Source organism: Symphalangus syndactylus, chromosome Y, assembly GCF_028878055.3.
Source record: "Symphalangus syndactylus isolate Jambi chromosome Y, NHGRI_mSymSyn1-v2.1_pri, whole genome shotgun sequence".
Lineage (NCBI taxonomy): Eukaryota > Metazoa > Chordata > Mammalia > Primates > Hylobatidae > Symphalangus > Symphalangus syndactylus.
Window position 1 is genome coordinate 19,200,519 of NC_072448.2, and position 72,089 is coordinate 19,272,607.

Sequence of the window (72,089 nt, forward strand, 5' to 3'; positions counted from 1 at the left end):
TCAGGTAGAAATAGACAGTCATAACACCTAGATGCTTTTTTAGGTATATGTCACAATTTCATCCATGTCCAGTCCTTTCATTCAGTTCTTTCTAACAGCTGGGTGTGCATACAAGACTCACAATTTCACCTGTATGCTAAGCCTTTCTTTGATTCTGCGTGTATAACCCAAAGACTTTGTAAAATATTATGAGTGTTGTAATCTTTTGTGACCTTTGTAGAAGAAGGTGATATGGGTTATCACACATGTCCCTAAATCTAGTTATAAGAGTCAAAATATCTTCTATTGTTTGAGTACACATAAAAGAGTCATTATCATTTCTGTGAGCCGTGCCTGGGTATCAGTTACAATATTCTCTGTGGTTATAAAGCAGGCAGAATAGTCATATCACCTTAATTCTGGACCATACATATTCCAATATTCTCTTTGGAGGCAGGGTCCTGTCAGAAATGTCACATAACTTGTGTGCTAGATCCAGCTCTGTGGCACAATGTTCCTTGAGGGCAGTGTCCAGGCAGAAGAGGAAAGTCATATCACCTAAATGTTGAGCCCCAAAATATGTCACAATGTCTCCTATTGGCAGGACACAGACAAAATTGTCATATCATTTGGATGTAGTGTTTAGAAATGCTACAATTACCAAAGCGAGCTGGGCACAGGCAGGAGAGGGGAGTCATGTAACCTAGATGATGTGTCCGGAAATATGTTGCAATATCCCCTGAGGACATTGATAAGATAGCAAGAGTCCAATCACCAAGGTGCTTGACCCAGGTATTTGAAAAATCTCATTTGTAGGTGATACCTAGGCAGAATTATTAAATCACTCAGGAGCTGGGCAAAGGTACATGTCACAATTACACCTGTGGAAAAGTTTGAGTCACCATCCTGCACATATCTTGGCTCCAGGCATATTAGCTGTTACTAGGCTTTTGTTATGGTCTCAGATATATGTCACAATATCACCTCCAGTCAAAGAGAATGCAAGAAGGTCACAGCACCTACATGGGTGTGGCTCCAGTGAGATATCACAATCCACGCTGTGGGCAGAACCTTGGCAGAAGAGTCACATCACCTGGATGCTGGTTTCAGTGACATCAAAGCCCCATTGTGAACATGACTTTGAAAACAGGGGAGACTCAATTAACATAGGCAATTGGCCTAGATATATGTCACAATGGCCCTTATGTGCACTACCAAGGCTGGAGAGTGACCTCACATTGGCCAGTTGATTCAGCAATATGTCACAATCTGCCTGTGGCCAGGGCACAGGCAAAAGTGAAGAAACATCACCTTAGGTTCTGAGCCAAGTGATATGTTACAATGCTTCCTGTTAGCAGAACGCAAAAAAGAGAATCCCATCACCTGGATGAAGTGCCAAGTTAAGTGTCACAATTCACTGTAACTGAAGGGCCAAGGCAATACAAAGGAGTCACATCACTTCTGTGATGGACCTAGATATAGGACACAATTTTCTCTGTAGGCAGGCTTCAGGCAGATAATTTACATCACCTTGGTGATGGTCCCAGTAATATACAAAAGTACCCTTTGTAGGCGGAGTCAGAGAATGTATTATATATTGCTTATGTGCATGTTCCACATATAGCACAATTTCATTGTGGTCTGAGCCTAGAAAAGAGAGTCAGATTATTTATGTGCTGGGCAAAGCTACCTGTCCCAATCATATGCTAAGAAAGGCTCAGAAATAATTTTCACATCCCACACAAGTCCTGGCTTCATGTATGTTAATCAATCCTATCTATGACTTAGGCTGAAGTAGAGGAGTCACAATCTGAACAATGGGCAAGATCCATGTATAAGAGCCCCAATGACATACTGTGTCAATAAGATTGTGTCATATCACTGGGCTTAGTAGCCAGTTGTTAAAACTTTTGCTTAAATTGTTTCCCATGTGTGCATTATAACAGTCTTCTGCCTGGGTACTGCAAACAAGAAATATTGTCACATATCTCTGAGCCTATCTGCTAGGTGATTTGTCTGTTTTACCTGTGCTTTGCTCCTGGGAACATTGTGACATCTTTTAATGTGGCATATAGGAAATGTGACTTCTCTCTCCTGCCTAGGTCCTGTGCACTAAAGAAACAGGTACATCGTGCTGAACGCAAAAATTAAATAATGCAACTCTCCTCTTTTTTTTTCTGGAGTCTGCAAAAAGAGGGCATTATTAAATATTGCCATGGGTAGCACGTTAAGGCTGTATCCAGATGATATGACTCTTCTGACTTGGTACTGTCTGCAAAAGAGATTGTAATTTATTCTGGGCTCAAAATCCTGGTGGTGAGATGCTCCTGCCTTTGTTCTGCCCACAGGAGAAATAGTGACATATACCTGAGTTCAGCTCACATGTACAAATATAGGTATTATTCCTGGATCCCTAAAGAAGAGACATTTGGACTCTGAAAACCAGTCGGATGTCCATAAATAAAGCAATGGGTCTACTAATTGTATAAAGTTCACAGAGGACTATGACACTCAGGTATATGATATAAATCCTAAGTGACTCAGGATTTATACTCAATGTGACTACCATTGAGTATAAAACCTAGGTGATATATCCACAGGGACAAGCCAGTGCTATTGTGACTCTTGGATAAACACTCAGCTGGCACATTTACATAACACTGGGAACAGCATCCAGGTGATGTGAATTCTTTGCCCGAGTGCTGCCTTAAAAGAGCATTGTGGCTTATATCTAGGTCCATCATGTAAGTTATGTAACTCTCTTCTACTGCCTTGGCCCTGCACTTATGGTGCATTGAACACATAACTGGGTTCTTCACCCAGGTGATGTGACTCTCCATTTTGGGTTCTGCCAACAAGAAGTTTTGTAACATGTCTCTTTGCTCAGCACCTAAGTCATGTTTCTTCTGTCTTATCTCGACCTGATCACAGGGGAGACTGAGACATATTCATAAGCCCAGCACCAAGGTGTGGTCACTTTCATACCTTGTTTTTGCACATAGCAGCCATTGTGATGTGTATCAATTCCAATGGCCTAGGTTAAGTGAGCCTCCTCTCTTTCTTAAGACTTACCAACAGGTGGAATTTTGATATATCACTAAAACCAGTATCCAGCTGATATGATCTTCTTCCAGGGTCCTGCCCACAAGACAGATTGTGACATCTCACTGGACCAGCACTCACTCGGGTGATGTGACCTTCCCACTTGCTCTCCACACACAGGTGATATTGTGCCATATACTTAAGATGAGATAAGAGAACTAATCATGAGTCTTAAATCCAGAGACAGGTCATATGCAAGATGGTGACTCCCAATCCTGGAGCATTTCACTAGTGTGATTGTGACATACACATTTGTCCAGCTTCTGAGTGATTTCATAATCCTGCCTAGATGTACTCCACAAGTGAGATTCACACATATACTTCAACTGGTCACTACTGTGATTTGACTCTCCTGTCTTAATAATGTCCTAAGAAAGGATTGTAATATGTCTCTGAATCCATCATCTAGGTTACCTGTCTCTCCTCCTCTGCCTGGACCCTGCTTCCACTGGGGATTGTAGCATTTTTTTTTTCTTGTCACCTAGGCTGGAGTGCAGCGGTGCAATCTCAGCTCACTGCAACCACCACCTTGGAGATTGCAGCATTTTTAAGCACTGCATGCAAATGACACGACTCTCTTTCCTCATCCTTTCAAGAAACTTTTCTTTCAGGAACTTGCCTACAGGGAGAATATTTGAAAATTCCTGATTCAATATGTAGGTGACTTGGCTATCACTCCAGTTTCATTACCACAGAGTAAACTGATATATAACTACGCACAACTCACGGGTATAATAATGACTCTCATACCTCACAAATAGGAGTAATTTTTGACTCTCATTATGAGCTTTAGAAATATGAGTGATTAATACTCTCAGGTAAAAAAAAAGATCTGGGAAGATTATAATGGCCTCAGAAATTTTATAAAGCCCTTGGCTTGTACAGAGAGTTTAATGACAGAACACAGAAGAAACATAAAATTCTGAGTCTCATACACACATCCAGCTGATAGTAAAGACTGTCACCATCTCATATATATGAAGCCAGATGTCACTACTGAAAACAAGATATGTATGGTATTGTAAATCTCATCCAGGAAATTTTCTGCCAGTGTGACTGTGACATAAATATTTGCCAAGCACCTGTGTGATTTGACTCTCCTGACTGGTTTCATCCCACCTACGTTATTGTGATACATACCTGGGCCAACCTCTAGGTGAGGTAATTCTCCTACCTGGGCCTTGCTGTCAGTGAGAATCATAACATATCAGTAGTTTCAGCACCCTAGTCATTTCACATTTTTGCCTGAGCCCTGCCTACAGAAATCATTGTGACATATCACTGGGTCAACATCTTACTTGATGTAAGCCTCCTCATTTTAATGGGCCCTGTGCACTGTGGGGGATAGTGACATATGGCTAGGCTAGGCACAAAGCTGATGGTACTCTTTTGTGAGGGCCATGTCCTAAAAAGGGCATTATGACAAATCTCTGGGTCTTCACCTACGTGATTTTGCTCTCCTACTTGGGTCATGCTTACCCAGTAGGGACAGACTGACACCTCACTCAGCCAGGTACTCCTCTGAGACAAAACTTCCAGAGGAACTAACAGACAGCTGAATTTGTGGTCTCACGAAAATCTGCTGTTCTGCAGCCACTGCTGCTGACATTTGTACTTTGCTAGGCTAAGTACAAATGTAATGCTACATTTTCACCAGGTTTCACCAGGGCCATGCCTCAGGAGGACATTGTGACATATCTCTGGGCCTATTACTTAGGTGATATGGCTCCATGCTTGGGTCTTGCCCACATAGAGCATTGAAACATAAGGGCAAAAACTGCACCAATTTGCTCTAACTCTCTTGCCTGGGTCCTGTCCTCAGGGAGCCTTGTGACATGGCTCAGGATCCAGCATCAAGGTGATGTGGCTCTTTTGCTTGCTTTCACCTAACATGTATGATTGTGTCATGTATCTAGGGAAGCACCTACATGATATGTGTATGACTCTTCTCTTCTGCTTGAGCCCTGCCTACTTGGGATATTTGACCGTATATCTGAGCTTGTGTCCTAAGTGATGTGACCCTGTTTTTCCACTAGAGACTTTGCAATGGGTTAATGTGAAATATTGCTAAGCCCAATTCTTAGATAATACGACCCTTCATTTTTTCCTGAACTTTTCCCTAAGTAGAGGAACTGTGACATATTACTGGGCCGAGCACACAGATGATGCTCCTCTGCTGCCTGGGTCCTTCATAAAGAGAGAACTATGGCATATATTTGGGCCTCCAGCCCTGATGATCTAAGTCCCCTGCCTTTTTCACAGCAACAGAAAGTATTTTAACATATCTTAGGCCCATGTTGTAGGTGTGTTTTCTCTCATCATTCATCTATTTTTCTTCCAAATTTGGGATTGTGTTATATTGCTGGGTCCAGCGCCCAGTTAATGTAACCCTCATTTCTACATCCTGCTTAGAGAGGGCATTGTGACATATTGCTTGGCAGAACACCTAAGTTGTGCTACCCTCTTGCCAAGTTTTTTCCTACAAATTGGATTATTAAATTTACATTGCTTCTATTCAGAGGGATGATGATCAAATTTAAATTGTGATTAGACCAATAGTACATATTTTGCCTCTCATAACTATGCATATGGCAATAGGTAAGCTTTTGAGTTGTATATTTGTACAAAACTCACAGAATATTACAACTCTAACTCAGATTCTATAAACTTATTGGGTGGTACACAGAGTTTTATAACAGCATCGAGCAAAAGATTAAGATTGTGATTCTTGATTACATATGCAGGTGAGAACGAATGTCCCACACCTGGCTTGGAGGGCCCTATGCCCACGGAGTCTCCCTGATTGCTAGCACAGCAGTCTGAGATCAAACCGCAAGGCAGCAGCAAGGCTGCGGGAGGGGTTCCCACCATGGCCCAGGCTTGCTTAGGTAAACAAAGCAGCCAGGAAGCTCGAACTGGGTGGAGCCCACCACAGATCAAGGACACCTGCCTGCCTCTGTAGGCTCCACCTCTGGGGGCAGGGCATAGACAAACAAAAATTCAATAAGAACCTCTGCAGACTTAAATGTCCCTGTGTGACAGCTTTGAAGAGGGTAGTGGTTCTCTCAGCACACAGCTGGAGATCTGAGAACGGACAAATTGCCTCCTAAAGTGGGTCCCTGACCCCCGAGCAGCCTAACTGGGAGGCACCCCCTAGTAGGGACAGACTGACACCTCACTCGGCCAGGTACTCCTCTGAGACAAAACTTCCAGAGGAACTATCAGACAGCTGAATTTGTGGTCTCATGAAAATATGCTGTTCTGCAGCCACTGCTGCTGACACTCAGCCAAACAGGGTCTGGAGTGGACCTCTAGCAAACTCCAACAGACCTGCAGCTGAGGATCCTGTCTGGTAGAAGGAAAACTAACAAACAGAAAGGACATCCACACCAAAAACCCATCTGTACATCACCATCATCAAGACCAAAAGTAGATAAAACCACAAAGATAGGGGAAAAAACAGAGCAGAAAAACCGGAAACTCTAAAAAGCAGAGCACCTCTCCTCCTCCAAAGGAACACAGTTCCTCACTAGAAATGGAAAAAAGCTGGACGGAGAATGACTTTGATGAGTTGAGAGAAGAAGGTGTCAGACGATCAAATTGCTCTGAGCTATGGGAGGAAATTCAAAACAATAGTAAAGAAGTTAAAAACTTTGAAAAAAAATTAGATGAATGGATAACTAGAATAACCAGTGAAGAGAAGGGCTTAAAGGAGCTGATGGAGCTGAAAGCCAAGTTTCGAGAACTACACGAAGATGCAGAAGCTCGGTAGCCAATGTGATCAATTGGAAGAAAGGGTTTCAGAGATAGAAGATGAAATGAATGAAATGAAGTGAGAAGGGAAGTTTAGAGAAAACCTCAGGGATCTAGAACTAGAAATACCATTTGACCCAGCCATCCCATTACTGGGTATATACCCAAAGGACTATAAATCATGCTGCTATAAAGACACATGCACACGTATGTTTATTGTGGCACTATTCACAATAGCAAAGAGTTGGAACCAACCCAAATGTCCAACAACGATAGACTGGATTAAGAAAATGTGGCACATGTACACCATGGAATACTATGCAGCCATAAAAAATGATGAGTTCGTGTCCTTTGTAGGGACATGGATGAAACTGGAAAACATCATTCTCAGTAAACTATCGCAAGGACAAAAAACCAAACACCGCATGTTCTCACTCATAGGTGGGAATTGAACAATGAGAACTCATGGACACAGGAAGGGGAACATCACGCTCCGGGGACTGTTGTGGGGTGGGGGGAGGGGGGAGGGACAGCATTAGGAGATACACCTAATGCTAAATGACGAGTTAATGGGTGCAGGAAATCAACATGGCACATGGATACATATGTAACAAACCTGCACATTGTGCACATGTATCCTAAAACCCTAAAGTATAATAAAAAAAAAAAAAAAAGAAATGAACAAAGCCTCCAAGAAATTTGGGACTATGTGAAAAGACCAAACCTATGTCTGATTGGTGTACCTGAAAATGACGGGGAGAATGGAACCAAGTTGGAAAACACTTTGCAAGATATTATCCAGGAGAACTTCCCCAACCTAGCAAGGCAGGCCAACATTCAGATTCAGGAAATATGGAGAACACCACAAAGACACTCCTCGAGAACAGCAACTCCAAGACACATAATTGTAAGATTCACCAAAGTAGAAATGAAGGAAAAAATGTTAAGGGCAGCCAGAGAGAAAGATCGGGTTACCCACAAAGGGAAGCCCATCAGACTAACAGCTGATCTCTCAGCAGAAACTCTACAAGCCAGAAGAGAGTGGGGGCCGACATTCAACATTCTTAAAGAAAAGAATTTTCAGTCCAGAATTTCATATCCAGCCAAACTAAGCTTCATAAGTGAAGGAGAAATAAAATACTTTAGACACAAGCAAATGCTGAGAGATTTTGTCACCACCAGGCCTGCCCTAAAAGAGCTCCTGAAGGAAGCACTAAACATAGAAAGGAACAACCAGTACCAGCCACTGCAAAAACATGCCAAATTGTAAAGACCATTGAGGCTAGGAAGAAACTGCATCAACTAATGAGCAAAACAACCGACTAACTTCATAATGACAGGATCACATTCACACATAACAATATTAACTTTAAGTGTAAATGGGTTAAATGCTCCAATTAAAAGACACAGACTGGCAAACTGGATGAGGAGTAAAGACCCATCAGTGTGCTGTATTCAGGAAACCCATCTCACGGGTAGAGACACACATAGACTCAAAATAAAGGGATGGAGGAAGACCTATCAAGCAAATGGAAAACAAAAAAAAAGCAGGGGTTGCAATCCTAGTCTCTGATAAAATAGACTTTAAACCAACAAAGATCAAAAGAGACAAAGAAAGGTATTACATAATGGTAAAGGGATCAATTCAACAAGAAGAGCTAACTATCCTAAATATATATGCACCCAACACAGGAGCATCCAGATTCATAAAGCAAGTCCTGAGTGACCTACAAAGGGACTTAAACTCCCACACAATAATAATGGGAGATTTTAACACTCCACTGTCAACATTAGACGGATCAACGAGACAGAAAGTTAACAAGGATATCCAGGAATTGAACTCAGCTCTGCACAAAGTGGACCTAATAGACATCCACAGAACTCTCCACCCCAAATCAAGAGAATATACATTTTTTTCAGGACCACACCACACCTATTCCAAAATTGACCACATAGTTGGAAGTAAAGCTCTCCTCAGCAAATGTAAAAGAACAGAAATTATAACAAACTGTCTCTCAGACCACAGTGCAATCAAACTAGAACTCAGGATTAAGAAAATCACTCAAAACCACTCAACTACATGGAAACTGAACAACCTGCTCCAGAATGACTACTGGGTACATAATGAAATGAAGGCAGAAATAAAGATGTTCTTTGAAACCAATGAAAACAAAGATACAACATACCAGAATCTCTGGGACATGTTCAAAGCAGTGTGTAGAGGGAAATTTATAGCACTAAATGCCCACAAGAGAAAGCAGGAAGGATCCAAAATTGACATCCTAACATCACAATTTAAAGAACTAGAAAAGCAAGAGCAAACACATTCAAAAGCGAGCAGAAGGCTAGAAATAACTAAAATCAAAGCAGAACTGAAGGACATAGAGACACAAAAAACCCTTCAAAAATTAATGAATCCAAGAGCTGGTTTTTTGAAAAGATCAACAATATTGATAGACCGCTGGCAAGATTAATAAAGAAGAAAAGAGAGATGAATAAAATAGATGTAATAAAAAATGAAAAAGGGGATATCACCACTGATCCCACAGAAATACAATCTACCATCAGAGAATACTACAAACACCTCTACGCAAACAAACTAGAAAATCTAGAAGAAATGGATAGATTCCTTGACAAACACACCCTCCCAAGACTAAACGAGGAAGAAATTGAATCTCTGAACAGACCAATATCAGGCTCTGAAATTGGGGCAATAATCAATAGCTTACCAACCAAACAGAGTCCAGGACCTGATGGATTCACAGCCAAATTCTACCAGAGGTACAAGGAGGAACTGGTACCATTCCTTTTGAAAATATTCCAATCGATAGAAAAAGAGAGAATCCTTTCTAACACATTTTATGAGGCCAGCATCGTCCTGATACCAAAGCCGGGCAGAGACATAACCAAAAAAGAGAGTTTCAGACCAATGTCCTTGATGAACATTGGTGCAAAAATCCTCAATAAAATACTGGCAAACTGAATCCAGCAGCACATCAAAAAGCTTATACACCATGATCAAGTGGGTTTCATCCCGAGGATGCAAGGCTGATTCAACATACGCAAATCAATAAATGTAATCCAGCATATAAACAGAACCAAAGACAAAAAACACATGATTATCTCAATAGATGCAGAAACGGCCTTTGACAAAATTCAACAACCCTTCATGTTAAAAACTCTCAATAAATTAGGTAGTGATGGGACGTATCTCAAAATAATAAGAGCTCTCTATGACAAACCCACAGCCAATATCATACTGAATGGGCAAAAACTGGAAGCATTCCCTTTGAAAACAGGCACAAAACAGGGATGCCCTCTCTCACCACTCCTATTCAACATAGTGCTGGAAGTTCTGGCCAGGGCAATCAGGCAGGAGAAGGAAATAAATGGTATTCAATTAGGAAAAGAGGAAACCAAATTGTCCCTGTTTGCAGATGACATGATTGTACATCTAGAAAACCCCATTGTCTCAGCCCAAAATCTCCTTAAGCTGATTAGCAACTTCAGCAAAGTCTCAGGATATAAAATCAATGTAAAAAATCACAAGCATTCTTGTACACCAATCACAGACAGAGTGCCAAATCATGAGTGAACTCCCATTCTCAATTGCTTCAAAGAGAATAAAATACCTAGGAATCCAACATACAAGGGATGTGAAGGACCTCTTCAAGGAGAACTACAAACCACTGCTCAAAGAAATAAAAGAGGATACAAACAAATGGAAGAACATTCCATGCTCATGGGTTGGAAGAAGCAATATCGTGAAAATGGCCATACTGCCCAAGGTAATTTACAGATTCAGTGCCATCCCCATCAAGCTACCAATGACTTTCTTCACAGAATTGGAAAAAACTACTTTAAAGTTCATATGGAACCAAAAAAGAGCCCGCATCGCCAAGTCAATCCTAAGCCAAAAGAACAAAGCTGGAGGCATCACACTACCTGACTTAAACTATACTACAAGGCTATACTAACCAAAACAGCATGGTACTGGTGCCACAGCAGAGACATAGATCAATGGAACAGAACAGAGCCCTCAGAAATAATGCCACGTATCTACAACTATCTGATCTTTGACAAACCGACAAAAACAAGAAATGGGGAAAGGATTCCCTATTTAATAAATGGTGCTGGGAAAACTGGCTAGCCATATGTAGAAAGCTGAAACTGGATCCCTTCCTTACACCTTATACAAAAATTAGTTCAAGATTGATTAAAGACTTATATGTTTTAGGAAACCATAAAAACACTAGAAGAAAACCTAGGCAATACCATTCAGGACATAGGCATGGACAAAGACTTCATGTCTAAAACACCAAAAGCAATGGCAACAAAATTGACAAATGGGATCCAATTAAACTAAAGAGCTTCTGCACAGCAAAATAAACTACCATCAGAGTGAACAGGCAAACTACAGAATGGGAGAAAATTTTTGCAACCTACTCATCTGACAAAGGGCTAACATCCAGAATCTACAATGAACTCAAACAAATTTACAAGAAAAAAACAATCAACCCCATCAAAAAGTGAGCAAAAGACATGAACAGACACTTCTCAAAAGAAGACATTTTTGCAGCCAAAAAACACATGAAAAAATGCTCATCATCACTGGCCATCAGAGAAATGCAAATCAAAAAAACAAGGAGATACCATCTCACACCAGTTAGAATGGCCATCATTAACAAGTCAGGAAACAACATGTGCTGGAGAGGATGTGGAGAAATAGGAACACTTTTACACTGTTGGTGGGACTGTAAACTGGTTCAACCATTGTGGCAGTCAGTGTGGTGATTCCTCCGGGATCTAGAACTAGAAATACCATTTGACCCAGCCATCCTATTACTGGGTATATACCCAAAGGACTATAAATCATGCTGCTATAAAGACACATGCACACATATGTTTATTGCTGCACTATTCACAATAGCAAAGAGTTGGAACCAACCAAATGTCCAACAACAATAGACTGGATTAAGAAAATGTGACACATATACACCATGGAATACTATGCAGCCATAAAAATGATGAATTCATGTCCTTTGTAGGGACATGGATGAAACTGGAAAACATCATTCTCGGTAAACTGTCGCAAGGACAAAAAACAAAACACCGCATGTTCTCACTCATAGGTGGGAATTGAACAATGAGAACTCATGAACACAGGAAAGGGAACATCAGACTCCGGGGACTGTTGTGGGGTGGGGGTAGGGGGGAGGGACAGCATTAGGAGATATACCTAATGCTAAATGACGAGTTAATTGGTGCAGCAAACCAACACAGCACATGGAAACATATGTAACAAAACTGCACACTGTGCACATGTACCCTAAAACCTAAAGTATAATAATAAAATTAAAAAAGAGAAGTATGACTTTTCCCAGCATCTGAATATTTTGACTCTCCTTTCTAGGCCCAGAGCACAGTTCAAATTGTGACATATGTGCGCCAAGCACCTATGCAATACCTAACACCTTCTTTGACAATAGGACAAAGGGCGCTTTTACATATACCTGAAAGCAGCACCCAGCTGATGTAAAATCTTGGCCTAAAACCTGCCTACAAAGAGCATTGTGACTTTTATCAAGATCCATCATGTAAATGATGTGACTTCCTTCTACTGCCTTGGCCTTGAACTTCTGATGCATTGTTACACATAACTGGGTACTGCACCCATGTGATGTGACCGTTTGTTTGAAGGGGGGGGGTTATACCAATAAAAAAACTATATAACATATCATGTGGATTAGCACCTAGGTAATGTTTCTTCTCTCTTGACTGAGCCCTGACCACCAGAGAGATGGTGACATATAGATGAAACCAGCACAATGTGAGTTCACTCTCCTGCCTTGGTCGTAAACATAGCGGCCATTGTGACTTATATCCAGGCCAATTGCCTGGGTGAGGTTTTTGTCCTCTCCAGCCTAAGCCCTGCCCACAAGAGGGGTTTAGATATATCATTGAAACCAGCATCATGATGATGGGACTCTTCTTCTAGAGGCCTGTCCACAACAAGGATTGTGACATTCAACTAGACCAGCTTCCACTCAGGTGATGAAAATTTCCTTTTTTCCCCATGTTCACAGGTTATACGGTGCCATATATGTGAGACCAGATCAAAGGCCTAATAATGATGCTTGTACCTGAAGCCAGGATGTGCAGAATGGTGACTTTCATCCCTGAAACTTTTATAGGTGTTATTGTGACATTTTTGTTTGCCAATCTCCTGAATGATTTAATAGTCCAACTTAGTTATAGCTAACAGATGACATTTTGCTTTATACCTGGGCAAAACCTTGATGATTTGACTCTTGTGTCTTAACTGTGTCCTCAAAAGGGATCATAACATATTGCTGGATTCATCATCTACGTTCTGTGTCTCTCCTCTCCTGCCTGAACCTGATTCCAGTGAAGATTGTAGCATTTCTGTGCACTGCATTCAAATGACACAATTCTATTGCCTGGGCCCTTTTCAACAGGAGTCATTGTGACATATCTCTGGGGCCATGGTTTAAGTAATATGACTCTACTTTCCTTTCTGGACATTCTCCACAAGGGGCATTATGCCATAGAGCTTTGCCTAGCATGCAAGGATTGCAAATTTTCTGGTAGAGTCTTGCCTTCAAAGAGAATATTGGAATAATTCTGGATGAAAATTTAGGTGATGTGATTGTCCTGTCTGTTCAGTAACCACAGAGGAAATGGTGACATTTACCTAGGCACAGCTAACACCGTGATAATGACTCTAATATGGAGACCCAGCCAATAAGATAAATTTTGACTTTTGTCACAAGATTTTGGGACATGAGTGATGTCAATGATCTTCTGGTAAAAAGTCACAAAAAATTATAACTAACACATATATTTTATAACACCCTTGGATTATATACAGAGTGTCATAATAATGCCTAGCACACAGAGAAAATTATGAGTCTCATATGCACACCAAAATAACAGCAAGGACTTTCAACATCAAAGAGGAATGAAAGCAACCATCCTACATAAAAAGAGGGCATATGTGGTATTGTAAATCTAATCCTTAGAACTTAATTCCATTGTGAATATGATATAAATCTTTCCCAAGCACCGTGTGATTTCAGTGTTCAGATTGTTTCCAGCCTATATATGGAATTTTGATATCTATCTGGGCCCATTTTGAAGTGATGTGACTCCTCTGCCTGGGCCCTGCTCTGAGTAAGAATTGTGACGTCACTGGATCCAGCACCCAGGTGACATTACATTCTTGCCTCCCAAAGACATCATTGTGATGTATCACTGTATCCATCACTTAGAAGAGGGTGCCAGGGCCATGTCCAAAAGAGGGCATTTTGACCTATCATGTAGGTAATATGGCTCTTCTTCTGGGGCCTGCCCACTTGAATAGTGACACATTGCCAGGCCGGGCACAAAGGTGACCATACTCTTTTGCCAGGGCCATGCTTTAAAGAAGTTTTTGTGACATATCTGTGAGCCTGTCACCTAGGGGATATTACTTCCTGCTTGGCACTGTCCACATGGAGCTCTGTGATATAAGGGTGGAAACTGCACCTAGTGATGTAAGTCTTTTGCCGGGTCCTATTCTAAGGGGGACTTGTTTTCATCTCAGGACCCAGGACCAGTTAATATGGCTTTTGAGCCTGGTTTCTGCCCACCTATTAATTTGTGATATATACCAAAAGAAACACCTATGTAATATGACTTCCTTTTTCTGTCTGAGCCTTGGCTACTGGTGACATTGGGCTGTATCTCTGAGCCCAGGATGTATGTGATGCGAGTCTCTACTCTCTGGGCCTTTACAGTAGGAAGATTGTGACATATTGATGAGTAAAGCACTTAGGTAATGTGAGTTTCATCTTGTTGCTGAATAATGCCCATGAAATTGACTTTTGCTATATTTCAGGGCCCAGCACTGCAAGTTGTTACTATTCTGCATAGGTCATGCATAAAGAGAAAATTATAGCGTATTGCTGAACCCAGCTCCCTAATGATATGACTCTTCTGCCTATGCCAGAGCCACAGGAGGTATTTTGACATATCCATTGTTTATTCTGTAGGTTCTTTTGGCTTCCGTCACTTTACTGGGTTTCTTCTATGTGTGGTTGTATCATTTTGCTTGCTCTTGCCATCAGTTAATGGAACCTTATTTCCTAGGTCCTGCCTGAATAGAGCATTTTGCCATATTGCTTGGCACAGCACCTAAGTGATGTTAATCTTCTGCCTAGTTTTTTGCCCACAAATGGGATTATGACAGATACCTGTCTTCAGTTCAAAGACATATTGATCAAGCCTATATTTGGATTCAGCCAATAAGAGATATTTTGCCTCTCACCACTAGGTTTTTGTCAATAGGCAAGGTCATCCGTTGCATATTTGTACAAATCTCACAGAACGTTACAACATTTACTCATATCATAAAAACTTCTTGTGTGGTACAGAAAGGTTCACAATGGGGCCTGAAAAAGTTAAAATTGTGGCTTTCATCTACACACTTAATTGAAAGTAAAAGTTGTTACCATCCTACGTTTACAAAACACATTGTTGAGGTCCTGAGTCTAACAAGTCAATACAGAACTAACTTGGCACTGTGACTTTCATAAATGAATCTGGTCACAGGTAAAATGGTGAGTAATTTCTGGACACAGCTCACAGGCATAATAGTGGTCTTATCCCTGAAACCAGCATATAGGAGAGATGTTGACTGTCATGCCTAAGTTTAGGGCAATATGTAAGATCATGAGTCCCTACAAGCATATAGGCCTCAGAGAGTTTTGCAACCCTGATGTATGTTGTATAAACATCTCAGGTGTTGTAAAGAGTGCCAAGCAACAAATAGCACACATGTGAGATTATGACTATCATACACAATTCTGTAACAGTTAATGGTGTCACCCTTAATAATGAGGTGATTGTGTCGCGTCCGTTGGCAAAGTACACCAGTGTTGAGACTTTTTGGTTAAAATTCCTTTCATAAGGGCTTTGCTATATGTCACTGGTCGGAATATTGATACAGTGACTCTTCTGTCTGAGCCCTGAAAACAGAGAATATTTTCATTTATCTCCAGGCCTATTGGCTAGGTGATTTGTCTCTCCAGTCAGTGCCCTGCCCAAGTGGGACACTGGGACATATTGACAGATACAGCATCTAGGTAATGTGACCTATCCCTCCTGCCTGGATCCTGCCCACTGAAAAAATTTTGATATACCACTGAGTGCAAAACCTAAGTGACATGACTCTTTTTTTTTTTTCCTGGACCCTGCAAAGCATGGTAATTATTACAGATTGCTGATCCCAGCCCCCAGGTAGTGTGATTTCCTTTTTTTTTTCTTTAGACCTCTCTTCATTGGGCATGATGACATATCACTTGAGAAGTACTCAGATGGTATGGCTCTTCTGCCTGGTTTCTGCCCACTTATTAGATCATTATGTATAATGAGGGAAGCAGCTGGCTGATATGACTCTCCTTTTCTTTCTGGGCCCTGACAACTGGGCACCCTGGGAATTATCTCTGAGGCTATGACCTAAGTGAGTTGACTCTCTTCTTCTGCCTGGTCTTTACAATGGGGGTGGTGGTGGTGGTGATATATTGCTGAGCCCAGGACTCAGGTTATTTCACTCTCCTTTTTCTCTTGAGCCATGGCCACAAACAAACATTCTGACATATTGCAGAGTCCAACACCCAGATAATGTTACTCTTTTACCTGGGTCATCTATATACAGAATATTATGGCATAATGCTTGGCCCAGAACCCTGATAACGTGACTTTCTTGAGGATGTCAGAACACCAGAAGGTATTTTTACATACTCTGGCCCCACTGTGTAGGTGTTTTGACTCTCAACTTTTGGCTGTTTTTTTCTTTTCTTCCACGTGTGGGATTGTGCTGTATTGCTGAGTTCAGCACCCAATAAATATGACTCTAATTCCTACACCCTGACTAGAGAGGGTATTGTGACATGTTGCTTGTCACAGCACCTAAGTGATATTACCCTGTGGCATAGATTTTTTTACCCACAAATGGGACTATGATAAATACTTTACGTCAGTTTACAGGCATGATTGTCAAACTTATATTTGGATTTAGCCAATAGGAGGTATTTTGCCTTTCATTGCTAGGCCTAGGGCAATAGGTAAGGTCCTGGGTTGCATATTTTTACCAAGCTCACAGAACTTCACAACATTAACTCATAATGTGTAATCTCCTTCAGTAGTACAGAGTGTTTCATGACAGCGACCACCAAAAGCTCAGATTGGGACTCTCAATTACACACCCAGGTGAAAGCAGATGTTGTCACCACCTACATGTCCAAAACCCACTGTTACGGTCCTGAGTCTAACAAGTGAATGCAGTACAACATTGGAACTGTTACTTTCCTATGTGGATCTGGCCACAGGTGAGAAGGTGAGTCATTAATTGATCCAGCTCACAAACATAAAAATGGGTCTCATTCCTGACCACAGCCTACAGAAGAAATGTTGACTCTTACACCTGGTTTTAGGGAAATATGTAAAATTGTGAATCTATAGGAACATGTAAGTCTCACAGTGGTTTGCAACTCTCATGCATGCTGTATAAAGCCTTCAAATATTGTAGAGTGTTATACAATGGAGGAAATACAGGAGACTGTGAATCTTATAGACACCCAGATCACAGTTAGTAGGGTTACCCTTAAAGATAAGGAGATTTGGTATCTTACTAGGCCTAGTATCCAGGTGTTGAGACATTTTGGATTAAATTTCTTTTCACGGGTGCATTGTGATATATTGCTGGTTTGGAATCATAAAAATGTGACTCTTCTTCCTGGACCTGGCAACAGGGGCTATTATCACATATCTCTTGGCCTATAAGCAAGGTGATTTGTCTCTTATCCCTGTGTCATGCCCCCAGAAGAAATTGTGAAATATCATTTGTCATAATATTTAGGTAATATGTCTCTCTTCTCCTGCCACATCCTGCTCACCAAAGAAATTGTAACACACAGCTGAATACTTCAAAACCTAAATAATGTGAGTCTGCTTCATAGACTCTGCTCAGAGAGGTGGTTATTATATATTGCAGAGCCAAGCACCTAGGTTAAGTTACTACCTCCTTCTTCTTCTCCTCCTTCTTCTTCTTCTTCCTCTTCTTCTTCTTCTTCTTCTTCTTCTTCTTCTTCTTCTTCTTCTTCTTCTTCTTCTTCTTCTTCTTCCTCCTCTTCTTATTTCTTCTTTTCTTTCTTCTTCTTCCTTTTTCTTCTTTGCTTTTGTTTTTGTTTTGAGACAGAGTCTAGCACTGTTGCTTGGGCTGGAAAGAAAATATACAATGAGAGCATACTTCAACCTCTGCCTTTAGGGTTCATCGATTCTCATTTATCAGGCTTCTAAGTATTTGGCATTACAGGCCCTTGCCACCAGGACTGGCTAATTATTTTCTTTTTTAGTAAAGACTGGGTTTTAGTATGTTGGCCAAGCTGGTCTCAAATTCTTGACTTCATGATCTTCCTGACTTTGCTTCCCCAAATGATGCAATTACAGGCGTGAGCCACTGCACCCAGTGGACTCTCTTCTTTTTCTTCTATCCTATCTATAGTGGGCTTGGTGACTTACTATTTGAGGCTTTATCCATGTGATGTGATTCTTCTGACTAGGCCCAGACTACAAATGAGATTATACTGTATCACTGCCTCAGCACCCAGGTGATGAGACTCTCCTGCCTTGTCTCTGCTCACAGCTGAAATTGTGACATATGCAAGGGTTAAGTAAACATGTTCAATAAAAGTCTCCTTCCTGGAACTAGTCAGTAGAGATATTTTGACTTTCATAGCCAGTCTCACAGCCATGGGTAAAGTCCTGTGTTTTTGACAATTACACATTTTTAGAAAAAATATAACTCTAAAGTATATCATATAAATCTCAATGGTACAAAGAGTTTCATAACAGAGTCAGTCAACATCATGAGAATGTGACCCTTGTATGCACACCTAGCTGACATGATTGTCATCACACATGAAGAGAGTTAAACATGAGATACTATATCTCACACATAAAAAACAGTCAGAGTTTGAAATAATTATTCTCATACATGGCTTTGATTCACAAGTGATTTGGTAACATTTGAACCATGATTCATCACACCTCTGGGGTTATGACTCCTTTCCTGAAAAACAATCTTCAAGTGAAATCAGGGCTCTTATACATGGATCTTGCCCATTGTTGAGGTTGTGACTCCTCTACTTTGACCTAACTTATAGAAAGCGTTGACTCACATACATGAATCCGACAATTGCGTCAGATGTGAAACTTATTTCTGAGAATGTAATTTCCCAGCACAGGAATAATTTGATTCATTTTCTAGGCCCAGACCACAGATAAAATTGTGCCATGTGTGGAAAAAGCACCTAAGCAATAGATAACACATTCCTCTTCTCTGCCTACAAAGGACACTTTTATAAATCACTGGGACCATCAACCAGGTGATGTGAATTATCTGCCTGGAAGCTGCCTACAAAGAAAAGTGTGTCTTGTATCTAGGTTCATCACCTAAGTGATGTCACTCCCTTCTACTGCCTTGGTCCTGAACTTACAGTGAATTGTGACACATAATTGGAAACTGCACCCAGGTGATGTTTTGGTTTCTATTTAAAGGAAGCTTGTAACATGTCACTTGACTCACCACCTAGGTGATGTTTTCTTGCTTTGGCCTGGGTCCTGACCACAGAGATATTCTGAGATATTGCTTAAGCCAGCAGAAACATGAGTTCACTCTCCTGCTTTGGTACCGAACATTACGGACATTGTGAGATATATCTAGCTCAATTGCCTAGGTGAAGTAAGGACTTCTCTTGCCAAAGTCCTGCACTGAGGGGGTTTAGATATACCACTAAAACCAGCATCCAGGTAATGTGACTCTTCTTCCAGGGTTCCGCCCACAAGGTGCTTTGTGACATCTCACTGAACCCACACCCATGTAGGTTATGTGAGTTTCTTACCTCCTTTCTGGCCACAGATGATATTGCGTCATATAGCTGAGACCATAGAAAAGTCTATTAACAACGAACATGCTAACATCCAGCACACGTGCCAGGTGGTGACTGTTATTATTAAACCTTTCCACAAGTGTAATTGTGACATATACCTTTGTGCATTTCCTGAGTGATATAATAATTCTGCTAGGTATAGCCCAAAAATGAGATTTTGACAAATACCTGGGACAAGCACCTGGGTGATTTGAGCTTGCTAACTTAACAATGTCCTCATGAGGCTTGTAACATATTTCTGGAGTAATTTTCTAGGTTACATGACCCTACTCTCCTGCCTGAACTCTAATACTTCTGGTAATTGAAGCATTTCTAAACGTGGCAGCCAAATGATATGACTATCTTGCCTGTGCCCTGTCAACAGGAGGCATCGCATCATGTTTTGGGGCCCATCATTTAGGTAATATGACAGTCCTCTCCTGCCTGGACACTGCCAACAGGGACATTGTGCCACAGAGTTGGACCTAGTGCAGAGGTCAAGTGACATTTCTGACAGAACCTTGCCTACAAAAAGATTATTGGAAAATTTCTGGCCCAGCATTTAGGCAATGTGACTGTTCTGCCTGCTTCAAAACTACAGAGGTAATTGTAACATATAACTAGGAATGGCTCACAGGCCTGATAATGGCTTTCACATGTGGACTCAGCCAATAGATGCTATTTTGATCCATAACTAGGTTTATGGACATGCTTGATGTCCTAAATTACCTTCTTGTACAAAGATTACAAAAGATTACAACACTCATACATATCATACAAACTCTTTGACTTATACAGACAGAGTAAAAGCAGGACTCAGGACACAATAAAAGCAGGACTCAGGACACAGGTGAAATTGTGAGTCTTGTATGCACACCCAGGTGACAGTATGGACTATCATCATCTCACATAGATGAAGCCAAATATCAACAATGAAAACAAGACATGTGTGGTATTGTAAATCTCATCTTTGGCATTTTCTGACAGGGTGATTGTGATATTAATTGTTGCCAAGCACATGAGTGATTTGACTCTCCACACTGGTTCCAGCCATATATAAGATCATGATATCTAGCTAGGCCAACCTCTAAGTGAGGTGACTCTGCTGCCTGGGCCCTTCTGTAAGTAAGTGTTGTGACACATCACTGGATCTAGCATCCACATGATGTTACAATCTTGCCAGTGTCATCTGTACCAAAATCATTGTAAAATATTTTTTGTGTCCATCTCATGGGTGATGTAACTAATATCTCTGAAATCAGCCCTACAGAAAGGATAGTGACATAAGGAAAGGCCAGGCACACAAGTGATGGTGCTCTTTTGCCAGAGTCATGCTCAAAGGAGGGCACTTTGATAAATCTCTGGAACTATCACCTAGGCGATATGGCTCTCCTGCTTGGGCCCTGCCAACATGGAGCCCTGACATGTTTCTAATCCAGGCACACAGTTGATGGTTCTCTCTTGCCAGAGCTATGCTGTATAGATGACTTTTTGACTGACATATCTCTGGGCCTATATATCACTTAGGTGAAGTGACTCTATTCTTGGGCCACACCACATGAAGTATTGTGGCATAAGCACAGAACATACACTTTCGTGATGTAAATCTCTAACTTGGGTGGTGTCCTAAGAGAGCCTGTGACATATCTCTGAAGTCATCACCCAAGTAATATGGCTCTTTTGCCTGGCATCTGCCCACATGTTACCTTGTGACATATTCCAAAGGAAGTACCTAGGTAATATGACTCTCCTCATCTACCTGAGCCCTGACTACTGGAGACATTTGGACATATCTCTGAGACCATGACCTAACTGATGTGACTCTTTTTTTCTGTCTGCGCCTTCACAGTAGGAGGACTTTTGTACATTGCTGAGCCTAGCACTCAGGATATGTCACTCTCCTCTCTTACTGAACTGTGTCCACAAAAAAGGAATTTTGACATTTTGCAGGGCCCATATCCCAGAAGATGTCATTCTTCTGCCTTGGTTCCGAATAAAGAGGAAATTATGGCATATTGCATATTGCTAGGCACAGCACCCCTATGATGTGACTCTCTTGCCCATGTTTGAGCCAATGAAGGTATTTTGATATATCTTGGGCTCATTGTGTAGGTGTTTTGACTAGCACAACTTGGCTGGGTTTTTTTCCACATCTGGCATGGTGTCATACTGCTGGGTCAGCACCCAATTAATGTAACCCAATTTCTTATACCATAACTAGAGAAGATACTGTGACGTTATGTGTAGCACAGTAACTAACAGATGTTACCCACTTGCCTAGTTTGTTGTCCACATATGAGATTATGACATATATCTTTCTTCAGTTCACAGGTATGATGATCAAACTTATACTGGGATTCAGCCAATAGGATATATTTTGCTTCTCAATGTTAGTCTTAGGGGAATAGGTAATGTCCTAAGTTGCATATTTTTACCAAGCTCACAGAAGCTTAAAACACTAACTTATATTGTATAAACTGTTTGGTGGTAGAGAGTTTCATGGGTCTACCTATGAGACTGTGTACCCTACTGGAACACAATATTCAAGTGGGATTGGGTCTCTTATTCATGGGTCTTGCCCATTGTTGTGACTGTGACTCAAATACTTTGACCAAACTCATAGAAAGTGTTGACTCCACAGACACAAAACCAGGAGTCGTGTGTGATGTGAAACTTATTTCCAAACATTTCTGAGAGTGTGATTAGGACAGATAACTTTGCCCTGCAAATGAATAATTTGACTGTTTGTTCTAGGACTAGACCATAGAAGAAATTATGTTGTGAACAAGAAAAATACCAAAATATTACACCTTTCATGGTTCTACCTACAAAAGGCAATTTTATATATCATTAAGAACATCACCCAGGTGTTGTGAAATATCTGCTTGAAACCTGCTTACAACGAGAATTGTGTTTTATATCTACAACCATCACGTAAGTGATGTGAATTCCTTCTACTACGTTGGATCTTCACTTACAGTGCACTGTGACAAATAACTGGGTAGTGCACACAGGTGACGTGATTCTCACTCTTGGGTTCTGCCAACAGGAAGTGATGTAACATATCACTTGGCCAGAAAAAAATGTGAGGGCACTCTCTATCATTGGTACTGCACATCAAAGACATTGTGAGATATATCTAGGCAAATTGCTTAGGTAAATAAGTCTCCTCTCTTGCTAGAGTCCTGCCTACAGAGGCAGTTTGGATATGTCACTGCAATCAGCATACAGATGATGTGACTTTTCTGCCAGTGTCCTGTCCTTCGAAGGTTAATTGTAACATCTCACTAGAGCCACTTCCACATAGGAGATGTGACTTTCTTGCCTTCTCTATGGCCACAGTTGATATTGTGCAATATACCAGAGATAATCACACAAGTCTAATAACAACTCCTATGCCTAGCTTCAGGACAGCTGTAGGATGTTGACTCTCATTCTTAAACCTTTCCACAAGAGTAATTGTGACATGTACTTTTGCCCAGCTCCTGAGTGACTTAATATTTCTGGCTAGGTATAGCCCATAAATGACATTTTGACAAATAGCTGTGCCATATATATTAGTGATTGGCCTTTGATATCTTAACAAAGTCCCCAGGAGGGAATTGTAACATATTTCTGGATGCATATTCTAGGATACATGCCTTTCCCCTCCTGCCTGGATCCTGCTTTTTTGGTAATTGCAACTTTTCTAAACACTACATCCAAATGATATGAATTTCCTGCTTGGATCCTGCCAACAGGAGGCATTGTGACATACGTTAGGGCCCAACATTTAGGTTATATGACTCTCCCCTCCTGCCTGGACACTGCCCACAAAGGACATTGTACCACAGAGGTGGACCTAGAACACAAGTTATGTAAAATTTCTGACAGAATCCAGCACACTAAGAGAATATGGTAATATTTCTATCCCAGAATTCAGGTGATGTGGCTGTTCTGCCTGCTTCATAACCACAGAGGGAATTGTAACATATAACTAGGCACAACTCACAGGAATGATAATGACTCTTGTATGTGGACTCAGCCAATAGAGAATACTTTGACTCATAACTAACTTCAGGGACATGCATGATGTCTTGAATCACCTTCTTCGGCAAAGGTCACAAAAGATTACAACATTCACACATATTTTACCAAGTCTTTAGATTCAGACAGCGTCAAAGCAAGGCTCAACACACAGGTGAAACTGAGTCCTGTATACACACCGAGCTGTGAGTAAGGCCTGTCATTATCTCACATGGATTAAGCCAACTGTCACACATAAAAGCAAGACATGTGGTATTGTAAATCTCACCTTTGGAATTTTCTGAAAATGTGACTGTGATAAAAATTTTTGCCTAGCTCCTGTGTAATTTGACTCTCCAGAATGTTTCTAACCGAGGATTGTGATATCTACTTAGGCCAGACTCTAGGTGATATGACTCTCCTGCCTGGGCCCTCCTCTCAGTAACGATTGTAATATACCACTGGATCTGGCATCCAGATTATGTTACATTCTTGCCTGTGCCATGCCCACCCAAATTATTGTGACTTATTTCTGTGTCCACCTCATAGGTGTTGTAACTCTTTTCTCTGGAATGGGCTGTGAACAAAGAAAGGATAGTGACATATTGGAAGGCCAGTTCTGCAGGCAAATATACTCTTTTGCCAGAGCCATGACCAAAGGAGGACATTTTGACATGTCTCTGGATCTATCATCTAGGAGATGTGGCTCTCCTGCTTGGGCCCTGCCAACCTTGAGAGTGAAATATTTCTTGGCCAGGCACACAGGTAGTGGTACTCTTTTTCCAGGGCTATGCTTCATAGAGGACATTGTGACATATCTCTGGACTTATCTCCTAGGTGAAGTGATCCCTTTTTTGGGCCCTACCCACATGGGATATTTTGGCATAAGCAGAGAAACTGCACCTAGGTGGTATAACTTTCTCTGCTGGGGACTGTTTTAAGAGAGTCTTGTGCCATATCTCAGGACCCAGCAGCCAAGTAATATGGCTCTTCTGCCTGGTTCTGACCACATGTTACCTTATGATATATTCCAAGGGAAGCACATAAGTGATACCGCTGTCTTTTTCTGCCTGAGCCCTGCATACTGGGGATATTGTGACATATCTTTGAGCCCATGATCTAAGTGATGTGGCTCTCTTTTTCTGCCTGGGCCTTCACAATAAGAGGATTTTGGAACATTACTGAGCCCAGCACTCACAATATGTGACTCTCCCTTTTTTCCTGAATTATGCCACAATAAAAGGAATTTTGAAATATTGCAGGGCCTATAACCCAGATGATGTCACTATACAACCTTGGTTCTGCATAAAGAGAAAATTATGACATAACACATATTGCTGGGCCCAGCACCCTTATGATGTGACTCTCCTGCCAATGCTTCAGCCAATAAAGGTATTTTGACAACCGTGGCCCATTATGTAGCTGTTTTGGCTCTCATAATTTGGCATGCTTTTTTTCCATATGTGGGATGGTGTCATATTGATGGGTCCAGCATCAAGTTAATTTGACCCAATTTCTTATACTATGCCTCTAAAAGGCATTGTTACTTATTGCCTGGCACAGTATCTAAGTGATGTTATCCTTATGCCCAGATTTTTCTCGTATATGGGATTATGACATATAACTTTCTTCAGTTCACAGGCATGATGATCAAACTTATATTGAGATTCAGCCAATAAAAATATATTTCGCCTCTCAGTGTTATGCTTAGGGCAACAGGGAAGGTCCTGGGTTGCATATTTCTTCCAAATTCACAGAAGTTTACAACACTAACATATATCGTAATAACTCTGATGGTAGAGAATTTTATAACAGGGCCCAGCAAAAAGTTCAGACTGGGGCTGTCATTTACACACCCAGATGAAATTAAAAATTGTCACCATCCCACATTTACAATGCCCATTGTAGAAGTTCTGAGTCTAACCAAGGAATAAATCACACAGTTGGAATTGGGACTTTTTTATGTGGATCTGGACACAGGTGTGATGGTGACTTATTTCTGAACAGAGCCCACAGGCATAATAATGGGTGTTCCCAGCCAGGCATGGTGGCTCACACCTGTAATTCCAGCAGTTTGGGCGGTAGAGTCGGGTGGATCATGAGGTGAGAAGATCGAGACAATCTTGGCTAATATGGTGAAAGCCCTTCTCTAAAAAATAAAAAAATTAACCAGGCTTAGTGGCAGTTACCTGGGAGGCTGAGGCAGGAGAATCACTTGAACCCAGGAGGCAGAGGTTGCAGTGAGCCAAGATGGTACCATTGCACTACAGCCTAAGTGACAGAGTGAGACTCCATCTCAAACAAAAAAAAAAAAACCTAAATAAATAAGTAAAAATAAAATAAAATGGGTCTTCCGTTTTAACCCTGCCTATAGGAGACATGTTGAGCGTCATAACTCAGTTTAGGGCAATATGTAAGATTGTGAGTCCATATGAGCACATAGGCTTCCGAGAGGTTTGAACATCTCATGCAGGTTTTTTAAGGCCCTTGGATGTTTTTGAGATTGTCATTCATTTGTCCAGCACACATGTGAAATTGTGATGAGTGCATTGTTACATATCACTAGGTCAGGATCATAATAACATGGCTCTCCTGTCTGGGCCTTTTTAACAGGGGATATATCACATATATCTGGGTCTATCAGCTAGGTGACTTGTCTCTCCTGCCTGTGCCCTGTCTCCAGAAAACATTTTGAAATATCACTGAAACTAGCATCTAGGTAATGTAACTCTCCTCTCCTGCTTGGGTCCTAAGCCCACAGGAGTAGTGACACACGGCTGATTGTAAAAGCTAGATGGTATGTCACTTCCCTCTATTCAAGAGAATATGTCTATGCTGCATTCTATTTCATTACTTTGGTATTCTACCTTTATACCAGTATCAAATGCTTTGATTACTGTAGTTATTTTGTGTGTATTTGAAATTTGTTATGTGTAATGCTTCTAATATTTTTCTTCTTTTTAAAGCTTGTCATGGTCTCAAGATCTTATGTAATTTTGTGATTATTTTTCTATTGTTGGAAAATTCAAATTTAAAATTTAAAAGGGCCATGTTTTATACGTGGGTTACACTAAGCAGCATGGACACATCATAATATTATATCTTCAAACCCTTAAAAATGGCATGCTCAAATTATGTTGTTGGCCAGACATAATGGCTCATGCCAGTAATCTCAGTACTTTGGGATGCTGAGGAGGGTGCATGCAGAGTTCAGGATGCTGAGACCATCCTGGCCAACCTGAAGAAACCCCATCTCTACTAAAATATCAAAAAAGTATTTGTACTTTATGGTGGTTTCTGGGACTGTATTGTGGGATCTTGCCAGCAGCCCGCAATGCAACGGGGCTCTCTCTTTTTTCCCAGGCAAATCAGCAGGTTGAGAAATAATAGACACACACAAGATAGTGAAAGCTGGGTCGAGGGGGGTCACTGCCTTCTAGTCCAACGGTGTCAACAATGCACTGGATACACCAGCATTTATTATTAAGTTTAGTGAGGGTGGCAGTATGTTAGTGAGAGATTTAGCGTCATTTGATTATGAGGTGAGATGGTCAAATGGGGATGAAGTAATTATTTAACATAACATCTGTATGCAGAAGTACAGTATACAGAGATAAGAATTTACAATACAGTGTGTGCATCAGTAATTTCTAACAGAGCCTTAAAACAGAAACATAGTCTTTCCATAACCTGTAATTAGCAAAATATTAATCAGTAGTAACAGTTGAAGCAAAAGCTGGTTATAAACAATTCATAGAAACAGGACATGAAGCTGGCCAACCATTTAGACCAGAAATTCTCAGAAGGGAGTATACTTTAACTCCAAAGAGGCCTAGAAGAGCTGTGGTAAGATGAGGGCCTTTATAGCCCTATCTTATCCATATAGACAAGTGCCCCCCATGTGTCCGTTTATAGGCTCTCCACAAGGGTCACATTCCATTCCCAGAGGTATGAACATTTGCTTTTCTGGGATAGGAATCTTGGTGATGTAAAACCTACCTGACTGCACATCCATTCATAGGCTCTCTGCAGGGGAAAGCACATCATGTGCTGTTGGCTCCTTCTGGCAGTCCAACCTGGAATTGCCTTTACACAATCCTGCATGCAATTTTGTATTTACAATAATCAGCAGCATTTCATCTTTTATTCTGTAGCAATAGTTTCAGGGAGTCTCCCTACATGACTGTATTCTCAGCTACTCAGGAACCATGGTGGTTTGTGCACCTGTATTCCCAGCTACTAGAAAGGGTGAGTCCCGGGAATCACTTGAACCCGGGAGTTGGAGGTTGCAGTTAGCCGTGACTGTGACACTGCACTCCAGCGTAGAGACAGAGCAATACCCCATCTCAGAAACAAAGTAACAAACAACAACAAAACTTTTTTTCTGTTACCAATTTCTAGTTTGATTCCTTTGGGCTATAAATAATTGTAAAATTTTGATTTAAAAAATGTTGCCTTCTTTTGTGGTGTCACACATGGTCCATCTAGGAAAATATTTTATTAGCTATTGAAAATAATATGTTCTTTTGGCTTAGGATTGACTTGGCAATGCGGGCTTTTTTTTGGTTCCATATGAACTTTAAAGTAGGTTTTTTCCAATTCTGTGAAGAAACTCAGTGCTAGCTTGATTGGGATGGCCTTGAATCTATAAATTACCTTGGGCAGTATGGCCATTTTCATGATATTGATTCTTCCTATCCATGAGCGTGAAATATGAAATGTTCTTCTGTTTGTTTCCTCTTTTATTTCATTGAGCAGTGGTTTGTAGTTATCCTTGAAGAGTTCCTTCACATCCCTTGTAAGTTGGATTCGTAGGTATTTTATTCTCTTTGAAGCAATTGTGAATGGGAGTTCACTCATGATGTGGCTCTCTCTTTGTCTGTTATTTGTGTATAAGAATGCTTGTGATATTTCAAGGTCAGAAGATCAAGACCATCCTGGCTAACACGGTGAAACCCCATCTCTACTAAAAATACAAAAAATTAGCCTGGTGTGGTGGCGGGCCCCTGTAGTCCCAGCTACTTGGGAGGCTGAGGTAGGAGAATGGTGTGAACCTGGGAAGTGGAGCTTGCAGTGAGCCGAGGTTGTGCCACTGCACTCCTGCCTGGGCAACAGAGTGAGACTCTGTCTCAAAAAAAAAAAGAATGCTTGTGATATTTGCACATTGATTTTTGCACAAGTCTTATCCTGAGACTTTGCTGTAGTTGCTTACCAGGTTCTGGAGATTTTGGGGTGAGACGTTGGGGTTTTTTAGATACACAATCATGTCATCTGCAAACAGGGGCAATTTGACTTCCTCTTTTCCTTTTTTTTTGAGACAGAGTCTTGCTCTGTCGCCCAGGCTGGAGTGCAGTGGCGCAATCTCGGCTCACTGCAAGCTCCGCCTCCCGGGTTCACGCCATTTTCCTGCCTCAGCCTCTCCGAGTAGCTGGGACTACAGGTGCCCGCCACCACGCCCGGCTAATTTTTTGTATTTTTAGTAGAGACAGGGTTTCACCGTGGTCTCGATCTCCTGACCTCGTGATCCGCCCGCCTCGGCCTCCCAAAGTGCTGGGATTACAAGCGTGAGCCACCACGCTGTTTTCCTAATTGAATACCTTTTATTTCTTTCTCCTGCCTGATTGCCCTGGCCAGAAATTCCAACTCTATGTTGAATGGAATTGATGAGAGAGGACATCCCTGTCTTGTGCCAATTTTAAAAGGGAATGCTTCCAGTTTTTGTCCGTTCAGTATGATATCGACTGTGCGTTTTTTATAAATAGCTCTTATAATTTTGAGATAAGTCCCATAATATCTAATTTATTGAGAGTTTTCAGCATGAAGCACTGTTGAATTTTGTCAAGGGCCTTTTCTGCATCTATTGAGAAAATCGTGTGGTTTTTCTTTTTGGTTCTGTTTATATTCTGGATAACATTTATTGATTTGCATATGTTTAACCAGATTTGCATCCCAGAGATGAAGTCCACTTGATCATGGTGGATAAGCTTTTTGATGTGCTGCTGGATACAGTTTGTCAGTGTTTTATTGAGGATTTTTGCATCGATATTCATCAGGGATATTGGCCTAAAATTCTCTTGATTGTTGTGTCTCTGCCAGGCTTTGGTATCAGGATGATGCTGGCCTGATAAAATGAATTAGGGAGGATTCCCTCTTTTTCTATTCACTGGAATAGTTTCAGAAGGAATGGTACCAGCTCCTCCTTGTAACTCTGGTAGAATTTGGCCGTGAATGCCTCTGGTCCTGGACTTTTTTTTGGTTGGTAAGCTATTGATTATTGCCTGAATTTCAAAGCCTGTTATTGGTCTATTTTGGGATTCAACTTCTTCCTGGTTTAGTCTTCGGAGGGTGTATTTGTTCAGGAATTTATCCATTTCTTCTAGATTTTCTAGTTTATTTGTGTAGCGGTGTCTATAGTATTCTCTGATGGTAGTTTGTATTTCTGTGGGATTGGTGGTGATATCCCTTTTATCATTTTTATTGCATCTGTTTGATTCTTCTCCCTTTTCCTTATTAGTCTTGCTAGTTGTCTATCAATTTTGTTTATCTTTTCAAAGAAACAGCTCCTGGATTCATTGATATTTTGAAGGGCTTTTTTTGCCTCTATCTCCTTCAGTTTTGCTCCGATCTTAGTTATTTATTACTTTCTGCTAGCTTTGAATTTGTTTGCTCTTGCTTCTCTAGTTCTTTTAATTGTGATGTTATGGTGTCAATTTTAGATATTTCCTGCTTTCTTTTGTGGGTATTTAGTGCTATAAATTTCCCTCTACACACTGCTTTAAATGTGTCCCAGAGATTCTGATATGTTGTGTCTTTGTTCTCATTGGTTTCAAAGGACAAAATGAAATGAAGGCAGAAACATCTTTATTTCTGCCTTCATTTCATTATGTACTCACTAGTCATTCAAGTGCAGGTTGTTCAGTTTCCATGTAGTTGAGTGGTTTTGAGTGAGTTTCTTTATCCTGAGTTTTAGTTTGATTGCACTGTGGTCCGAGAGACAGTTTGTTATAATTTCTGTTCTTTTACACTTGCTGAGGAGTGCTTTACTTCCAACTATGTGGTCAGTTTTGGAATAAGTGTGATGTGGTGCTGAGAAGAATGTGTATTCTGTTGACTTGGGGTGGAGAGTTCTGTAGATGTATATTAGGTCTTCTTGGTTTTTTAGAGTTGACCTGGCTTTGTCCCTAGCTGCCTTTAATAATTTGTTTTTCATTCAATTTGACCTTGGAGAATTTCATGATTATCTGTATTGCAAATGACCTTCTCATGTGGTATCTTACTGAGGTTCTCTACATTTTGTGTATTTGAATATTTGCCTCACTATCTAGTTGGGAAAGTTCTCATGAGTGATATTCTGAAATATGTATTTCAAGTTGTTTACATTCTCTCCATCACTTTCAGACACTTTCTTAAATCATTTATTTGGTTTCTTTACATAATTAAATATTTCTCATAGTTTTCATTCATTTCTCTTTTATTATTATTATTATTCTTATTTGCCTTATTTCAGAAATCCAGCACTGAAAGGCTGACATTCTTTCCTCTGCTTGGCCTGTTCTGCAGTTAATATTTGTGAATAAATTATAAAGTTTCTGTATTGTGTTTTTTAGCTCTATCATGTTGGCCATATTTTCCTCCAGACTAGCTCTTTTATCTGCCAGTTTCTGCATTTTCCCCTTCTTTGTACTGGCTTGCAACTTACTTTTGTAGCTTTATGAAGTTAATTTCTATCCACATTCTGAATTCTGCCTCTGTCATAGTAGGCATTGCTGGAAACATAATTTGGTTATTTGGATTAAATAAGTCACTCTGGCTTTTTTTTCAACATTTTTGCATTGATTTTTTCTCATCTTCATGGATATATCTTTGAAGTTGCTGAATTTTGAATCAGGTTTTGTTTTTTATTAATCCTATTTGATGTTCTTGAGTATTTGATTGTGGCATAAGGTGTTTTCATCCAACAGGTCTTGTTCCTGGGAGAAGGCTATTATTCTTAATTTATGTGGTGGGGTCGGGGGGCAATGCTCAGCTCACAACTCAGAAGTTGCATACTCAGGGGGACTTGCATTGAGCCCCAGTTGTCTTCCCTGTCTCCTTGATATCTGGAGTCTGCCACTTTGTCAGACTATATGGCCACAGCTGTAGCAGAGTGCTAGTTGATATGAAGTTTCTGTGTGTCTTTGATTATTCACCTCAGTAGCAGGAGCAAAGTAGCTGGGATGGGAATAGGTGTTCCTGATGGAGACTGTGTGTGCTGTTGCATTAAAGGTGGTGTTAGCATGTGTCGAGATGCTGGGTAATGAAGTTTTGAAGTCTTCTTTTTGCCCCTCAAAGAAGAAATGGTTGTTCATAGTGTGAAAGGATATGTTGTTCTCTGCACAGTGTTACCACAAAGTTAGTGGTGAGGCTATTTGGCTCTAGGCCCACCAAAGCTTTATCTACAGTGGCAGTTGCTGGGGTGGCAGAGGCATACTGCATTCCCATTTGATGCTGGGGCAAGCAAAGCCAAATCTGCCTTTGAAGACATGAGCCAGCAAACTAATACGAGAAGTTGCCATGTTTTGGGGGGAAGCTGCAGTGTGGGAAAGAAACATACGGGCTTGTGCAGTCATAGGGGCTGCCTAGCTGGAGCTCTTCAGGGGTCATGTGTCACCAATCAGTGGATATGGTATAGTATGGGACCCCAGTGTGGCTGAGACTGCCCTGTAAGGATCTGACTGCCAGACTGGGTGTCTGGGAGAGGTCAGCAAACCAAGGAGTGCTCAGTTAGACAAGCTTCTTCTGATTTGCAAGGCTATAGTGCAGTAATTAGGTCCAACAGTTCCCTAGGGCTAAAGTCTCTTATGGGAAAAGTTGACCCCAGAGAAATGGCCTTCACTGGCCACACTACTACAGATGATCTTGCACCAAACCCTCAGATCACCACATGAGCTGGCTTGCTTCCCTACCTCTTTGTTTGTTTTCTGGAGGCTGCATCTCAGAGAGATGTACATCAGTAATCCCTCAGTGCAGTCAGCTCATGATAGAGAATCTGTAATTTTGGTCAACTTAGGGGTCCACTGTCTGGTGAGGAGTAGTGGGTAGTTTGTGTGACCCATGGTGAATGCACTGGCCTCCTGTCCTTGGGTAAACTGCAGCTTGTTTGATGTTTGAATAAGGCACTTAGGGTTTTGGATTTTTCATTAGTCTGAAGGTAGCAAGGATAGTTCTACTGCAGAGGAAGTGGAAGAAATATCTTCAGTTTCCGTTGGAGGCTCTGTCCAGGGAGTTGCTAATTTGCTACTCTTTCAACAGCTCTGGCAGTGATTGGCTAGTGGTCCAGGCTTGGAGAACTTACCCAGTGAGTATATATGAGAACGGGTACTCACATAACAGTCTGGCCACTTTTCTGAAGGGCTGCTTCAGTATTCTAGTTGTCTACTGAAGTTTGTGTTCACCTCAGATTTTCCAGTACCTGAAGTTAGCACCAGTGAATGCTGTCAAACCAAACAATTACAGCATGCCGTTTTTTTCTGGGAGCTCAATCTCAGGGAGGTATAGACCTCTTTCCAGCCCAATAGCACCTGTGGAAGGTAGCTGAAATCCCTTGTTGAAATTCCTTACTCAGTAAGGAGAACATAACTGGGGAGCCACTTAAGAAAGCACTCTAGTTACGTTTTTGTAGTACATCTCTGCTGTGCAGTGGTACTACTTCCATCCCTAGTTTATTTGGATTCTCCAAAGCCAGAAGACTGGAACAGCTAAGTCACACACATATGAAAAATTGCTGCTAACTCTTCCCTCTAGCAATTACATCCCAAAGAGTTTTTAAAATTCCATTGATCAAAGAGCACCAGTGGTGGTAGCTGGACATTCTGGTTAGGAAGTCCTTTCCAGTGACAGGAAATGAGATGGGAACCTGATTTAACAGGCAGTCTGGCCATGTCTTTTTAGAACATCTGTATTGTGCTAGGAGATTCTTTCTGCCCCCAGTTGGCTTGAGCTCTTCAAAGCCAGAAGGCTGGAATGGGTAACTTGCCTAAGGAGCTAAGGTGGTGTCCCACTCAAATTTCTGGTAGCTTCATTCTGTGGAGGTGCAGTGCTGCTACCAATGGATGACCAGAATGCTAAGCCAATAGGTCTTACATTGTGATGCACTGTGGACATGGGTCCTAGAGACCATCATCGCTCAGCTTCCTGGATTCTGCCTCTTTTATATAGGTACTTACAGAAATACAGCCTACTGCTTTGCTGGAGTTGCAAGTACTTTTTCTGGGAAGCCTGGAAAGCTGGAGTACCTAAGGCTCCTGAATCTCTGCACAGGCCTCAGCAGCTGATCTCCTGAGACTCCATTAAACTCTGTGTGTTAAACTGAAGGCCTTGATGAAGTGGGTTCATGAAAATATCTCCTCATCTGATGGTTGCAAAGATTTGTGGGAGAATTGTGGTTACCCAGGGTCACACATATACCCACTGCTTTACTGAGTAGGGAAGTTTACTTGGCTCCATATTATTCCCAGGTGGTCCATTGTCCTGCATTGTTTATTCCATTCTCCATAACTTAAGTTGTTTGATTGTTCCCAGTGCAGGTACTTGGATGTTTCAGACAAAGGTGATGTATTTATTCACACCTTGCATTCCTCTCCATGAGAACTACACAGATTAGCTACTTCTAGTCAGCAATTTTGATCACTTTCTTATGATAGGAAACTACTTCTTTATATTAAAATAATTTAAGTTTTTTCAAAAGCAAATGTTGATGTAATTTAACTCTTACATTTGTTGCTATGTCTTCATTTCTAGAATTATGTGAAAGAACATAGACAATGGTCACTTCACCAGAGTTATGAGAGGTTCTTCTATATTAGATGGACAGATTTATATATTTTGTGATGGAACATTAACAAAACTGGAATCTAAGATACATGAAGAATTTCTAAGTGAAAAGGCCAACTATTGGTTGGTTTATAACAGTATCACAGTGACAGGATGATAGGAGTGTGGTAAGTGATCAGGATAATATTATACATAGTAACTGCAACAATTTCAATTTCAGAGGAAAACTGCTTTACCATTTGCAAATTAATGTCATTAAAACACAGTGAATTTCAAAATAATTTTTTAATGACAATGTGTGGACTTAATTTTTTCTAGTTAACCAAAATTGTTGTTATTGTGTTAAGGCTATTTTACATTGAATGTGTGTCTTGCCACTGATATTAACATATCCTACATTACTCAAGGTTGTAGGTAACAGATGGTAACAATATACTATTGGGGGACAGTAAGATAACATCTCTAGTGATTCTTTCATTAGTGGTCTTTAACTTAAATAATTTAGAAAATAAGTTTTTTACAATTTACATTCATATTTTTCTTTTTTTTTTTTTTTTTTTTTTTTTTTTGAGACGGAGTCTCGCCCTGTCGCCCAGGCTGGAGTGCAGTGGCGCAATCTCGACTCACTGCAAGCTCCGCCTCCCGGGTTCACGCCATTCTCCTGCCTCAGCCTCTCCGAGTAGCTGGGACTACAGGCGCCCACCACCACGCCCGGCTAATTTTTTATATTTTTAGTAGAGACGGGGTTTCACCGTGGTCTTGATCTCCTGACCTCGTGATCCGCCCGCCTCGGCCTCCCAAAGTGCTGGGATTGCAAGCGTGAGCCACCGCGCCCAGCCATTCATATTTTTCTTGTAACTAGTGGTTATTATAATGGTTTTAATGGAGATTATGAGTATAATGGAGCTACATTCTTCTGAATTCTGAACAACTATTTACAAAATTTTATCTTACTTTTTTCTGTTAAACATATGACTTCTCTGGTCTGCTGAACATATAAAGATGTTTAGTTTTAATTTATATGAATTTAAATATAGGAGATATATTACCGTGAGATAAACTTTAGGTGTGTAACAGATCTATAGCAAGTAATCATATTTATGGCTGTGTACCTACTTTGAGAAGCAAATAAAAATATTAGAATGAAACGGATAATTTTACAAGTGTTGATAACTTACCACCAAATAAGAAACTTCAAAGATTCTGAAAGCAAATCTATTTTCTCAGCTTTGTATCAAACTTATTTATTTAAAATATTACTGCTCCTGGCTTAGAATAATTTTGTGCAAATTCTGCTTTTTTTTGTTTGTTTGCTTGTTGCTAATTGTAGACATAATATACAATAATCTTTTCAGAAAATTTCATAAAACATTCTTTGGTCCAGATGCAGTGGCTCACATCTGAAATCTCAGCACTTTGGAAGGCTGAGGCAGGTGGATCACCAGAAACCAGGGATTTGAGACCAGACACTCCAACATACTGAAACCCCACCTCTACTACAAATCCAAAAATTATTGTGGTGGTAGCCTGTAATCCCAGCTACTTGGGAGGCTGAGGCAGGAGAATCACTTGCAACCAGGAGGGGGAGGTTCCAATGTACCTTCAGTTCTGGGTAGATTTGGGACATCTGAGTGATATATAAATAGTAGTTATGTTGCATCAGATTCTGTGAAAACACAACTTCTGCAAGTCTTAAAACCCAATAAAGTTACTAATATTTTTTCAGATATTGAAAGATAAAGAACAATTAAATAATCTGTTTGAGTTTTGGTAGTTAATGCTGTCAGTAAATTTAATCTCATTTTTATAATCTTTAAATTTTACTACTGATGACCACAATAGATTTTTTCTCCTAAATTTTTGGCAACTGTGTAAACATGTTCATAATGTCACTTTCATAAATAATATGAATATCAATTGTCAGGTGTGTTAATTTCTAAAATAAAATATTTGAGAATTGTATTACTTACTTACCATGTACAATAAAATGTTTTTAAGTTGCCTAATTAAGAAATCTGTCAACTGAATTTTGTGTCTAGGCAATTTTTTTAATTGAGAATAAGATGTAAAGTAATTTATACAAGTAACACAAACTGAGTTTATGGAAATTGTTTACTCATTTAAGAAATCATTATACATTTTAAATAAATTGCTATCACCTGTTAATATTTGTGTAGCATATTATTTTATTTAAATTTTGCCTCTAAAACAGGTAACAATTTAAACAAATAAGGAAACAAAAATTCAATGATAGGCCTGAAAATAAATTTCAGGAAAATAAAAGGTTTGTATGATGACTTAATTAAAATAATGTGAAGAGTAAAAATCCTAATATGTGTTTTTATACATTTTTAAGCAAAAGTAACTCTGAGATAGTAGTGGTCAAAAAATATTAGAATTATATTTATTATACTCTCTTGCTGACTTTTGCACTTAGAAAACCTCCAATACAGGCCCAGGATTCCCTAGACGTTTCTTCCAGGAGAACAACCAATGGAAATGAAGCAGAAGACCATATTCACAAAGACAAATTGATGCTCACTTCCTAGATGCCAGTGGGTGCAGGTGGCTGAAAGAGTTGTACAGTCTTGGAGGTCCAGCAAGGGGCTCTGGGCATCAGCCTAGGAAAAGGTCCTGGAAATCCACTGAGCTCTCCTGCCTGCAGAGGCCTCAGAAAGCCCTGACGGAGGCCAGCCCAGGTGCTCTGACCTGTTCCTGTCCGTTGAGTCCTGCCTCACCTGCGAGTTTTTCCACAAATAAATCAGGATGGTACCCACCAATGCAGCCACACTAGAGGAAGGAGATGAAACATTAAGTGAATTACTGATTAATTAGTCAATAAGTTAGAACAGAATGTGCTGCTGTGACCCCCTGAAATCACATTTTAGGAGGAAATCTGGGTGGCACCTGGCTGACACTTTGCATCGGAGGTAGGATCAACAGGCTACCTGGGTTTCAGTGAGCATCTGACCCTAGCCAACCCGGGGAGACAAGGCTTGGCAAGAGCAGGCAATATGGATGACACACAGCACACATGCTCAGCTGTCAGGTGGGCACTGACGGGTAGGCATGAAGATTCCCCAAGTGGGAGAAACCTCTCAGGGCTTGAACTCAGCCCAGAGATCTCCCAGGCTTTTGAAGCACAGGATGTACCTGGAGCTGCAGGGTGGGCACTCTGCAGTGGCTTGGTAAAAGTGGGGTGAGCAGCCTGTCACTGAGGGGCTTTCATTGCCCATTTTTCTGATGAGCAAATTGAGCCGCCAAAGCTAGAAGCCAGGAGGGGCAAAAGCACATGTCTGAGGCATCAGGTTTTTTCTTTACTGGCTCCCTTAAGCCTCAGATTTCCCTGGGCTTGCTTGAATCCTCTCTGGGCTTGCCTTGAGAAAAAGGATTCTTCTTCCTTGTGATGGTAGGCAGAGAAGCAACCAGTCATTTGTGGCAGGCCCAGCCACAGCTTCTTTTGCGGGCTGACCTGGGCCTCTACAATTCACTGAACTGTGAAACTGGAATTCCAGAGTCCAGAATTCACATTTTGTTCTAGAACCAAAGAATTAAGTGCCAAGAACAGATAGGTCAAGGAGACCCTCACCCAGGGTCACTAGGGGAATTAAAGACACATAAACACAGAAATATAGAGGTGTGGAATGGGAAATAAGGGTTCTCACAGCCTTCAGAGCTGAGAGTCTCAGACATTTACTCACGTATTTATTAACAGCAAGCCAGTGATAAGTATTGTTTCTATAGTTTATAGATTAACTAAAAGTATTCCTTATGGGAAACAAAGGGATGGGCCACAATGAAGGGATGGGTTTAGCTAGTTATCTGCAGCAGGAACATGTCCTTAAGGCACAGATCCTCATGCTATTGTTTGTGGTTTAAGAATGCCTTTAAGTGTTTTTCCACCCTGGGTAGGCCAGGTGTTCCTTGCACTCATTCCAGTAAACCCACAACCTTCCAGTGTGGGCGTAATGGCCAACATGAACATGTCACAGTGCCACAGAGATTTTGTTTATGGCCAGTTTTGGGGCCAGTTTATGGTCAGATTTTGGGGGGCATCTTCCCAACAGTTAAGCATCCAGGGGGCCTCTTCTCAACAGTTAAGCATCCAGGCTAGAGCAGAAGTGGGTCTCTTAATTCCATAGCACAAGGACTAAATCAGAGAACTGGCTTGACTGTTCACCTACACCCAGGCAGGATTTGTACTGTTTCAAGCAGGTCCCATTCTTTTGCTGCCTCCCATTGCTAACCTACAACTCATCGTCTGTACCAGCCCTTTCTCTATCTGCCATATCCTATAATTTTTGAAATTCCTTGATGACTGCATAAGCCAAGCATCAAGGATCAGAGAGCTCTAGCCTACTCAGGCTGTGCCAGGAATGGAAGTCTCTCAACTTGCCTTGACAATTAAGAATCATGTAAAAATAGTACTGACTCTAGGAGGGGGGCTGTCACATACTTAGATTCTTTTCTGGTCTCCACAACAAAAGATATGTTAAAATGACAAGGACAATAGGACAACCTGGTAGTTCTCCCATTTAAAAGGCAACGTCAGCCTGGTCATTCTGGGCCACAATTTTAAGGTTTGTTTCAGCATGTCCCACCTTGTAAAATAGTGTAACTGGGGCCCCAGAATGTCATGGTCAAATGAGAAGCTGGAGAAGGAGTGCCTTAGCAGCCTGAACACACCCATAACAGGAACAGACCCTACCAACTAAGAAGCCATCTCATTAACTTAGATATCCATAACATCAATGTGCACACACATTAGGCCTCTTAGATAAAATCCTGTCAACCCAGTGATTCAAAAAAAAGCAAAAAAAAAAAAATTGAATCTAGAGTTTCAGGAAGAAGAACCTCTGTTGTCTGAAGCATACTGCATGATGGATTCAACTGACCATGTTAACTTTACTTGGAAATAGCTGGTGACTAACCATATATTAAAAGGGCTTCTGAGTGTTAAAACTTCCAAGTGAGAAAAATTGAGTTGTGGCCTGGCTGGGCACAATGTCTAATGCCTGTAACCCCAGAACTTACATGGTCTGAGCCAGGCGAATCACCAGAGATCAGGAGTTCAAGTTCAGCCTGATCAACATGGAGAAACCTCATACCTACTAAAAATAGAAAATTAGCGAGGCATGGTGGCACTTGCCTGTATGCCCAGCTACTTAGGAGGCTGAGGCAGAAGAAGATCATGCCACTGCACTCCAGTCTGGTCAATGAGAGTGAGATTTTGTCTCAAAGAAAAAAAAATAGTAGTGGCCAACCTGGATATTATTATTTATCTATGACGAACACCTGAGTCTCTGGTCTGTGCTATTCTGTGGCATGGAACACAGGCCACACAGGGGATTGAAGCCCTTCTTTTATTGTTGTTAAATAAAGGCTGATAGTTGAAAGGTTATTCAGAAAAATGTGCTAAATAAAAATACTATACAAACTGCAGGCTTTTTGCAAGTGGGTGTAGTTATCCTACTAAGCCCACTGACACTGGACTTTCTCTCCTTTATGTAAGCCCCCAGTAAAACACAATATCTCATTCATTGGTTCTGAGTCTATTCTTTGACATCTTGAACCTGGTGCCATTTACATGGGAGTTGAATTTGACACAAGTTACCCCATAGTGAGGAAGGATTTCAGTCTCTACTCAATGTGCTTCAAAGCTCACCAAGGTAGCAGCTATAGAAGGATCCAGTTGTTTGCCTTACCACTCTCATCCAAGCCTCTTTTTTCAGACGAAACTTCAGTGGAATACCAAGAAAGATGAACACGAAGCACACCGAGCTCAGAGGTGACATTTATGCCAGAATACGCAGTGACCAATTCCAAAGCAAAAGGGAGCATTTTCCTTCCTTTGTGAGCAGCTCTCAACTTCTGCATCCCTTTCTGGCTTCAGTAATGGTTTCACCCTGGGTCTGGAGGAATCATAGGCCCTGGGTAGTAAAAAGCTTCACTTTATCCTGCCGCAAAAAATCTTTCTTTTGAGAAATATGTCTGCTGTGATCTTGAGTTTCTAAGCAATCTGGACAAAGCACGACCTAAAAAACCTATGAAAGAGAGATGAATAGGTGTTAGGGAAACAATCTCCCACTTTTTTCCTTGTCAAGTTCAAACAACTTTGATGGTAGACAAATGTTCAGAAGAGGACAGCATAGTATAACTCCTCATCATGTGAGTTTATAACCAAAGTTTTCAATCTTAACTGTGAGAGCTCCAAATAAAAACCAGAAGTTACTTCACTGTGCATGTATCAATGTCTGATTGAACCACATTGTATTTGTAATACTGAGGAGCCTTCACTGAGGATTTTTCCACTGAACATATAGATTTACACAGGAAAACGTAAAATATCAACTTCATAAATTTATTAAACATAGTGTAGAAATGTTTATCTTCTCATTTTATTACCATTTTGCACATATTTGCATGTATATCTAACCATAAAGATGAAATTTTCATAATAAATGTGTTATATGTCAAGTTTAAATTAAAAAAAGAAATATTTTTTAGACAGGCATGGTGGCTCACACCTCTAATCCCAGCACTTTGGGTTACTGAGATGGATGGATCACTTGAGGTCAGAAGTTTCAAACCAGCCTGGCCAACATGGTGAAACTACATCTCCACTAAAAAGTCAAAAAAAAAAAAAAAAGCCGTAGCTGGTAGTTAGTGTCTGTAATGCAACTTGGGAGGCTGAGGCAGGTCAATTGCTTGAATATGAGATGTGGAGGCTGCAGTCAGCCAAGACCTTGCCACTGCACTTCAGGCTGGGTGACATAGCAAGATTCTTTCTTAAAAACAAGCAAAAACAAAAATATTTTTTCTTTTTTACAATAAAAAGACATGCATGTGGTCTAGACATGCCCTGGTGGAGTGGATTAAGTGTGGAGCCTGTCCTGGTAAAAAAGGAAGAAGGGTCAGTGCCCTGAATTATGTGAAGAGTGTCCACTGGCACACAAATAAAGGGGCAGTCAGGCCCTTGGCCTAGCAGCACTGAAGCTTGCAGGGGGCTTCTGAAAACAGGAGAAATGGCCCAGGCACTTAATGCTAGATGGCTCTGTAAAAATGAAAGATCTGCCTAGAGATCTTAGCAGTCCTGCTAGGAGGTCCTAACTATACCCCTGGACTGGAGACTCCTGGAGTAGAGTGGCTGAAAGAGAGCCTCAGCAAACACAGTTTTGACTACTATGGGTGGGTCAATCTAAAACAGGTTATCTCTTCTGTTATATATATATATAAAATAAAATATATAAAAAAATTTTGAAAAAATGAAATCAAGAGAAAAAACTTTAAAAATAAATTTAAAGTATTAAAAATAACAAATAAATTGAAATAAAATAGAGAAAAATAAGTGTAATTAAGATCAGGGAAAATAAATATAATGAAGATGAAGATAATGAATACAACAAAATTAAGAGAAATAAACAGAAATTAAATAATCTGCAATGGAATAAAATAAGAAAATCTTAAGAATCAGGAGTAAAAATTAAAAATAAAGATAAATATGGAGAAAGAAAATAAAATAATATAAGGGGATATGAATGGAAATAAGTAAACAGAAAGAATTTTTTTTTTTAAATAGAATGTTTCAAACAAGACACAAATTGGAGAAAATTTGAAACGAAGAGGAGGTAATATAAAAAATAAAAAATAGAAATAAAATTAAATGAATAGAAAATATGAAAGTAAATAAAAAATAAAGAAAAACAAAATAAAGGAAAAGAAAAATAAATAGAAATATAAAGGTTAAAAAGCAAAATAAGACCTGGGGATAATCTACACAACATTTCATCCAACAATAGCGCAGTACATAATAGTTCTAAATACATTTGGCACATTTTCTTAGGCAAACTTTAAGACTAGAATGCAAGTTTTAGCATACTTAAACATACGGTAATCACAAAAAGTATTAATTGTAACTACAATGAAATATAACTGTAAGTAAAAACCAAAAGAATGTTAGTATGTCTGCTTATATATGAAAACTAGACAAATTCTTGAGCATACTATTTTTTCAAGAGTGAGAACCAGCAAGTTTCTTTAGGTGTTAATTGTTGGGATTCACTCAGGTTGCTATCAGAAATATTAAAGGGAAAGATTAGGGAAAGATATAAGAAATAGTCACAAACCTTTTGGAAGGCTGAAAGGTTGAAATTATTACATGACTTGTAATAATTGAACAAGCTGAAGGCAGCTTGTTCTTACCTTAAAGCATTAGGTCCCAGGGTAAATACTAGGGACAATAGAGGCTTCTCCAGTTAAGTCTGTTTACCCTATCTCCATTAACTAAACTTTAAGCCAGTTGGCTCTCTTGGGGTAGGTTGACCAGGGAAATTGCCCCCAATTGTATTTACTTTACACCAAGGTAACTGAGATTTAATCATTTGTAGAACTATTCTCCTAACTATGTTAATTATCCACAAGTGTGTTTACTCAAAGCTTCTGAGATTAATTCCATACTAAATAAACTCCTGGAGTGTCAGTTGCACAGGGTGGGGCTGCTATTCTTTACAGGACTCTCCTTGGCATCTGGGAGTGGCCTTGGACCCTCAGCTGGACTGGCAAAGCAAAATATCTGTGTGTCAGGGCGCTTTATTCACCCATCACCATGTCAGAGGTCTGCAAGGGACAGACTCCTGTAGCTACTGCCCCTGCAAAAGGAGCGCTGCCTCCATGGTGTCTCCATGTTAGGGTAGCCAAGGGTCTACAGAAACAGCTCCTTGCAGTTGGAGCCCATTGTGTGAGGCAATCTGCAAAGGAAGTATGAGAATCACCCTCATGAGGAAAGCTGTGAAGGAAGAGTGAGGAGCATGATGGACACCATGAAAGCAAAGGTGGAAAAAGAAACCACGTGGTGAAGTTAGTGAGTAATCATTAAGTCATTCGTGCCCACTCAAGGTTACCAAGTTCTCTGGGAAGTTGGGTCAAGCTGAGGTATTATCATGGGACAACATGTATCAGCTTAACAGAAACAGTATCTAAATGTGTTGAAACAGTTGCTTAAGGCTAGTGGAGCATCAGTTTCACAGGCTCAGTTAAGGGACATAATGCAAACTGTTGTAATCCCAAGATGATGGTTCCCAGAAGAAGGAACTTTGGACATAGAACTCTGAGAATGAGTGGGGATAAATCTTAAACAACATCAGACACAAAGGCATCAGGTCCCAGCTCTTATGGGCTTTAATTAGAGCAGCGCTGTCTCCATTATACACAGAACAGCCTATAAATTGAAAGGAGGAGAAAATGTTACCTGCCTTATCACCTCCTCTTCCCTCAGCCTAATATCACTAGACCAAATTAACAAAGAAGAAACAGATGTTTCACCTGACCCCCTTTTTTCAATAGATAAGAAAAAAGACCAAGGATATGCTATAGCTATCAGTACATGTCTTAAGTAGGCAGCATTAGAAGGCGAGCTCTTAGCCTGCTCAGTAATGCAAAATTAGCAAAGTAATCAGGGCTAGGACAAAGAAGCAGTAAGTAGAAAGAAAAACTCAACCTACACTGTAGCAGTGGCAACAAAGAGCCAAGCTGCAGCCAGAGCTAGCCTGCTGGGAAGGGGCCAGAGGTGCTCACCACAAAGTCCACCCAGGTCTATTAGAACGTGTCATTCTTTACTTATCACAGATCAGGAACCCTGCTAAAGGACTGTTTAGATGACGTAGGAAGCCAACTTTTCCACTGGGATTTTCTTGGCTCTGCAAGTTGAGCTTGACTTCTTAAAGGGATGGTAACTTTTGCAGTCAAGGCCTTGGTAAAACAACCAGTTTCCCCAACTGTGTTCTGTTGGAAAAGAAATTGGACTATTATTGCACTGAGGCAAACACCTATATTGCCATAAATTAGAATACTCACACTATTTTTCAAATTCTGGAGAAGCCGTTCAGAGAAAGACAAACCTGATCCAAATTGTGTACGCAGGAGTACACCTTACTCACATATTAAAGGCTATAAATATCTCAAGATGTTTCCTTGACTCTGGTAAACTATACAAGAAGTAGTAATGTTTCCAGCTAAAGTCAGAAAGATTGCTTCAGTTTTCTGTTAGTCCAGTCCATTCAGTTAACTCTTCTTTTGTTTGATATTCATGAACATTTTAGCTCTTTAAGAGTCCTCTAAGTTTTTCCTGTATTCCAATGTCACAAGCTCCAAAGTTATCACAAACCTGCAATTGAGAGCAGGTCAAAGATCTATAGCTGATTGAAAATGCTTTATAAAAAACATCAAAACAGGACATTTGTCTGTGTATAACAAAATGTCCAGGGTAGTTACAGTCAGAAACACGGCAAAATTTTTTGTTATTTCTATGGTTTACAACAACTTAACAAACTTAAGTGGACATTATAGCATATACTTCAGACACTAGAATTTTAGAAATATCACTAAATTTTGGAATGTGTATTAGTATTAGTCACCAAAATATAATCTAAATAATATTAAACACCATTTTGGCAATTCCATGTAATGAATCCTGTCATATAATCCTGTTTATCTCTCTTGTGGATACACCAGGGACCCTCTGTGGCATCTAAAATCCAGAAATTAAGAAAGGTAATTTTGTAGATAAAGTTTAACCAAAATGATGGCTTAGAAATGTAAAAAGCAAAAACTTTTTATAATTCTTTATGAATTTTGGTAAAGAACAGATTAGTGCCTTAATAGTAACTTGTTGAGCTTTTATTTCAATGCCCAGTTTACAAGCATTCACAGGCATGATAATGACTGCCATACGTGGACCTCACAATTTGAAGTATTTTGATTTTTGTAACTTTCTTTTGAAATATGAGTGATTAAATCTCTTTCTGGTAATAAAAAAAAAGTCAAAGAAGATTTTAACAGCCTCAAGTGTTTTACAACGTCCTCAGCTTGTACAGACAGTTTTATGACATAACCTAGCAGAAAGGTGAAGTTGTGCATATCATGTGCACACCCAGCTGACAGTGTAAGGAATGTCACTATCTTAAACATATGAAGACAACTGTCACTCATAGGAACAAGAAATGTGTGGTATTGTAAATCTTATCCTGGGAATTTTCTTCCTGTGTTCTTGTGATTTAAATTTTTTTGAAGCACCTGTGTGATTTGACACTCTAGTCTGGTTTCAGCCCACATATATTATTATGGTATCTACCTGGGTCAAACTCTAGGTGATGTAACTCTCCTGCCTGGGCCCTGCTCTCAGTAAAAATCACGACAATTCACTACATTCAGCACCCAGGTCATGTTACATTTTTGCCTAAGCCATGGTCACAGAAATTATTGTGACATATCACTGTGTCAGCCAATTAGGTGATATAACTCTCCTCATTAGATTGGGCTGTGCACAGATGATGGAACTTCTTTGCTAGGACCTTGTCCTAAAGAGGACATTGTAACAAATCTCTTGGCCTATCCCTTAGGTGATGTAACTTCCTGCTTGAGTCCTGCCCACGTCGAGTATTGTGACATAAGTGTAAAACCTGTAACTATTTGTTGTAACTCTCTTAACTGGGTTTTGTCCTAAGGGAGGATTGTGACATATCTCAGGACCCAGCATAAAGGTGATGTGTCTCTTCTGCCTGACTTCACCTCACATGTTAGACTGCATTATACACCTAGGGAAGCACCTAGGTGATATGACTCTTCTGCCTCAGCCCTGCCTACTTGGGACATTGGGTCATATATCTGAGCCTGTTTCCTAAGTGTTGTGTCTCTTTTCTTCTGCCTGAGCCCTTACAATAGTATGATGTGACATATTGTTAAGCCAAATACTTAGATAAAATGACCATTTTTTTCCTGAACCATGCCAATGAAAATAAATTTTGAGATATTGCAGGGTACAGCACCCAGGTGATGTCACTTTTCTACCTGGGTCCTGAAGAAAGAGGTAATTATGGCATATTGCTGGGCCCCTCACTCTGCTGATGTAACTTTCCTGCTTGTACCATAGCAACTGAAAGTATTTATATATATATATATAGGGGCAATCCTGTAGGTATTTTTACTCTCTTCATTTCTTTGGGCTTGTTTTTCCACATTTGGTATCATGTCATATTGCTAGGTCCAGCACTCCAGCTCCCAGTTAATGTAACCCTCATTTCTAGACCCTGCCTAGATAGGGTATTATGAGATATTGCTGGCCACAGCACCTAAGTTGTGCTACCCTTTCACCAAGATTTTTTCTAAAACTGAGATTATAATATTTACATTGCTTCAACTCAGTGGCATGATGATCAAACATAATTGGCATTCCACCAATAGCATATGTTTTATCTTTCATTACTACACATAGAGTTATGAGTTGCATATTTGTGCTAAGATCACAGAGGGTTACTACACTATCTCATACTCTATCAAACTGGATGGTACACAGGGTTTTACAGGGCCGAGCAAAAGATTAAAATCATGACCCTTGATTACAAATGCAGGTGAGAGCAAAAGTTTTTAGCATCCCATATTTACAAAGCCCCCTATTGAAGTTCTGACTCTAAAAAGTGAATAAGGTATAAAGATGGAATTGTGACTTTTATATGTAGATCTTGCAGCAGATGAGATGGTGACTCATTTCTGGACTCCGATCAGATGCATAACAATTGGTTTCCTGTCTGAACCCAGCATATAAGAGAGCTGTTGATTATCATAACAGGGTTTATATCAATCTGTATGTTTCAGTCAAATAAGCATGTAAGCATCAGAGTGGTTTGTAAGTCTAAGGTATTTTGCATAAAGGCTTCAGGTGTTGTAGAGTGTCTCATAAGATGACCTAGAACGCATGTGAGATTGTGAGTCTTATACATACCAAATTAACAGTTAAAGCTGTCATCTAAAAGATGAAGTAATTGTGTCTTATCACAAAGCCTAGCACCCAAGTGTTGAGACTCTTGGCTTAGATTCTTTCCCATAGGTGATTTGTGAAATACTGCTGGGTTATAATCATAAAAAGGTGGCTCTTCTGCATGGATCCAGCCAAAGGAGGTATTACTACATATCTCTGGGCCTATTGGCTAGGTGATGTGTCTCTTCTCTCACAGTGTCCTCTCACAGGGGACACTGTGACATTTCACTGGATATAGCATCTAGGTAATGTGACTTTCCTCTACTGCCTGGATCTCACCTAATGAAGAAAATGTGACATACCACTGAGGACAAAACCTACGTAGTGTGACTCTCCTCTTTGTGCTGGAATCTGCCTAAGAATACATTATAACATATTGCTGAGCCCAGCACCTAGGGAATGGGACTACCCACTATTTTTTCAACCCTGTATACAGTTGTCAAGATGACATATTATTTGAGATTGTTCAAAGGTGATAAGACTCTTTGGACTGGATCCTGCCTAAAAAGAAAATATAATGTATTTCTGACTCAGGACACAGACAATGTGACTTTTCTGTCTTGTCTCTGTCCAAAGAGGAAATTTAACATATACTTGGATTCAGCTGTTATGCACAATAATAACTCTCATTCATAGACACTGCCAAGGGAGACATTTTGACTCTCATAGCCAGTTTATAGCCACGAGTAAAATCCTAGATCTGCCCCCATAAGAATTAAGACAAAAGTATCCTACTCAAGTGTATCACATAAAGCTGCATGGTACAGTTAGTGTCGTAACAGGCATCAGCAACCATGTGTTATGCACATCCAGCTGACACAGTTGTCATTTTCACACATGAACAGAGCCTACGAATGAGTTCCAAAATCTCACACACATGAGCAGTTGAAGGTTGAAATTGTTACTGTCATACATGAATCTGATCCACAGATGGTTTGGTGACATTTAAACTATGGTTCTCCAGACCTGTGGTGCTTTGACTGTCCTACTGGAACACAACCTTCAATTTGATTGGAGCTCTTACACATGCATCTTGCCCATTGTTGAGATTATGACTCTTTACTTCGACCCAACTCATAAGAGATGCTGAGTTTCATACCCAAAGCCAGAAGTTGTGTGGGAGTGTAAAATTTATTTCTGAACATTTTTGAGTGTGTGATTGTGAAGTTTGACTTTGTCCAGCATCTGAGTATTTTGACTCTCCTTTCTAGGCCCAGAGCCTAGAAATTGTCACATAAGTGCACCATGCAATGCAACTAGGGGCAATTTTACATATCATTGGTACCAGCAACGAGCTGATGTGAAATATTGGACTAAACCCTGTCTACAAAGAGGATTTTGTCTTTTATCTAGGTCCATCATGTAAATGATGTGAGTTCCTTCTACTGCCTTGGCCCTGCACTTATGGTGTATTGTGACGTATAACTAGGTACTGCACTCAGGTGATAAGAGACTTTTTGAGGGGAGTTATGCCATTAAAAAGTATGTAACATATCACTTGACTCAGCCCGTAGGTGATGTTTCTTCTCTCCTGCCTTGGCCCTGACCACCAGTGAGATTTGGACATATTATTGAACCCAGCACCAAGGTGAGGTCACTCTCCTGCCTTGATCCTGCACAGAAGGGCCACTGTGACGTATGTCAAGGCAAATTGCCTATGTGCAATCTGTCTCCTCTCCTGCCTAAGCCCTGCCAACAGGGAGGATTTAAATATTTCACTTAAACCAGAATCTAAGTGATTGACTCTTCTGCAAGAGTCCCACCCACAAGGAGAATTGTGACAATTCACACGATGTGCATCCACTAAGGTGATGTGACTTTCCTTTCTTCTCTCTCCCCACAGGTGATATTGCACCATATACTTGAGAGCAGATAAAGGGCCTAATAATAACTTGTACCAGGAACCAGGACACATGCCGGATTGTGACTCTCAATCCAACCCCTTAGCCTTTCCACAGGTGTTATTGTGACATTTACTTTTGCCAAGCTTCTGAGGGATTTACTAATCCTATTTATAGCCCAGATATGACATTTTTAAATATAACTGGGACAAAACCTTGGTGATTTGACTTTTGTCTTAACAGTGCCCTCCAAAGGGGTCATAGCATATCTCTGGACTTACCATCTAGGTTTTGTGACTTTCCTGACTGAACCCTCATTAAAATGAAGAGTGTAGCATTTCTATGCACTACATCCAAATGGTATGACCCTTTTGCCTCGGCCGTTACAACAGGAGGCATTGTGATATATATCTGGACCCATCATTTATGTGATATGACTCTGCTCTCCTGCCTGGACACACTCCACAAGGGACATTATGCCATAGAGCTGGACGTAGCACCCAAGTTCTGTGACTTCTCTGTTAGGGCCTTGGCTACAAAGAGAATATTGGAATATTTCTGGCTTAGGATTTAGGTGGTGTGTCATCCTGCCTGTTTAGTAACCACAGAGGGCTTGGTGACATATATACCTAGGTATAGCTAGCAGGCTTGATAAAGACTCTCATATATGGAAACAGCCAACAGGAGAAATTTTGACTCTTACAACTAAGTTTAGAGACATGAGTGACGTGAAGCATCTCTTACTGTTAACAAAGTCACAGAAGATTACAACACTCACACATTCTTTATAACACCTTTATGTTGTATAAAGAGTGTCATAAAAGGGCCTAGCACAAAGAGCAAATTGTGAGTCTCATGTAACCAGCCAGCTGACTGTAAATACTTTCACCATCACAGATGGATAAAGGCTACTGTTCTATATGAAAACAAGACACATATGCTATTGTAAATCTAATCCCTAGAATTTTATTTTATCATGACTGTGATATAAAACTTTTTCAATGCACTTTTGTGATGCCCTTCTTCAGACTGGTTCCAGCCTACATATGGGATTTTGATATCTACCTGGGCCAACACTGAAGTCTTGTGACTCTTCTACCTGGATCCTGCTCTCAGTAAGAATTGTGACATCATTGGATCCAGTACTTAGGTGACGTTACATTCTTGCCTGACCCATGCCCCCAGACAACCTTGTGATATATTATGTTGTCCATCATGGAGGTTATGTAACTTTCCCTGCTGGAATAGGTCCTGCACACAGGGCAAGAGAGTGACATATGCATAGATCAGGCACACAGGTAATGATACTTTTTTTTTCCAAGGCCATGCCAAAAGACAAGATTATGACATATTACAGGGCCTGTTATATAGGTGATATGGCTCTTCTGATTGAAACATGTCCACTTGAATGGTGACATATTTCTAGACCAGGAACAAATGTGATGGTATTCTTTTGCCAAGGCCATGCTTTCAGGAAGGTTATGTGATATATCTCTGGGCCTATCACCTAGGTGATGTGAATTCCTTCATGGGTTTCCCACATGGAGCATTTTATCATAAGGGTGGAACCTGCTTCTAGGTGATGTAACTCTCTTGTCTTGGTCCTTTTCTAAAGGTGACTCGTGGATATCTTGGGACCCAGGACCACGTGATGTGGCTCTTCAGCCTGGCTTCTTCCCACATATTAAATTGTGACCTATACCTAAAGAAGCACCTAGGTAATATGGCTTATTTTTTATTTATTTTTTTTTTTGCCTGAGCCCTGCCTACTAATGACATTGGGTCGTATCTTTGAGTCCATGACCTAAGTAATTTGACTCACTTCTTCTGTCTGGGCTTTTACAATGAAGAACTGTGACATATTGAGAAGCCCTATACTTAGGTCATGTGACTCATCTTCTTGCTAAAGAGTGCCCAGGAATAAGATTTTTGCTCTGTTTCAGGACCCAATACCCAGATAATGTTACTCTTCTGCCTAGGTCATATATAAAGAGGAAATTTTGGCATATTGTTTTGCCCAGCACTCTAAGGATATGACTCTGTTGTCTACGCCAGGACCACAGAAGGTACTTTGACATATCTTTGGCTCATTCTGTAGGTGTTTTGGCACTAATCAGTTTGCTGGGTTTCTTCCACGTGTTTTTGTGTAATATTGTAGATTCCAGCCCCCAGTTAAGGTGACCTCATTTCTTGGGCCCTGCCTAGATAGGGCATTGTGATATATTGCTTGGCACAGCACCTTAATGATATTAATCCTCTGCCTAGATTTTTGCCCGCAAATGGGATTATGACATATAACTTGCTTCAGTTCAAAGGCATGATGATCAAGCTTATTGTGGGATTAAGCCAATAGGAGATATTTTGCCTCTCACCCCTGGGTTTAAATCAATAGATAAGGTCCTCCATTTCATATTTGTTCAAACATCACAGAATTTTACAACACTAACTTATATCTTACATTTACAAAGCTTAGTTTTGAGGTTCTGAATCAAACAAGTCAATACAACCCAAAGTTTGAATTGTGACTCTCATAAAAGAATCTGACTACAGGTGAGATGGTGAATCATTTCTGCACCCAGCTCACAGACCTAATAATGACCTCAACCTTGATGCCAGCCTATAGAAGACATGTTGTCTGACATACCTTGGTTAGGGCAATATGTAAGATTATGAGTCCATATAAGTATGTAGGCCTCAGAAAGTTTTGCAACTCTCATGCAGGTTGCATAAAGTTTTCAGATGTTGCAGAGAGTATCATACAATGGCAAGCACACTCACAAGCTTGTGACTGTCATATACACAACTAGGTAACAGATAATGGTGTCACACTTAAAGATGATGAGTTTATGTCATACCAGCAGATGTTTTCACCTATGGCTGGGCCTATTGGCTAGGTGACATTTCTCTCCTGCCAGCACCATGCTCAAGGTGACACTGTGACATATTGCTAGATATAGCATCTAGGTAATATGACTGTCCTCTTGTGCGTGGATCCTGTTCACTGAAGAAATTGTGACATACCACTGAGCACAAATTCTAGGTGACACGGCTCTCCTCTTTGTCGTGGACTCTGATAGAAGAGGGACTTATTACATATTATTGAGCCCAGCATGCTTGTGGTGTAATTCTTTTTTTTTTTCTTTGAACATGTCTACATTGGGCATGATGACATATCACCTGAGGCTATACTCAGGTGATGTGGGGAGGGGGGGTCTTCTTCCTGGTTTCTACCCACATGTTAGATTGTGACATATAACTAGAGAATTACATAGGTGATATGACTCTTCTTTCCTACCTGAGCCCTGCATAAGGGAGACAGTGGACAGTGGGATATATCTCTGAGCCCATGACCTAAGCAAAGTGACTCTTTTCTCCTGCGTAGTCTTTACAATAGGATGATTGTGACATATTGCTGACCCCAGCACTCAGTTTATTAGCCAAAGAAAAATTTTGACCTATTGCACGGCCCAGCATGCAGATAACATTACTCTTTTGCCTGTGTCCTGCATATATGAAGAATTATGGCATATTGCTGGGTACAGCACCCTAATAATGTGACTCTCATGCCTGTCATGAAGCCATATAAGATATTTTGACATATCCTGAGCCCATTCTGTTGGCATTTTAGTTCTCACTTCTAGGTTTTTTCTTTCTCCACATATGGGATTTTGTCATATTTCAGGGTCCAAAACTCGGTTAATGTGACTCTAATTCCTGTATCCTTCTTAGAGAGGACATTATGACATGATGCTTGACACAGAACTTAAGAGATGTTATCTTCCTGACTACTTTTTTCCCCACAAATGGGACTTTGTCATACACCTTACTTCAGTTAACAGGCATGATGATCGAACTTATCCTGGGATTCAGCCAATAGGAGATACTTTGCCTTTCATCACTAGGCTTAGGGCAATAAATGAGGTCCTGTGTTTCATATTTGTTTTAAACTCAAAAACTTTACAACACGAACTCATAATGAATACACTTCTTGTGTTGTGCAGATACTTTTATGACAGAGATCAGAAAAAGTTTAGATCGGAACTCTCCATTAGACACCCAGGTGAAAGCAAATATTGTCATCATCTCACATGTACAAGGACCACTATTAGTTCCTGAGTCTGAAAGTGAATAGAGTACAAAGTCAGAATTGTGATCTTCATATGTGGCTCTGGCCACAAATGGGATGGCGACTTATTTCTGGATCCAGCTCACAGGCAAAATAATGGGTCTAATCCCTGAACCCAGCCTACAGAAGATATGATGACTATTATATCTGGGTTTAGGACAATATGTAAGAATTCATACAAACATGTAGGCCTCAGATTGGCTTGCAACTCTCATGAACACTGTATAAAGCCTTCGAAGGTTGTAGAGTGGCACACATACTGTGTGATCCAAGAAACATGTGAGCTTGTGATTCTTGTATTCACACCTAGCTCACAGTGAATCATGTCACCCTGAAAGACAAGGAGTTCTGGCATATTATTAGGCCTAGTACCCAAATGTTGAGACTTTTAGGCTTAAATTGCTTCCTATGGATTAACTGTGACATGTTGCTGAGTTAGAAGCATAATAATGTGACTCTTCTGCATGGACCCTGCCAACAGGGAATATTTTTGCATATCTCTGGGCCTATAAGCTATGTGATTTGTCTCTCCTATTCATGCCCTGCCCCCAGAGGATGCTGTGAAATATCGTTTTACTTAATATTTAGAAAATGTGACTATCCTCTCCTGCCTGGGCCCTGCTCACCGTAGAAGATGTGATATACTGCTGATTGCAACACCTAGGTGATGTGGCTCTCCTTCATATTCTAGACTCTTCCAAGATAAGAAATTATTACAAATTGTAAAGCTCAAAAGAATTAGTGGAACATTCCTCTTTTTCTTCTTTCCTGTCCACAGTGGGCTTCATGACATATTGTTTGAGGCTGTACTCAAGTAATATGACTCTTCTGACTAGGCCCAGCCAAAAAAATGAATATATACTGTATCACTGGTTCAGCACCCAGGTGATGTGATGTGACTATTCTGATTAGTCCCAGCCTACAAGTATGATTATACTATATAACTGGCTCAGCACCCAGGTGATGTGACTCTCCTGGCTTTTTTCTGCTCACAGGTCAAGTTGTGACATATACCAGGTTTAAGCACAAATGCACAATAATAATTCTCATACCTGGACCCACCCAATAGAGACAACTGACTCTCACAGCCAGTCTCACGGCCATTGGTAAAGTCCTGTGTTTTTCACTTGTATAAATTTCACTAACTATTATAACACTCAAGTATATCATACAAAGCCTTAATGATACAAAGACTGTAATATCAGAAACCAGAAACAAGGTGAGAATGTGACCCTTCAATGCACACCTAGCTGACATGATTGATATTCTCACACATGAACAGGGCCTAGGAATGAGATAATAAATCTCACACATAAAAAGCAGTCAAAGGTTGAAATAATTACTTTCATAGATGGATCTGATTTACAGTTGGTTTGGTAACAGGAACCACGATTCAACACACCTGTAGTGCTGTGACTCCCCTACTGGAAAATGATGTTCAAGTGAGATTGGGGCTCTTATACATGGATCTTACTCATTGTGGAGATTGCAACTGCTCTACTTCAACCCAACTCACAGAAAAAATTTTATCATATTCACAAAAGAAAGACCTGTGTGGGTTGTGAAACTTATTTCCAAATCTTTCTGAGAGTATAAAAAGGAGTGGTAACTTTGCTCAGCACTTGAATAATCTGACTCTCTTTTCGAGTCCCAGACCACAGATTAAATTGTGCCATATGTGAAACAAGCACCTACGCAATACATAATAGCTTCCAGAGCTCCCACTGCAAAGGGCATTTTTATATATCACTGGAACTATCACCCAGGTGATGTAAATTATCTGCCTGAAAACCGCCTACAAGGAGAATTGTGTCTTAAATCTACCCTGACCACAGGGAAATTGTGACATACTGCTGCACCCAGCACTAATTTGAGGTCACTTATGTTCAGTCTTGGTACTGAACATAAGGGTCATTGTGACATACACCTGGGCCAGTTGCCTAGGCTAAGTGAGTGTCCCCTCTTGCCAAAGTCCTGAACACATACTGGGTTTTGATATGTCACTGAAAGCAGCATCCAGGTGATGTGACCCTTCTGCCATGGTCCTGCCCACAAAGTGTACTGTGACATTTTACTGGACCCACACCCACATAGTTGATGTGAATTTCTTGCCCTCTCTGGCCATAGGTGATATTGTGCTATATACTTGACAACATAACACAACCTAATGTTCAGGATGTTGACTCTTATTCTTAAACCTTTCCACAAGTCTAATTGTGACCTAAACTTTTGACCAGCCCCTGAGTGATTTAATATTTCTGCCTAGGTATAGCCCACAGATGAGATTTTCACAAATACCTGAGCCAAGTACCTTGGTGATATGAATGTTCTATCTTAAAAATGTCCTTGGGGGAATTTTAACATATATCTGGATCTATTATTTAGATAACATTACTCTCCTGTTCTGCTTTTACCCTGCTTAATTGTAGCTTTTCTAAACACTGCATCCAAATGATATTAATGCCTTGCTTATTGGCTTTCCCAAGAGGAAGCATTGTGACATATTTTGGAGCCCATTATTTAGGTGATATGACTCTCCTCCCTGGACACTGCCCACAAAGGACATTATGCCACAGAGTTGGACATAACACAGAAGTTATGTAATATTTCTAACAAGATACTTACTACAAAGAGAATAGTGGAATATTTCTAGTGCAGCATTTAGGTGATGTGGCCATTCTTCTTGCTTCATAATCACAGAGGAAATTGTAACATATATTTAGTCCCAGGTCACAGGAGTAATAATGATTCTCATATGTGAACTCAGCAAAGAGGGGATATTTTGACTCTTATAACGATGTTTAGAGACATTCATGATGTCCTACATCAGCTGCTTGTACAAACATCGCAAAAGTTCACAACACTCACATATATTTTACTAAGTCTTTTGGTTATACAGACACAGTCAAAGCAGGGCTCAGCACCTAGCTGATGTGACTTCCTTCTTGGCCCTGCCCACGGGGAGCATTGTGACATAAGTGTAGAACTTGCACCTAGGTGATGTAACTCTCTTGACTGGGTCCTTTTCTAAAGACGGCTTGTGAATATCTCAGGACCTAGGACCAGGTGATGTGGTTCTTCAGCCTGGATTCTGCCCACATGTTAAATTGTCTAGGTATATGAAATATACCTAAACAATAGGCATATTGTGATATATTGAGCCCAAAACTTAGGTAATGTGACTTTAGACTTGTTGCTGAACAATGCCTATGCCACATTTTACAGCTCAGCAAGCAGATAATGTTACTTTTCTGCCTAGGTCATGTATAAAGAGAGAATTATAGTATATTGTTGGCACAGCACCCTAATGACATGATCTCCTACCTGTGCCAGAGCCACAGAAATTGTATTGATATATCTTTGGCCCAATCTGCAGGTTTCTTTTCTCTCATCATTTTGCTTGCTTTCTTCCACACGTGGTTGCATCATATTACTAAGCTCCATCCCCCAGTTAATGTGACCCTGTTTACTAGCCCCTGCCTAATGAGGGCATTGTGATATATTGCTTTGCACAGCACTTAAGTGATGTTACTGTTCTGCCTAGGTATTGCAGACAAAAAAAATGAATTGTGACATAGACCTTCATTCAGTTCAAAGACATAATGATCAAGCTCATAATGGGATTAAGCCAATAGGAGATATTTTTCCTCTCATGAGTAGGTTTAAGTCAGTAGGTAAGGTCTTTCATTGGAGATTTGTACAAAGCTCACAGAAGATTCTAGAGCTAACTCATATCATTAATACTTCTTCTGTGGTACAGAGAGTTTCATAACATGGCCCATCAAAAATGTTAACATTGTGACTGTCCACTACACATTGAGGTGAAAGTAAACCAGGAAGAAGTTGAATCTCTGAATAGACCAGTAACAGGCTCTGAAATTGTGGCAATAATCAATAGCTTAGCAACGAAAAAGAGTCCAGGACCTGATGGATTCACAGTTGAATTCTACCAGAGGTACAAGGAGGAATTGGTACCATTCCTTCTGAAGCTATTCCAGTCAAGAGAAAAAGAGGGAATCCTCCCTAACACATTTTATGAGGCCAGCATCATCCTGATACCAAAGCCAGGCAGAGACACAACCAAAAAAGAGAATTTTAGACCAATATCCTTGATGAACATTGATGCAAAAATCCTCAATAAAATACTGGCAAACCGAATCCAGCAGGACATCAAAAAGCTTATCTACCATGATCAAGTGGGCTTCATCCCTGGGATGCAAGGCTGGTTCAACACATGAAAAGCAATAAATGTAATCCAGAATATAAACAGAACCAAAGACAAAAGCCATATGATTATCTCAATAGATGCAGAAAAGGCCCTTGACAAATTTCAACAGCCTTCATGCTAAAAACCCTCAATAAATTAGGTATTGATTGGACATATCTAAAAATAGTAAGAGCTATCTATGACAAACCCACAGCCAATATCATACTGAATGGGCAAAAACTGGAGGCATTCCCTTTGAAAACTGGCACAAGACAGGGATGCCTTCTCTCACTACTCCTATTCAACATAGTGCTGGAAGTTCTGGCCAGGGCAATCAGGCAGGAGAAGGAAATAAAGGGTATTCAATTAGGAAAAGAGGAAGTCAAATTGTCCCTGTTTGCAGATGACATGATTGTATATCTAGAAAACCCCATTGTCTCAGCCCAAAATCTCCTTAAGCTGATAAGCAATGTCAGCAAAGTCTCAGGATATAAAATCAATGTACAAAAATTACAAGCATTCTTATACACCAATAACAGACAAACAGAGAGCCAAATCATGAGTGACCTACTATTCACAATTGCTATAAAGGGAGTAAAATACCTAGGAATCCAATTTACAAGGGACGTGAAGGACTTCTTCAAGGAGAACTACAAACCACTGCTCAATGAAATAAAAGAGGATATAAACAAATGGAAGAACATTCCATACTCATGAGTTGGAAGAATCAATATCGTGAAAATGCCCATACTGCCCAAGGTAATTTATAGACTCAATGCCCTTCTCATCAAGCTACTAATGACTTTCTTCACAGAATTGGAAAAACCTAAGTTAAAGTACATATGGAACCAAAAAAGAGCCCACATCACCAAGTCAGTCCTAACCCAAAATAACAAAGCTGGAGGCATCACACTACCTGACTTCAAACTATACTACAAGGCTACAGTAACCAAAACAGCATGGTGCTGGTACCACAACAGAGACATAGATCAATGGAACAGAACAGAGGCCTCAGAAATAATGCTGCATGTCTACAACTATCTGATCTTTGACAAACCTGACAAAAACAAGCAATGGGGAATGATTCCCTATTTAATAAATGGTGCTGGGAAAACTGGCTAGCCATATGTAGAAAGCTGATACTGGATCACTTCCTTACAACTTATACGAAAATTAATTCAAAATGGATTAAAGACTTACATGTTAGACATAAAACCATAAAAACCCTAGAAGAAAACCTAGGCATTACCATTCAGGACATAGGCATGGGCAAGGACTTCATGTCTAAAACACCAAAAGCAATGGCAACAAAAGCCAGAATTGACGAACGTGATCTCATTAAACTAAAGAGCTTCTGCATAGGAAAAGAAACTATCATCAGAGTGAACAGGCAACATATAAAATGGGAGAAAATTTTCACAACCTACTCATCTGACAAAGGTCTAATATCCAGAATCTACAATAAACACAAACAAATTTGCAAGAAAAAAAACAAACAACCCCATCACAAAGTGGGCGAAGAATATGAACAGACACTTCTCAAAAGAGACATTTATGCAGCCAAAAAACACATGAAAAAATGCTCATCATCACTGGCCATCACAGAGATGCAAATCAAAACCACAATGAGATACCATCTCACACCAGTTAGAATGGCCATCATCAAAAAATCAGGAAGCAACAGGTGCTGGAGAGGATGTGGAGAAATACGAACACTTTTACACTGTTGGTAGGACTGTAAACTAGTTCAACCATTGTGGAAGTCAGTGTGGCGATTCCTCGGGATCTAGAACTAGAAATACCATTTGACCCAGCCATCCCACTACTGGGTATATACCCAAAGGACTATAAATCATGCTGCTATAAAGACACATTCACACATATATTTATTATGGCACTATTCACAATAGCAAAGACTTGGAACCAAGCCTAATGTCCAACAATGATTGACTGGATTAAGAAAATGTGGCACATATACACCATGGAATACTATGCAGCCATAAAAAATGATGAGATCATGTCCTTTGTAGGGACATAGATGAAACTGGAAATCATCATTCTCAGTAAGCTATCGCAAGGACAAAAAACCAAACACTGCATGTTCTCACTCATAGGTGGGAATTGAACAATGAGAACACATGGACACAGGAAGGGGAACATTACACTCTGGGAGTGGGGAGTGGGGAGGGATAGCATTAGCAGATACACCTAATGCTCAATGACGAGTCAATGGGTGCAGCACACCAACATGGCACATGGATACATATGTAACAAACCTGCACATTCTGCACATGTACCCTAAAACTTAAAGTACAATTTAAAAAAATAAAAAAGTTGTGTCCATCATATATTCATGTCACCCTTTGTTGAGGTCCTGATGCTAACAAGTGAATTCAGTAAAAAATTTGAGTTGTAACTTTCATAAGTGAATCTGGCCACAAGTGGGATGGTGACATTTCTAGACCCAGCTCACAGGCATAATAATAATCTCAACCCTGAAGCCAGCATATAGAAAAGATGTTGACTGTCATGCCTTGGTTTAGTAAAATATGTAATATCATGATTCCATAGCAGCTTGTAGGCCTCAGGTGTGAGCCACTGCACCTGGCTGTATTTTTTATTTTTTCAATAGAAACTGTGCGACTTTATTAAAATACTGAGTTTTATTTCACATGTATATTTTTGTCTCCCCATCATTTCCACGTCTGACCACTGCTACGACTATGTCCTATCATAAGATTCCATACATACTTAACACCAAGCAAAGGTGGCCAGGTGCAGTGGCTCATGCCTGTAATCATCCCAGCACTTTGGGAGGCTGAGGGGGGCGGATCACAAGGTCAGGAGATCGAGACCATCCTGGCTAACACGGTGAAACCCTGTCTCTACTAAAAATACAAATATTAGCTGGGCATGGTGGCAGGTGCCTGCAGTCCCAGCTATCCCAGGCTGAGGCAAGAGAATGGCTTGAACCCTGGAGGTGGAGGTTGCAATGAGTTGAGATCACGCCACTGCACTCCAGCCTGGGTGACAAAGCAACACGCCGTCTCAAAAAAAAAAGAGAAGAAACAATATGGAACGCTTCACGAATTTGCCTGTCATCCTTGTGCAGGTGCCGGGCTCTCCGCTCTCCCATTGACTAGTCCCCAAGTTCTATAGTTCCCATCTTTGTTTTTAAACTTTTTTTTTTTTTGAGAAGACTCACTCTGTCACCCAGGCTGGAGTGCAGTGGCGTGATCTCAGCTCACTGCAACTTCTTCCTCCTGGGTTCAAGTGATTCTCCTGTGTCAGCCTCCTGAGTAGCTGCGATTACAGGTGCCTACCACCATGCTCAGCTAATTTTTGTATTTTTAGTAGAGATGGGGTTTCACCATGTTGGCCAGGCTTGTCACGAACTCCTGACCTTAAGTGATCCACCCACCTCAGCCTCCCAAAGTGCTGGGATGACAGGCGTGAGCCACTGAGCCTGGCCCAATTAGTATTTTAGAGAGTCAGTTAACAACTGCCTGTCTATCATGCAATGATCACCTGGACATTCCTGGCATTGGGTGCGGAGGGGCCTCTTTTGCCCTGGGTCATGTCTGCCTAGCTACTGTAACATGCCCACCTTCTCCCCTCTCCCATTGACTGATACCCAAGTTCTATAGTTCCCATCTTTGTTTTTAAACTTTTTTTATTTTTTTTAAGAAGCGTTCTCTCTCTGTCACTCAGGCTGGAGTGCAGTGGCATGATCTCAGCTCAGTGCAACTTCCGACTCCTGGGTTTAAGTGATTCTCCTGCCTCAGGCTCCTGAGTAGCTGTGATTACAGGTGCGTGCCACCACCATGCCCAGCTAATTTTTGTATTTTTAGTAGAGATGTGGTCTCACCACATTGGCCAGCCTGGTCTTGAACTCCTGACCTTAAGTGATCCACCCGCCTCAGCCTCCCAAAGTGCTGGGATTGCAGGCGTGAGCCACCACACCTGGCCTATAGTTCACATCTTTATGTCCATGGGTGCTCAATCCTTAGTTCCCACTTATAAGTGTGAACACATGGTATTTTGTTTACTGTTTCTGTGCTAATTTGCTTAGGATAATGACCTCCAGTTCCATCTGTGTTGCTGCAAAGGCCATGATGTCACACTTTTCTTTTGGCTGTGTAGTACTCCATGGTGTTGCAGATGAAAAGAGTCAAATATGGCTGGATTCAGTGGCTCATGCCTGTAATCCCAGTACTTTGGGAGGGTGAGGCGCGTGGATCACCTGAGGTCAGTGGGTCCAACGTGGTGAAACCCCATCTCTACTAAAAACACAAAAGTTAGGTGGGTGTGGTGGCGGGCGCCTGTAATCCCTGGGACTCAGGAGGCTGAGGCAGGAGAATCACTTGAACCTGGGAGGTGGAGGTTGCAGTGAGTCGAGATTGCACCATTGCACTCCAGCCTGAGTGACAGAGCTAGATTCCATCTCAAAAAAACAAAAACAAAAACAGAAAGGAAATAAATAAAAGAGTCAAGCTTGTGAGGCCTCTGAGCCGAAGCTCAGCAATTATCACCCTAGTGACCTGCACATATACGTCCAAGTGGCCTGCAGGAGCCAAGAATTCTGGAGCAGCTAAAGAAAAAAACTACCAAGAAGTAAAACAGCCAGTTCCTGCCTTAACTGATTAACTAAAATTACGACATTTTACTATGGTGACTTGTCCCTGCCCTACCTTAGATGATCAGTCAACTCTGTGACATTCTTCTTCTGGACAATCAGTCTTATGATTTCTCCACCATGCACCTTGTAACCTCCCTCCCACTAACAATAGATAACCACATTTTGCTGTAATTTTCCATTACCTACCCAACTCCTATTAAGGGAGGAGACCACCCCTCATATTGTCTTATGTCCAGTTTCTGCCTCCAAAGAAAGAAGAAGTAAAAACTAAAAGGCAGAAATAAAATCCACAGGCAGACAGCGCAGAGCCACGCCCTGGGCCTGGTCGTTAAAGATCATCCCCTGACCTAATCAGTTATGTTATCTATAGATTTCAGACATTGTATGGAAAAGCACTGTGAAAATCTCTGTCCTCTCCTGGTCCATTCTAATTACTGGTGCATGCAGCCCCCAGTCATGCACCAGCTGCTTGCTCAATGGATCATGACCCTCTCACATGCACCCCCTTAGAGTTGTGATCTCTTAAAAGGGACAGGAATTGCTCACTCAGGGAGCTCAGTTGTTGGAGATGTCAGTCTTGCCAAAGCTCCCAGCGGAATAAAGCCCTTTCTTCTTTAACTCGCTGTCTGACGGGTTTTGCCTGTGGCTCAGTCCTGCTACGCTTGCCAAAGCTTCCAGCAGAATAAAGCCCTTCCTTCTTTAAGTTGGTGTCTGATGGGTTTTGCTGCTCATCCTGCTACACTTGCTGAAGCTCCCAGTGGAATAAAGCCCTTTCTTCTTTAACTCAGTGTCTGAGGGGTTTTGCCTGTGGCTTGTCCTGCTACACTTGCCGAAGATCCCAGCCAAATAAAGCCCTTCCTTCTTTAACTCAGTGACTGATGGGTTTTGCCTGCAGCTCAGTCCTGTTACCTTATAAAACAGCCCCTTCTCCATCTCCCTTTGCTGACTCTTTTTTCAGACTCAGCCCACTTGCACCCAAGTGAATAAGCAGTTTATTGCTCACACAAACCCTGTCTGGTGGTCTCTTCACACGGATATGTATAATGAAACACTGTAAAATATTTGCAGAGATTTATTCTGAGCCAAATGTGACTGATCATGGACCGTAACACAACCCTCAGGAGGTCTTGAGAACAAGAAACCCCATCTCTACTAAAAATACAAAAATTAGCTGGGCGTGGTGGCACGTGCCTGTAATCCCAGCTACTTGGGAGGCTGAGGCAGGAGAATCACCTGAACCTGGAAGGCAGAAGTTGCAGTGAGCTGAGATCACGCCATTGCACTCCAGCCTGGGCAACAACAGCGAAACTCTGTCTCAAAAAAAAAAAAAAAAAAAAAAACCCAGGCCGGATGCAGTGGCTCATGCCTGTAATCCCAGAACTTTGGGAGGCCGAGGCAGATGGATCACTTGAGGTCAGCAGTTTGAGACCAGTCTGACCAACATGGTGAAACCCTGTCTTTACTAAAAATACAAAATTAGCCAGGCGTGATGGCAGGTGCCTGTGGTTCTGGCTACTTGGGAGGCTGAGGCAGAAGAATTGCTTGAACTGGGAGGTGGAGTTTGCAGTGAGCCATGATCGTGTCACTGCACTCCAGCCTGGATGACAGGGTGAGACTCCCTCTCAAAAAGAAAAATCAAAAAACACTAAAACCAAACCAAACCAAACAAAAAGAAATACATGGGTTTGGTCCAGAAAGACGAGAGAAGTCAAAGTTGATTGGGTTGGGCTTGGGGTTTCCAGGCTGTAGGTAAATTTAAACATTTTCTGGTTGACAATTGCTTGAGTTTGTCTTACACCTAGGACTGATAGAAAGGATGTGTTGAGAAAAAAGATTGTGGCCAGACGCGGTTGCTCATGCCTGTAATCCCAGCACTGTGGGAGGCCAAGGTGGGTGGATCACCTGTGGTCAGGAGTTTGATACCAGCCTGGCCAACATGGTGAAACCCCATCTCTACTAAAAATACAACAATTAGCCAGGTGTGGTGGCAGGCACCTGTCATTCCAGCTACTAGAGAGGCTGAGGCAGGAGAATCGCTTGAACCCAGGAGGCGGAGGTTGCGGTGATCCAAGATCGTGCCACTGCACCCCAGCCTGGGCAACAAGAGTGAAACTCTGTCTCAAAAAAAAAAAAAAGATACAAAATTGTGAATTCAGATCCAGGTTCTTTTGAAATCCTGAGGTGGCTGCCCTTAGAGATAATAGATGAAGAATGTTTCCTATTAGGATCTTTAAAAGCTGCTAGACTGTCTGTTAATATCTTCAGGATTGGGAGGTCCTCCAAGAGAAAGATCTAATTAGGTCAATAGAGATTGTTTACAGATGCAAATTTCCCCCCACAAAGGATGGCTTTGTGGGGCCATTTCAAAATACAGCAAAGGAACTTTTTTGGAGGTAAAATATTTTGACTTCCTTCTTTGTCACATAGTGCTATGCCAGAGTCCAGCTGGAAAGTAAGTCAGGATATACAGCGATAAACAAAACCCACTGAATTAAAATTTATGGTTTGTAAGGTATGACTCCCCAGACCCCTTACACAGGAACTTGGGCAAGATAAAAAATTCAGATCTTAGTCTCAGATGTAACACATTTTTTTTTTTTGACAGTATCTCAGTCTGTCACCCAGGCTGGAGTGCAGTGGTGCAATCTTGGCTCACTGCAACCTCCACCTCCCAGGTTCAAAAGATTCTCCTGCCTCAGCCTCACGAGTAGGTGGGACTACAGGCACCTGCCACCATGCCCAGCTAGTTTTTTTTGTATTTTTATATTTCCAGCCTAATGTACCATGTTTTCTTTATCCAGTGGTGGTTGCATTTTTCTCTTTCTCCTTCTTTCTTTCTCTTTTTTTTTATTCTTTCTTTCTTTCTTTCTTTCTTTCTTTCTTTCTTTCTTTCTTTCTTTCTCTTTCCTTCTTTCTCTTTCTTTCTTTCTTTCTTTCTTTCTTTCTTTCTTTCTTTCTTTCTTTCTTTCTTTCTTTTTCTCTCTTTCTTTCATTCTCTCTCTCCCTCCCTCTCTCCTTCCCTCCGTCCATCCCTCCCCCCCTTCCTTCCTTTCTTCCTTTTTTCTTTCTCTCTCTTTTTTTTTTTTGATGGAGTTTTGCTCTTCCACCCAGGCTAGAGTGCAATGGTGCGATCTCGGCTCACTGCAACCTCCACCTCCCAGGTTCAAGAGATTCTCCTACCTCAGCCTCCTGAGTAGGTGGTACTACAGGTGCATGCCACAATTCCCAGCCTAATGTACTACGTTTTCTTTTTTCTTTTTTTTTTTTTTTTTTTTTTTTTTTGGAGCTCTGTCGCCCAGACTGGAGTGCAGTGGTGCAATCTCGGCTCACTGCAAGCTCCACCTCCCAGTTTCACACCATTCTCCTGCCTCAGCCTCCCGAGGAGCTGGGACTACAGGCGCCCACCACTATGCCCAGCTGATTTTTTGTATTGTTAGTAGAGACGGGGTTTCACCGTGTTTGGCCAGGCTGGTCTCATGTTAGCCAGGATGGTCTCGATCTCCTGACCTCGTGGTCCACCCATCTCAGCCTCACAAAGTGCTGGGATTACACGTGTGAGCCACTGCGCCTGGCCTCTAATGTACCACATTTTCTTTATCCAATGGTGGTTGCATCTTTTTCTTTCTTTCTTTCTTTCTTTCTTTCTTTCTTTCTTTCTTTCTTTCTTTCTTTCTTTCCTTCCTTCCTTCTTTCCATCCTTCCTTTCTTCCTTCCTTCTTTCTTCCCTCCCTTCGTTCCTTCTTTCTTTCTTCTTTCTTTCCTTCCTTCCTTCTCCCTCTCTCCTTTCTTCCCTCCCTTCCTTCTTTCCTTCCTTCCTTCTTTCCACCCTTCCTTCCTTCCTTCCTTCCTTCCTTCCTTCCTTCCTTCCTTCCTTCCTTCCTTCCTTCTTCCCTCCCTCCCTCCCTTGTTTCCTTTTTTTTTTTGACGGAGTTTTGCTCTTTCACCAAGGATAGGGTGCAATGGGGCAATCTCGGCTCACTGTAACATCCACCTCCTGGGTTCAAGCGATTCTCCTGCTTCAGCCTCCTAAGTCACAGGGATTACAGGCACCCACCAACACACCCAGCTAACTTTTGCATTTCTAGTAGAGATGGGGTTTCACCATGTTGGCCACGCTGACCTCAGGTGATCCATATGCCTCGCCCTCCCAAAGTGCTGGGATTACAGGCGTGAGCCACAGAACCCATCCATATTTGGCTGAATGTCATCCATCCACTCATGCATCCATCCACCCATTCCCCAATCCATCCATCCACCTACCCATCCATTCACCCATCCTCTCATGTATCCATCCATCCATCCATCCACCCACCAACCATCCACCCATTCTTCTATCCATCCATCCACCCACCAACCATCCACCCATTCCTCCATCCATCCATCGAAGCCATCATCCATCCACCAACCCATCTATTTATCCACTGACTAATCTATGCATCCATCCATCCATCCATCCATCCATCCATCCATCCATCCATGCATCCACCCATTCCTTCATCCATCCATCCATCCATGCCCCAATCCATCTGCCAAACCATCTATTTATCCACCGATGAATCTATGCACCCATTCACCCATCCATCCATCTATCCATCCATCCATCCGTCCATTTACCCACCCACTCACCTATCTATTCATCCATCCACCCATTCATCAATCCATCCATCCACTCACCCATCCTCTCCTGTATCCATCCATACACCCATCCATCCATGCCTCAATCCATCCATCTGTCCATGCCCACATCCATCCACCAACTCCTCTATTTATCCACTGACTAATCCATCCACCCATTCACCCATTTATCAATCTATCCATTTATCCATTCACCCATCCATCCACCAAGCCATCTATTTATCCACTGACTCATCTATCATCCATCCATCCATCCATCCATCCACCTATCCATCCATCCATCCACCCCTCACCCATCTATACATTCACCCACCCAAGCACCCAGCCATCCCTTTATCCATCTATCCATCCATCCAACCACCCACCCAGCAACTCATCCATTCATCCATCCATCCACAAACACACCACCCACCCATTCATTTATCCATCCATCCATCCATTCACACACCCATCTACCCATTCCTCAATCCATCCATCTATCCACTCATCCATCCACCAACCCATCTATTCATGCACCAACCCATCTAACCATCCATCCATCCACCCATCTAGCCATCCACCTAGCCATCCACCCACTTATGCATTTATCAATCCATCCATCCATCCATCCATTTATCCATCCATCCACCCATCCATTTACCAAACCATCTATTCATCCACCCAATCATCTATCCATCTGTTCATCTATCCATCAACCTATCTATCCATCTACCATCCATTCATTCATCTACCTATCTGTCTACCCATCCATCCATCAATCTATCAATTCATCTATCCATCCGTCCACCTACTCTTCCCTCCCTCCATCCACCCATTCATCTAACCATTCATATATCAATTTATTTATTTATTATTATTTTTGAGATGGATTCTTGCTCTGTTGCCCAGGCTGCAGTGCAGTAGCACAGTCTTGGCTCACTGCAACCTCTGCCTCCTGGATTCAAGTGATTCTCCTGCCTCAGTCTCCCAAGTAGCTGAGACAACTAATTTTTGTATTTTTAGTAGAGACACGGTTTCACCATGTTGGCCAGGATGGTCTTGAACTCCAAACCTCAAGTGATCCACCCGCCTCAGCCTCTCAAAGTGCTGGAGTTATAGGCATGAGTTACTGCACCTGGCTTATATATCCATTTATTTATTCTGCCAACTTTTAGCCTCCCTGTGTCAGAAACAGGGTAGATACCAGGCTCCTGGGAAGTATAGACCCAGATTGATGGACTTCAAATATATCAGCATTCATTACCGTATTTTTTTTAATTTTGGTCTCCAAGCAATCAGGCTTTAAGTTGTAATGTCATGTAATGCCACTTTCTCATATCACAAATTAATAGTGCTCTCTTCATTGAATTGCTTTTTGTTTGTTTGTTTTGAGATGTAGTCCTGCTCTATCTCCCAGGCTGGAGTGCAGTGGCACAATCTCAGTTCACTGCAACCTTTGCCTCCCAGGTTCAAGTGATTCTCCTGCCTCACCCTCCCGAGTAGCTGGGACTACAGGCCTGTGCCCCTACACGTGGCTAATTTTTTATATTTTTAGTAAAAATGATGTTTCACCATGTTAGCTAGGATGGTCTTGATCTCCTGACTGTGTGATCCACTCACCTTGGCCTCACAAAGTGCTGGGATTACAGGCATAAGCCACCTCAACCAGCCCTTGAATTATATTTTTAAAACTTGTATTATTATTATTTTGAGATGGAATTTCACTCTTGTTGCCCAGACTGGAGTACAGTGGCATGATCTCAGCTCACTGCAACGTCCGCCTCCCCATTTCCTCTCTCAGCCTCCTGAGTAGCTGAGATTACAGGCGCAGGCCACCACACCCTTCTAATTTTTTACATTTTTAGTAGAGATGGAGATTCAGTATGTTGGCCAGGCTGGTCTCGAACTCCTGATCTCAGGTGATCTACCTGTCTCGGCCTCCTAAAGTGCTGGGATGACAGGTGTGAGCCACCGTGCCTGGCCTGCATTTTATTAGGCTCAACTTTCCCATTTATATCCTGAGCACTTGTCACCACCTATATTCCTTCTGGATACTTCTGTGAGAAGCAAGACTGGGGTAGGGGGTGGGGTGAGTCTGACTGGGGGAAGACAGGAAACTGAGACAGAGGTAACCCCAGCTGCCCTTCAACCCCCGCTTTCTAATACTCAGTTATTTATTCAGGGAACATGACTCAGAAAGGCCATCCCTTGTGGTCAGTGTTGTAATTATTTCACCCAGAAAAAATTTATGCACTTACAGCAGACTTGTGTTTTCTTTTCCTTCTTTTCTTCTCTTCTCCTTTCTTTTCTTTTTTTATTGAGATAGAGCCTCGTTCTGTTGCCCAGGCTGAAGTGCAGTGGTGCCGTCTCAGCTCACTGCAACCTCCACCTCCCGGGTTCAAGTGAGTCTCCTGCCTCACCCTCCTGAGTAGGTGGGACTACAGGCAACCGCCACCACGCCCGGCTAATTTTTTTGTGTTTTTAGTAGAGACGGGATTTCACCATGTTGGCAGGCTGGTCTCGATCTCCTGACCTCATGATCCGCCTGCCTCAGCCTCCCAAAGTACTTGGATGACAGGCGTGAGCCACCGCATTCAGACTTTTTTTTTTTTTTAATTGGGATGGTATCTCGCTCTGTCACCCAGGCTGGAATGCAGTGACATTATCTCGGCTTACTGCAAGCTTCGGTTCAAGTGATTCTCCTGCCTCAGCCTCCCAAGTAGCTGAGATTACAGGCACATGCCACCATACCCAGCTAATTTTTTATATTTTTAGTAGAGACAGGGTTTCACCATATTGGCCAGGCTAGTCTCAAACTCCTGATCTCAGGTGATCCACCCGCCTCTGCCTCCCAAAATGCTGGGATGACAGGCGTCAGCCACCGCGCCTGGCCAGAACTTGTGTTTTCTGTTGCTTGTGATGTCAGGATTGAGCACAGGTTCATGCCCTATTACAATGGTCTCCACTTACCTGTCCTCAGAGAGCAGGGTGGACAGGCATAGCCATAACATAAACCATCATGGACAAGGTGGGTAACAGGTGTCCTTCTACCTGGCATGTACAGCCCCTCACCCTGGTCTACTCACGCAGTATCTGAAGCCAACTCTCTCTGCAGCCTGAAAGGTTCTGGATCAGAAAAAAAATCTTTTTTTTTTTTTTTCTTTTTTTGAAATGCAGTCTTGCTCTGTCACCAGGCCAGAGTGCAGTGGCTCAACCTCAGTTCACTGCAACCTCCACCTCCTGGGTTCAAGCGATTCTCCTGCTTCAGCCTCTCAAGTAACTGGGACTACAGGCACCTGCCAGCACACCCAGTTACTTTTTGTATTTTAGTAGAGATGCGGTTTCGCCATGTTGGCCAGGATGGTTTCAATCTCCTGACCTCATGATCTGCCCGCCTCGGCCTCCCAAAGTGCTGAGATTACAGGTGTGAGCCACGACGCCCAGCCCTGAACAAAATCTTGACTCAAAGAAATGAAATCACAACAGACTCCTCACATTATTCTGTGCTATAAAACACTGCTGTGAAAGGGTGAGGCAGTTCCCACCTATAATCCCAGCACTTCAAGAGACTGAGATGGGTGGGTCACGAGGTCGGGAGTTTGAGACAAGCCTGGCCAACATGGTGAAACTCCATCTCTACTAAAAATACAAAAGTTAGCTGGGCGTGGTGGTGAGCACCTGTACTCCCAGCTACTCAGGAGCCTGAGGCAGGAGAATCACTTGAACACAGGAGGCAGAGATTGCAGTGAGCCAAGATCTCACCATTGCACTCTAGGCTGGGTGACAGAGCGAGATTCTGCCTCCAAAATAGAATAAATAGAATAGAATAGAATAGAATAGAATAGAATAGAATAGAATAGAATAGAATAGAATAGAATAGAATGAAATAAAATAAAATACTGCAGTACTATGCATATAGCCATTCCCTCTGCTGGAGTGGGGAAACCCTTTTGTTATGGTTCCCCTGAAGAGCAAATACTCCTTTTTTAATTTAATTGAGCTGAGTAGCTGTAATAATCCATTTTCAGGAACCACATGTTTCTATCTCCATGAAAGACCCATGTCTCCAGATTACAATTCCTAAGTCTCAGAAGGACCAAGGTGAACCCTGGTTATGTATTTTGACTTGGGATTGGACTCTGTGGCCTGCAAGTCTCCCCTTGTTAGCCTACAATTGTCTCTGCTTCCTGTGTAAAATTCCTGAAATCACAGCTGCCAGAAGGCCATTGGAGAACAGCTGGAGGCTCCAGTGACCATGGGGCATTGGGAGGGGAGGGGAATCCTTACAGCAAGATGGAGTCAATTGGCTTTGGCTCAGCACTTAATCTGACAGCAAACCACACTGCTCATGGCAGCAAGCCTCTATTTCTTCTTCATGATTAGATCCAGCTGGTCTGGCAGATTTTCGAACTAGAAACGGCTAGACTAGAGATAAGAGATCACCTCACATTGTACATTTTAACTCAATTCAATAGAGAAAGTGTCTGACATTTAAGGCTGAGGCATTACTCTTGTGATGAGCAGACCGAATCTTGAGTTAAGGCTGAGTGAAGTTTTTTTTTTTCTTTTTGAAGTAATACTAGTCTGTATTTTATTTTATTTTATTTTATTTTATTTTATTTCATTTTATTTTATTTTATTTTTAATTTTTTAATTTTTTTTAAATTTTTATTTATTTACTTTTTTGAGACAGAATTTTCCTCTGTCACCCAGGCTGGTGTGCAGTGGTGTGATCTCAGCTCACTGCAATCTCCGTCTCCTGGGTTCAAGCGATTCTCTTGCCTCAGCCTCCCAAGTAGCTGGGACTACAGGCACCCACCACCATGTCAGGCTAATTTTTGTATTTTTAGAAGAGACAGGGTTTCACCATATTGGCCAGGCTGATTTGAACTCCTGACCTCAAGTGATCTGCCCACCTTGGCCTCACAAAGTGCTGGGATTACAGGCGTGAGTCACAACGCCCAGCTGCTTTTCTTTTTGTTTGAGACAGAGTCTCACTCTGTTGCCCAGGCTGGAGTGCAGTGGCTCAATCTTGGCTCACTGCAACCTCCACCTCCCAAGTTCAAGTGATTCTCCTGCCTCAGCCTCCCAAGTAGCTGGGACTACAGGCACCCACCACCATGTCGGGCTAATTTTTTTATTTTTAGTAGAGATGGGGTTTCACCATATTTGCCAGGCTGGTCTTGAACTCCTGACCTCATGTGATCA